Here is a 64,380-nt window from a genome sequence, read left to right as displayed (position 1 = left end):
GGCTCATCAGAGAGTACAGATGTCACCAGATGTTGCACACAACTATCATTTCTGGCATCCAGTTGACTATACTGGAACGAAAGTTTTGTTCTTTGGTTATCAAGCCCTATAGCCTCTCTGATGAGCCGTAATACGGCGAAACCGGTCAGAGGATTGGGATTGATAAACAAAAAACAAAACCTCACCATTTTCAATACTATGAGACTTTTTATAATTGAAGAATTCACTTCCTGCTTTTGCGGGTGCTTGAATTGTTATGTGCTTACCATCAACAGCACCAATGCAATTGGGAATATTCCATCGAGCAAAAAATTCCTTGGCGATGTTCTTAAACTGGTCTTCACCAGGCACTGGTAACTGGGAGGAATATAACGTATCGGAAATAACCCTGCACGTTTCAACAATAATGTTTCGAGCTGATGTCTTGCTTTCAATACGGTACCCCCATGTTATTTCTTGCATAGAGCAACCTTCTGACAAAAAACTAAAAACAGACACAAAATTGGACCATTGTTTTTGTATTTAAATCTATTTTAACTTACTGTAATGTCATAATCAGTCTTTGTTTTGAGCTAATATGCAACTTTTTAGGATCTTTCTTCAGTTGGGAACCACTAATGAATGTAAATACACAAACTGTTCTTGTGTCATCCTTGTGTATTTAAAAAATTGGTCCTGGTCCCACTCCAATTTGAGCATATCCCTGACCAAAGTAGCATATAGCCCTTCAGTTTCTCGTTTCCGATTAATAGGCCGGACCCCAAACCTTCTGTTTCTTTTTCTGTTTTATTTATTTAGTTTAACCTTACTTTTTGTTTTTCTTTCAAATGTCATTCTGTACTAGTCATAATTTTTAAGAATTAAGAATCTGCATAAACGACTTTTTAATAAAGAATTAACGATTAAGAAATACGAAATAAGTATTAACAATAAAGAATTAGCAATTAAGAATTAAGAAGTTGGCTAAACCCGGCCTTACTTATCAAAAATTATGAATTTCTAAGTGGATATCGTTTGAACAAAAAATTTTGTGTACACCTCGGGCGTGAAATAATTTTTTCGTCCTCAAGATTGTTGTCCTCGGCCGTAAGATGGCCTCGGACGTCAAACTTTCTTTCAGCCGAAAAAATACCATTTCACGGCCTAGGTATACAAATAACTATTTTTTCTACGAATGTTTGCAAATAAGCTACTTTGCATACGTAAAAGTGTGTGCAAAGTGGCACTTTCCCGCACACTATGCGGGAAAAACTTTTTCCCGCACACTTTTTAAAATGCTGATTATACCTTGCAACAGTGGTTTTATATAGACTATTAAACATAAAATCTGCTTAGAATTTTGCGTCGAATTCAAAAATGTAATAATATTCAGGGGTTTCATATAAAAAACACGACTTTTGTCACATTATTCTTCCGTACAGTTTAGGTAAATAAACCACCTTGTCTCTGTCTTTGAAAATGAGGCTTGTTTCCTTAGAAACCAAAGCTCATTGTCAAACAACGCATTTATATGCAATTTAAAGTCTACAACAGTGTTTATTCTTACTTATTTAAGTTAAAAAAACTATTTTAATAATGGATATCACTGAAGATGAACTTCCGGAAGATGTTCTAAAAGCCGCCAACATGGCTAGTTTGCAATTGCTGCCTCTCAAATCGCGAGAAAAATACGAGAAACAGTACGAGTTGTTTACCCAATGGTGCGAACAAAAGGGGATAAAAACCTTAAAGGAAGAGGTACTTTTAGCGTATTTTGTTACTTTAAGCAAAGAATTCAAACCTAACACAATGTGGTCAAAGTATTCAATGCTCAAAAATGTAATAAAAATAAAAAGAGACATCGATATCGGTGAATTTTATAAGCTCACTGCATTTCTGAAAAAGCAGAATGTTGGTTTTAAACCTAAAAAGGCGAAAATTTTTACAAAAGAAGAAATATTCAGTTTTATGAACTCCGCACCAGATGAAATTTACCTGTTAATTAAAGTTGCCACTATATTCGGACTTGCTGGTGCATGTCGAAGGGAAGAGCTAGCCAATTTAACCACTACAGATATTGAAGACAAAGGAAACCTCATAATTGTTAAAATTAGGGATTCCAAAAACCATACAGCAAGAAACTTTATAATATCAGAAGAAGTTCATAACGGAACCTACCTGCAACTGTACAGAAGATACACCGGCCTACGTCCAAAAAAGTCAAACAATCGTTTTTTCCTAGTTTACAGAAAGGGTAAATGTTTTTTGCAAAGTGTTGGAGTAAACAGTTTTGGAAAAATGCCTTCTGAAATAGCTATTTTTTTGAAGTTGCCAAATCCAGAACTCTACACAGGGCACAGTTATCGTCGATCATCGGCAACGTTCCTGGCCGATTCTGGAGAAGGAATCACTGACATAAAACGCTTGGGGGGTTGGAAATCGACTACGGTAGCTGAAGAATACATTGATGAATCCACAAGTTATAAAAAAGGATTAAGTAACAAAATTCTGACCTTCAATCCTAAAGAAAGTGAAGTAGTTCCAAGTACCAGTATTTTACCTTCAGTTGCTCAATCTGCGATCAATTTAAAAAACGCGACCAACTGTACATTTAACATTAATGTTGTTAATAACAATAAATAGTTATAAGTTGTTCTTTTTAATATCAATAAAAATTAAAAACAAAATGTATAGATATTTCATTCGTAGAAAAAATATTGTTCCTAACACGTGTGCAAAGTAGTTTTCCCGCACTTGAAGCTTATCCGAACTCCGCTTTGCGTCGTTCGTCTAACTGCTTTCGCGTGTGGGAAAACATAACTTTGCACACTGAATAGGAAAACTACTATTATTTCACAAATTCGCTACATTACACTCAATACTTATTTTTGCGGACATTTTGAACTTCTCTTACATTGAAATTAATGTTTTTTTGTTTTGTTTACATTATTTGTGAAATAAAATAATTTTCTTTTTTTAATGTTAATTTTTGTAATACATCTGAAAACGCTTAATATTTCCGAAACAGTTGAAGATAGGTATGGGACATTGTACATGAATTATGTCTAGAATTTTCTGAAGAATCCAAAAAACTAATAATATACAGGGGGTTGTATTTAAAATAAGAAAGTTGGTATCGACCACTGCCACATGACACACCCTATCTGTTTTATTTTTTTTTTAAATGCGCATCTAAAAATACAAATCGACGTGTCCAAGCGTTTTTTTCAACACGCTCTCATTTATTCGTTATCGAATTTATTCCATTTGGCTGTTCCACACTGTATAATTATAACATTTACAAACTTAAAGAAAAGTGAGTTAGAAAGCTCAATAAAAATGTGCTGATGTCAGCGTCATCAGACACCGAAACTGAGAGTCAAGAAAAAATTACTACAACAAAGAACTTCAGCAAACAGACAAACTGAAGCAGGTATTCTGAAAAAGTTTTTGACCCCAGAAAAGTCTGAAATATCCAATCCTTCTAATAATACGGATAGTACTAGTTCAAATATTTACAAACAAGAAAATGAAAATTTTAAAAGACAAATAGAGGAGTTGACCAAACTTAATATGGAATTACAGAAAACCTTGATCCAGGAAGTAAAAGGTACTTAATAAAGATTTTGTTTTTAGACCCAGCTTAATTTTTGTTGTATTTGATACGTTTTTATATCCTACCTTATATCTAAAGGTACTTAAATTTTATTATCTTAATGATGGTGATGGTGATAGTTTCAAAATGTAATAAACTTGTACTTAAAATGGTTTGCTAAATAAGTGGTAAAAGGGATACGGTTCGTGACAAAATTTACTTAGACTTTGGATTTATATACAGGGTGGACCAGTTTTTAGTGTCAATAAAAATAAATAAAATAAAATAAATAAATTTTTAAACTGAATTTTAGAGGGCCGCATTTTCGTTTGCAGCATTTTTCAGAAAAATGACATAATGCATGTAAACTTATTTTTTGATGAGCTATCGTATGGTGAATTATTGACACGTAAAACTGGACCATCGTGTAGATATTGGATCCAATAATCTGAATATTTGTATATTCAGAATATTGTATTTGATACTTGTAACGCCATTTTTTAACAGATTAGATATTAATAAGAGATTTTTTAAGATTTGAAAGCCAAATTTAATGAAGGCTGCAAATGTACAACGCCCGTAAGCAAGGAAAATACAGAAAGTGAAACGTGGGAAGTTGGACAAGTAGAGGGAAATAAGGTAAAAAGGATGCCAAAGACCTGCCTCTATATTAGCTAATACCTAGTGCATTTGTCAAAAGCAAAACTGTGAGCCAATTTGTAAAAAATATTTCGGTTGCTGTGTTTGGTATCACAACATTATCGCAGTCGTCAGTGCAAGGCAAAATGTGCAATCGCACTAAAACGCAGTCAAAGCCAGCGTTGGACCCAAGCAAATTGACAGATATATATGGTAATAATACTTAATTTTATTTTTAAATTAATTAAATTTTTTGAAAATTACTTAATTATTAATACAAAATTGGCCATAAAGAACAGGGGAAGCAGTTGCAAACTAATGTGGTCAGCAAACTACAATGTTTTATAAGTAAAACTAATACATGGGTTAATATAAGTCAGAGAGAATGTGAGAACATTTTAGCTGATTTTTGTTGAGAGCATTGGCTTTCACTGCCTAATATACCTATTTTTATCTTCAACTCTTTATTACTAGCCTATGAATAATTTGATTGCAGATATTACCAAATACTACCTTAAAAAAAAGGGTACAGATAAAATTCTTATATTGAACCAATTGTCAAAAATTAACAGTTGGATAGGCATCAAAATAGCGGATTTAAACCGAGCACCTCGAGGGATATCAAAAGAAACGACAAGTGCTATAGGTATAGAAACACATGCTTGATGTTTATTTCAATCCCTAATGACTATTCTATTAACAGTTGCTGATGAAGTTGAAGCGAGCTCAGAAGCGCCCATCAATAAAGAAATAAGAGAAGAATGGCATAGATCTGAGTCAGATGAATCTGCTGAAGGGTAAGTTTTAAAACAGCATGCACATGTATTTATGTAACTAGTTACAAAATGCCAGATGTAGTGCTATTTAAGTTTCAATTAATAAGTCGATAGTTATACAATAAAACGTGCACTTTTTTAGAATACTATTAAAAAAACTGTTTGCAAAAAAACCGTTGCAGAAAAATACCTTATTTCCTAAATCTAAGTTATCTATTATTTTTATCTTTATTGCTCAATACATTGTCTGAAAAAACCAAACTCATTAAAACACTATTGTAATTATCTAGTGCTTAGCTTTAGGAAATACGACCTCATTCTAATACGGTTTTTTAATTAATATTTTAGAAAATAGTAGAAATAAGTAGGTATACAGGGTGAGTTTTTTTCGATGTTTAGTGAAGGGATTTCGGAAACTAGTAGGGCTACGGAGTCGGTTAAATGGGGAAAGTATTGCAATTTTAGAAGACCAATTTAACACTGTTTTTCGTTTTTAGCAAAATATGCTGTTATTATATTTAGCAAAAACGAAATTTTATCGATTTCTTTTTTCAATTTAGCCGATTTATTATTGTTTACAGAAATAATTTGATTAACTTATCTTGTTCAGCTTACAAATATCTACAACTTTTATATGAACATCATTTTTCTACAAGCAATAATAAATCGGCTAAATTGCATAAAAGAAATCGATAAAATTTGGTTTTTGCTAAATATCTAGTGACCCATGAAGTTTAAAAAAAAACGGAAAACGGTGTTAAATTGGTCTTCTAAAACTGCAATACTTTCCCCATTTAACCGACTTCGTAGCTCTACTAGTTTTCGAGATCCCTTCGCTAAACATCGAAAAAAACTCACCCTGTATAAAACTATACCGGGTGTCCCTGACAAGTGGCTCACCCTTACAACTTTTTTATTTTTCAACCGATTCAAATAAAATTTGGAGGTTATGTGTAAGATATTAAACTACATCAATGGATGTATCAAACGATTTTCTAAAGCTTCCGGTTTAACCGGAAATGACGTCATAATCAAAAATTTAAATGGGACATCCTGTATATTTTTTGATATTCTGCTTATCATTCCGCATCCAACCTACCCATTTGGTCATATTTTGAGTGAAGTTTTTTGAAAAAAAAAAATAAATAAGAAAATTTTACTATGTTACTATCACATATGTATATAACAAAAACTAAACGTAATAGAAAAAAAACTGACTACGTCATTGGATTCTATGTGAAAAGTTGTACCGGAAACTGTTTTTCTTTTTGTAATAAGTTTTATAACAAATTAAATACAGAGGAGGTTCAAAAATGACCAATTTTTAAAAACCCCGTATCTTTGATACAAAAGAAGTTTGCGCAGCTCACTCTTCGCCAGTCGTCTCAGCTCAAAAAAATAAGATCGGAACACGTATGCTACTTTTTTCCATCTAATACCGTTTTCTCTGTACCCCGTAAAACTATCGAAAATGCAACACCCTGTACATATGAAACATTTTATATTTGCAAGTTCTATTTAACAAGTTTTTTTTGTTTCAGGGAGGAGTCTGAAGTAGATGCTCTGGCTGATGAATTGAATTAATTTTTTTTTGCAAACTTGGAAAATATAATAACGTCATTTGAAATTGATTTTTACTATGATACACACCGATGCTGCTTTTGAAGGCATTAAGATAACTGCAGTCTGTAACAAACGTTTTCAAATTCATTTTTATTAAAACTAATTTAATTAGCTGAAGACAAAAAAAAATAATTAATTAAAACATCACAAAAGCACTATAAATTTTCCAATAAATCAAACAATAGGAAAGCCTAATTGAAACTATTTGAAATAAGTTATTAGATGCTGTTCCAATTTAAGCTAATAAATTCCAATAGCAATAATGACAAACTAAAACCCATTGAAACTAATAAAGTATAATTCAGAAAACACTATATCCCCAGTATAGCTTACTAGAGATTTATTGTAGAAACCAATAGCACTTCTAATAGACACTTGTTAAATCTTATTAGGTTTGTTGTGACCTACCAGTTTCAATGCATACTAAAGCTACTAGAAACTAATAGGTATTTCCTGATAGAAACAAACGATTTAATGATCCAATCCTCATAGAAACTTTATCAAACTCAGGTCTCCAATACACACATTCATTCTTATTAAACCTTATAGGCAATTTTTTTATTGGGTTTAATTAGGCATTTTCAACAGGGTAGTAATGTAGAAATATGTGGGTATGTGGATTCAGATTGGGGAGGGGACACAGTTGATCGTAAATCAACTTCTGGCTTTATTTTTAAAGTTTTTGGTTGTCCAGTTTTGTGAGCCAGCAAGAAACAACATTGTGTCTTCTTGTCAACCACAGAGTCAGAGTATTCGGTTACTGACAGCTGCAGTAACCGAAGCATGTTGGCTGAGGCAATTGTTGAATGATCTCTATGTATTTGTATCAGATAAACCAGTGGTTATATTTGAGGACAATCAGTCAACAATTAACATTGCTAATAACCCTCAAAATAACAGGAGGATCAAACATCTAGACATCAAACACTTTTTTATTAAGAGAAAATTGAATCTGGATTAATCAAAATAGAGTATATTAATACAAATGAACAAGTAGCAGACGTTTTCATCAAGCCACTTCAAAAGATTCTATTTGCTAAATTGAGACAGTGTTTGAGTCTAATTTAATTTTAAGAAATCAATGTTATTTTTTTTTTCTTTTGTAAATAAAATGTAAGGAAGTCAACAATATTTTCATTGTGGGAGGGTGTTAAAGTGGACAATGAAATTATTGTTTAGTATGATAAGTCGTTTTACTAGTGGACAGATGACAGTGAAGATGTCAGTAGTCGGAAAATAAAAGTATGATGTGATGTTTTAGTAAAAAGTTTTTTTATAAGTTTTAACGTTCTCTTTTCATTAAAGTATTATTATAAAGTTGTGTTGTGTTATTCAATTCAACCACTGCCCATTGCGCAACACTAATTGATGTAAAATGTCTGTATCGATATTCAACTGTTTCCGCAGCAGCATCTGTTACTTTACCGTAGTCGAGTTGCCTCGACTATGTGATTAAGGGTTAATTTAGTTACTGAAATTTGAGACACCCTGTATAATATCTAAGGGTAAATTAGACCTAAATATCTACTAGTTTTGTATTTAACGTTTTTTCCTAAAATCAAAATTAAAGAAGTTAAGTGGGTGGTCAAAATTCAATCAATCAAGGACCCCTGCTGCGGAAACAGCTGAATATCGATACAGACATTTCACATCAATTAGGCCCAGAATTTGACGTAGAATTCAAATATCGGATAAAAAGTTGGTCATTGTATTTAAAAAAAACATAAGTTTGGTTTGTTACTCAAATTTGGGACACCCTGTATAATAACTGTTTATCCAAGAAAAAAGTAGACCTAAATATCTACTAGTTTTGTATTTAACGTTTTTTGCTAAAATCAAAATTATGGAAGTTAAGGGGGTGGTCAAAATTGAATCACCCTGTACGTTTGATAGATATTAATGACTGATTGCTGGTGTGGTTCAATTCCAATGTCAACTTCTGCACAGTTACTCAGTTCGCCATGCGTAGATTGACATTTAAAGGAATGACAATTCTTTTAATACATCCCCATTTAGTCGGCGATTAAATAAAAATGATGCGGTCAAATATTGTGGATAGGAAAATGCTGCATATGGTATAACAGCAAATCGAAATAGCAAATAACTACACAACCCGCGCCCCAATCTTTAGTTTATTAGTAAAATAAATCAGAATTCCAGCGTTCCCCTGTACGACTTTTTATGCATCTCGCTTCACCGGGAGAATATCTGAAACAAAGAAAATAATATTACGACAAGAACATAAAAAACGTCAACGTGTTTTAACCGATTTCAGCTGAATACCTAAAAAAAATTCAAAAACTTTTCATTACATCCAGAGATTTCCGACAAAAACCGAAAAAGTCAAATTTCTATTTGTTTTTTACCACTTTATTAATGATTATTTTGGAATTTACTCCGGATGTAATAAAAAAATTTAATTTTTTTTCAACCAAATTGTTAAGCAATGGAATGCGCAACGTTGTCTCCATTTAACTAAAGCTCTATCAACAATAGTTTCTGAGATAGCAATGCTAATGCATCGAACTTGTAACACCCTGTATTTGTGCAGCTGCAATGTTTTTTTTAACAATCCAATACTTAATGAAGTTCATTTTTTTTTATATTTTGATTATTTGAGCTTACCATTTTCTATAAATATGGTATGTCTCAGATGGAAAGTAGTGTGTACATTCTGTGAAAATAGATTTCTAGTCTCTACTGTTCAATGTAAAAAATAATATAAAAGGTTTTAAGTGCATATTGTGCAGCCGGAACACCCTAATGTGACGTCACGCGGCTTATCACTTTGAGGAAACAAATTCAGCTGATTAAGCCATCTTGCATCTGTTGTTATGTCAACTAGTTCGAAATTGTCACTTTGCTTTTGTTTTTATTTTGTTATGTCAAACAGATTCCCATGCAGCTAAAATAGTTATACAGGGTGTTCCATAACAATATGACAATCTCTCGGGAGCATATAGGGGAGTCAAAATACGATTTGTTCATATAAACATTTTTCCTAAAGTCACTACTAAGGGAGATATCGAGCCCCAAAGAACGGGTCGACCTTCTATTTGACATCAAAACCAGGTATCTCGTCTTAGCAGAAAGATAGGAACTAACTGGTACCTAAGACACAATTTGCTTAAACTTTGACAGTTGTCATTATTTTCAGCTGCAAACGCCATTAATGAATATGAAACTCTTGACATTTTTATCGAAAAATTGTACTCTTCTTTTATTTTGATAAAATAAATGGTTTTCGATATAAATCGATTTTTCATTGAACTGCTTAAACCACAATGTTATTAAAAATATTCGTTAAACTAGTTTTTTTATGTAAATTAGTATTCAAAGTTTATGTACAGAATAACGAAAGATATGGAAGAATACTCGTTAATTGAATAAGCATTTAATTATTTATTTTTTTTTTTATATATACATATATATAATCTTTATTTCGTTTACAACGAAACAGGCTATCGACCAGTTTGGTCTTTTTGCCTATGTGATAAGAAGAAGACATATTTAAAAAAAAAAAAAGTTAGTCTAACGTAGTTTTGAGGATTATGCTATGTGTAAGTGTTCTAGTAGGGTAGTTGTAGGAAATAGGAAGCGAGATTGTCTTGTCTGTCTTGTGAGACACAGAGGATTTAGTATGGATCAGTTATGTGGGTTGTTTTCCATTTTGTTTGAATTTGTTGTAGTCTTTCTGTTATTTTTGGTAAGTTTGTGCGTTGGTATAGTAACTCATTTGAGGGGTTATGAAGTGGGTTTTGGGGATGTCTTATTCGTGTTATTATTCTTAGTGCGATTTGTTCTGTTGTTTGTAAGTGCCGTTTATTTCGTTCAGTTGTGTTTGTCATAGTTATATGTCCGTAGTCTAACAAAGGTCTGCAGATGGCTTGGTATTTTTTTGTGGCGGTTCTTATGCTTATTCCTTTATCTTTGTATGTTAGTGAGCGAAAATGTTTTGCTCTTTTAGTTATTTCTGTCCGGATGTTTTGTACGTGTTTTGTATATTTAAGTTTTTGGTCTATTGTGAGTCCTAGATATTTTACGTAATTTTTTGGTTCAGTTATGTGACCGTCTGTTGTTATTGCAGGGGATTTTCTGTTAATTCTATGGTTGGAAAGCAGGAGTTGATTTTTCGTCGCGTTGGGTGTGAGTCTCCAAGTATAAAACCAAGTCATTGTCATGTATGTTAGAGATTGAAGTTTGTTTACCGCTTTTTCAGTGGTTTTGTCATGGACGATAAGTGCGGTGTCGTCAGCGTATTGCAATATGTAGGCTGTTTTGTCTATTTGCATTTTGTCTTATTTTTTTATTAATTTAATTTTTTAATTATTATTTTATTCATTTTTCACCTCTGCCAACCCCTACTGTCCCTATCAGCTTTCATACTTTTTCGTTTCGTTCTGCATTAATTTCGCCTTTCATGTGTATTTTAAACAAAAAACGAATTCAATAAATATTTTTAATAACGTTGGGTTTTAAGCAGTTCAATGAAAAATGGATTTATCTCGAAAACCGTTCATTTTATCGAAATAAGAAGAAAGATTTTTCGATAAAAATGTTAAAAGTATCTATTAATGGCGTTTGCAGCTCAAAATAATGACAGCTGTCAAAGTTTAAGCAAATTGTGTCTTGAGTACCAGTTAGTTCCTGTCTTTCTGCTAATACGAGATACCTGGTTTTGATGTCAAATAGAAGGTCTCTTTCGATAAAACATTAAACCCAAAAATCATTACAATATACAAAGTGGTTCAAAAGTTACGGCCAAAAACGTTAATTGGAAGGCAGTTCTTTGGGGCTCGATATCTCCCTTAGGAGTGACTTTAGGAAAAATGTTTATATGAATAAATCGTATTATTTTGACCTCCCCTGTATGCTCCGGAGAGATTGTCATATAGTTATGGGACACCCTGTATAGTGTAAAAGTTTAAGAATTAAGTGTAGAATTTTAAATGTATTAAAAAATGTGGTTCCATTTAAAAATACCCATATTTTATCTGCCACAAATTTATGCTCCACCCTGCATAGTCAAAACAAAAAAAAAAACATTTCTAATTTTTGTTTTTAAAAATATTGCCCAGCTTAAATTAAAACTGATATTATCATAGCTCATAAAAAACAAAGATCACAAAATGGTGCACGCTAGATGTAATAAGTCTTCCTGATCATTCAATCAATGAGTAAATTCAAAAATTCAATAATATTAATAATTATAATTGTTACATTAGAAAACAAAGAGAATTTGGACTGTCACAGTTTTACAAGATACTTTTTGTAGCTACCCAAATAGTTTACTCTGATTAAAATAATCAAATCAACCTTAATGTTAATTCCTGTCTATATACAGGGTAATTCAAATTCGACCCTCACCATTGGGATCTCAGAAACCATAAGAGATACGAGAAAGTTTAAATTGGGGCAAAGTTGCGCAATTTAAAGCTCAACCAAAGGCTGTTTTAAAAATTTTGATTTTCCGAGCACTTCTGATAGAGATAAGATATCCGAAAAAAACTGAAAATTAGACTTTTTGTTTTTATTTATTTCTAACCTTATTTGAAGAGATATCCCAAAACTAAAAGCATCTTTTTATTGCCACTTTTTCCCAGCTATTCGATGATGGATTCAAATTTGCCCCACGACGTTTCGTTTTTTGTCAATCATCATCAACTTTCTTTTTTCTTATGGGCTCCATATTGGATTTTTAGCCCACCAAATAGTACGTTTTATTCTGATTTTAGTGATGTATGATACCTTATGATTTGCTTGATAAATAACAAAATAATTAAATAAAAACAATTTTTCTTTAGTTATTGGCTTTGAGTTAATGGGCCATTTTATAAAATGTCATTATTTGACAGTACTTGTCAAACACGATAATTCGGACGGTCATTAGAGCAAGTCAATCATAGTTAAAAATGTATTTAGAAAAGAAACCTGCACATAAGTTTATAGTTATTTATACAGCAAGTGACTTAAACCATTTTTTATTCATTCATATTTATTTGAGTGAATAAACCGGTTTGTCACGTGTTTTATACAATATTTTATTAAATTTCGACTTCTTATATTAAAAAAAAACTAAAATTACAGTTCTATTAAACTTGCACCGCGCCCCGTAGATGTGACATTGATGTTTGTTTGTTTACATCTGTAAATAGGCGAATGTCATTCAGAGTGATTTAATAGTTATTTATACAGCAAGTGTTATTCACGAAAAGAACAACTAATTCCACGAGCGTAGCGAGTGGCCTAAGCTCTTCGAGTGAATAAACCGGTTTAAGTCACGTGTACACCTTTGTGATTGTTCAGGCCAGTTACGTGTGACAAGTACTACCAAGTAATCTTTATAAAACGTCTCATTAACTCAAAGCTAACTAAGGTAAAATTAGTTTTTATTGAATTATTTTGTTATTTATGAAGCAAATCATAAGTACATCACTAAAATCAGAATAAAACGTACTATTTGGTGGGCTAAAAATCCAATATGGCGCCCAAAAGAAAAAAGAAAGTTGATGATGGCTGCCAAAAAACGAAACGTCGTGTAGCAAATTTGAATCCATCACCGAATATCTGGGAAAGAGTGGAAAGATGCTTTTAGTTTTGGGATATCTTTTCAAATAAGGTTAGAAATAAATAAAAACAAAAAATTAATTTTTCAGTTTTTTTTTGGATATCTTCGGAAGTACCCGAAAAGTCGAAAGTTTTAAAACGGCATTTGGTTGAGCTTTGAATTGCGCAACTTTGCCCCAACTTAAACTTTCTCGTATATCTTATAGTTTCCGAGATCCCAATGGTGAGGGTCAAATTTGAATTACCCTGTATATTATTTATAGAAATGGAATAGCTTGAACAATCACATTATCTAAAAATTCAGAAGAATTTACTTGATTTTAAAAACACTGCAACTGCACAAAGGTGTTTGCTTTATAATCATAGTACTCATAAGATAGAAGATGTTTCATACAAGTGGTGTCTTGAGTTCATCATTTGTAACTGCAAACTACCTCATTATTACTATTACTTTAAACATGCTTTTAGATAACACTAAATATAATACATATTGATTTGACGTTCAATAATGCAATTTACCAAAGTAAATAATGATGATTATTGTTGAGATTATTGTGTTAATGTAAAACAATAATGAAAACTGCAATGCTTTTCATTTTAATGTCAATTTCAGTAAAAATAGTTAACTAACACTAAAACTTGCTCTTTTATGCACTGTTCTAATGTAGTACTTCTTGGTGGGTCATTTGAGCCTTGTTTAAGTCAATTTTTATATAATAGTTATGCTTTCTCACCCACATGAAAAAGTAGTGAAGTATTCAGCATATACCAGATACAGATGAGAGAGAGATAGGCCTAATCTGTTACTTGAACTATACTTAAAAAATGCCAGACAAGAAAAATGTGTAGTAATGATGCATCAGTAGGGTTAAATACATAGGTTAAGTATGAAATTGGCATTGTAATCTTACATGGACTAGCAGGCTCTATGTCCTTGATTCCTGATTTTAGTGTATAATTTTCAACTATTATTGAAATATTGTATTAAAATTAAAAATATAACTATTTTAGCTGCATGGAAATCTGTTTGACATAACAAAATAAAAACAAAAGCAAAGTGACAAATTCGAACTTTAGTTGACATAACAACAGATGCAAGATGGCTTAATCAGCTGAATTTGTTTCCTCAAAGTGATAAGCCGCGTGACGTCACAGTAGGGTGTTCCGGCTGCACAATATGCACTTAAAAACCTTTTATATTATTTTTTACATTGAACAGTAGAGACTAGAAATGTATTTTCACAGAATGTACACACTACTTTCCATCTGAGACATACCATATTTATAGAAAATGGTAAGCTCAAATAATCAAAATATAAAAAAAATGAACTTCATTAAGTATTGGATTGTTAAAAAAAAAACATTGCAGCTGCACAAATACAGGGTGTTACAAATTAGATGCATTAGCATTGCTATCTCAGAAAGTATAGTTGATAGAGCTTTGTTAAATGAAGGCAAAGTTGCGCATTTTATGGCTAAATAATTTGGTAAAAAAAATTAAAACAATTTTTATTACATCCGGAGATATCCAACAAAAACAATGAATCAAATTTCTATTATATTTTTTTACCGCTTTATTATTGATTATTTTGGAAAATCAATTCCACCTTCTGGAGGCAATAATTTATGCTATTTAAGAAAATATTGTTTGTATTTAGCTACAACGTTTCGTTTTTTAGATACCATCATCAACTTAATATTTTAAAAAACGGACGGGAACTTTTGATTTCGTTTTTTAGTAGCTATTAACCTCCCGAAAATAATAATGTGCCACACTTGTCAAAAAATTATACCTAGTGTACTTAGGTATTTGTTTTTTTTTTCAAATATGCATTTGCAATTCATATGTTGAGTAAATAATTTAGTTTGATATGATTAAGCTGTTTCATCAAAACTCAACATCGAATTCAAACATGTGAGTATCTGAAAAATAAATAATTAACCAAAAACATTTTTTTTTTAAATAAATGAAAAGTACCACAAGAAACTCCCTCTCTTTTTCGAAGGAGCAATGAACTTAATTATTAAATTAATTAAAACTAAATTATCTACTCATTATGACAACATATCAATTTCAATTGCTTAATTTTTTAAAAAATCTTAATATACCAAGTACATAATACGAGTACACTAGGTATAGTTTTTTGACAAGTGTGACACATTATTAGTTCCACAAGGTCTGTGGCTACTAAAAAATGAAATAAAAAGTTGAGGTCCATATTTGATAATTTGAAGTTGATGTTGGTATCTAAAAAAGTAATGTTTGAGCTGAAAACTAAAACTATTTTCTTGAAGAGCATAAAAAAGTGCCTCCAGAAGGTGCCATTGATTAAAGTGGTAAATAAATAAAATAGAAATTTGAGTTTTCCGGTTTTTGTCCGATATATCCGGATGTAATGAAACTTTTATGAATTTTTTTTTACCAAATTATTTAGCAATAAAATGCGCAACTTTGCCTCCATTTAACTAAAGCTCTATCAACTATACTTTCTGAGATAGCAATGCTAATGCATCGAATTTGTAACACCCTGTATGTTTGGTTTAAAATCATGGTACTAAATAAGCAAATGTTGTATCATCTAAGTAATTTTCTAGATATCATTTGATCTGAAGAATTGACACGTATATGAATAAGATTATTACTGTTCCTTCAAACATGCATTTAGATAACACTACATACAGTGCTTTTGTAACATGCATGCTGCCTAAGTCCAATAAAATTAAAAAGACTAACTTTTCACAAAAATTCTCAGACCTCTATGTTTGTAATTTTATTAACCGCTGCTTGTGTTATATGAATTGGAATTATACAGGGCCCAAAAACTGGGTATTTAAAATATTTTTGATTTTTTAAATGGCAACACTTCTTTATTATTGTATAATTTGGATTCTAGAAACAAACAATTCTAAATATGTTCCATGCAACTTGTACCACAATTGTCCTGTAAATATTGATAATTTGACACCAATAATTTTCCAAGAAGTCAGATTAACATCCCCAAAAATTATTGATGACATTTTTGAAAAAAATGTAAAAAGATAATAAACCGTCTTGGTTATTGTAACAGTACATAGAGTTCATTTTGAACAGCTGATTTGTTTTTTTTCAATTTTTTTAAGTAAAAGTTGTGGGACCTATAATTTTGAAAAGTGTATTTGACATTTGTTTAAAAACAATTGAATATCAGTATGGAGTATGTTGCATGAAATAAGAATTGTTTGTAGAATCCAAAACCTCCTATAAAAACAAGGTTCCAAGTGTTTTGGGAAAAAGTACAGCCCACTTAATAGAGTGGGTGTACCAGTGGAGAAATTTAGTTCAAGTATTAGTATTCACTGTAAAAATTGAAGGTGATTATAAATGATAAGTGTATGGAGGTTATTACATGACATATAGACTGACAAGTGCCAGTACATAAATAGTAAATATTAAATAAAAAGTTTTAGCTTGTAACTGCAAACCTTTTTCTTTAAGCTGGAACCCAAAACAAAAATGAAAAAGTTAATAAAATCATGTCCTTAAAAACTATCATTTTTGTGATAATATTCATCTGTCAATGCCAGGTTAACCATACAACAGGTGTGAAAAAGGCAAGAAGATTTAATTTTGGTATTAGCCCTAAAAAAATTTGGTTTTTAAGTGAATTCAATTATTACTGATACTAAATTTAAATTATTTTTTTTATAAACTCCTTTGGTCATAAGCATTGATTCTGTTCTTGGTGCTAATATTAATACTATTACTAAAATTAAATTTTGTTATATAAACTAGACTTAAGTCCCTTCCATTTCATCAAATTTATGCAGTACCTACTGTACAAAGACACTGTATAGTACATATTAACTCAAAGTTGAGCAATGCAGTGTATAATGATAATTGTTAAACATAAAACAATAATGAAAACTGCATTGGTTTTCATTTGAATGTTAATTTAAATAAAATCAATATACTGACCTTAAAACATGCTTTTTTATTCACTGTTCTAATGTAAATAGCCCCCTGCACACAATTTCACTCTTCAACTTGATTAAGTTGTTGCAATCTTCTTAGTGGGTAATTTGCTCTTGGCTTAGGTCAATTTCTTCATAAAAGTTGTATTTTCTCATCCACATGGAAAAGTAGTGAAGTATTCAGCATATACAGGATACAGATCTGTAAAATAGGCCCAATTTGTTAGTTGAACCACCCTTAAAAAATTGTCAGACTAGACAAATTTTTAGTAATGTATACAAAAGATGCATCAGCAGAGTTTTTTCAGGTTAGGTACGAAATTGCGATTGTAATCTTACCTGGGCTAGCAGGCGTTGTATGCATTATCACCATTGAAAAATATACATTTACTTGAATTTAGTGAATAATCTTCCCCATCTATTGGATTATTGTAATAAAAATACAATAATTATTTCAGCTGAATGTAAATTTTTTTGACACAACAAAAAAAACAAAACAACAGCAAAGTGACAAGTTGGCATTTGACATCATAACAGATCCAAGATGGTCTATCAGCAGAACTTCTTTACTCAATGCGTTACGCCGGGTGACGTCACAGTGGATGCACGAGTGCACAATATGCACCCAAGGGATTACAGGCGTTGTCCGTGGTTTTGTATTACTATTTGATTCTCTCTCTTCATTAAAGTAGTCCATCTTCACAGAGTGGAGGCATTACATTCTTCTAAGATGGTATTTATAGGAAGGGGTAAGTTCTACGAAACGAAATATCTAAAAATTTAGATTTATTAAGTATTGGATTTATTGTTTAATAAAAACATAGCAGCAGCACAAAGATGTTTTCTTTACAATCATAGTACTTGATACGTAGATATTCAGCCTTATGCCGTAAATCCATTGACTTAATATCAATATTGAAATAATTTCAATAAAAATTGGCCACTATTTCAATTTTTGGTCACATTTGATTAAAAAAACTGTAAGTAACAATTGATTGATAAAATTTCAAGCTTTACTATGGCAACATTGCATTTGTGTTATGGCCAGACCAAACCAGACGGAGCAGTACCGACCTAACCTCACAAATTATGTAAATTTTAAACAGATTTTGGTGTGTGGTGTGCGTTGGATATTGAGCACGTGACCATGTGGGGAACGGATGGTCGTCACTATCAATAAAACACCACCATTTTGCTTTTTGAATAAACCGAATTGCATTTATTCATTGCTTGTTGATAGTCTGCCATTAATGGAACATTTCCAGCATGCTTAAGACTAAATACACCGCCGTGATATGAGAACAACCGAAAAACTAGGAACTAGCACGATAACCGACAACCATTTTGTTCACTTGCCCGACACTGTCTCTATTCTCAAATAACGGGGAAAAATGTGCAATGTCAAATAAAAAATAACCTAAGTCGTCTGTCATTATTATCTTGCCCAACACGGACAGATACTTCGACACTAACCTACTCCGAGTAAAGAAACGAACGAGACGGTAGGCAACACCGCCACAGGTGTTTTTCAGTTTTTTTCCCGGCAAAAGTAAGTACTTAATTCAAAATTAGGATAAGTACCAAACTTAATTTTTAAATCAATTATAGATATGTCTAAGAAAGCCCCAAGACAGCAATATATTCAACTTCTAACTGAGGTAGAAAGTTCTGAGGTTTTAAAGTGGGGAAAAGGTACCCCAGATTTAAAAAGACAATCTTGGGAAAAAGCTGCAAAGGCTATAAATTCTATTGGAGATACCCAAAAAACTGGTGAACAATGGAAAAAGGTATATAATTTACAGTAGTTAAGACTTTTATTGCAATTTCACATGAACCTGCATTGTGTTGTATCTGTCTGATTCATTTATATTATAGCCTATTAGTAAAATAGACTATGAAATTTTAGGCCTTCGTTGAATGGAAATCCCACATAAAAGCAAAAATTCGGAATAATGCGGAACTATCTGATGTAGAAAAAAAATGTGCTCATTTAACTGGACTTTATATTTCTACTGGTGGAATCCAAGAAATACCCGAACTAGGTATTGTAGTGGCTGGTGAGTTTTATAAGTTTTGGTGATTTAATGTTAGTAGTAGAATCAAATTTTTGTTTAATGCTGGATGTCATTACTAACATAGAGAATAGTCAAAGAGTCTATTTGATTTAAAGGGCTCAACACACTAGCCTGTCTCTTGAAGAATCAATTAGAATTAAGTGTGAAGTAGTAGTCCATTTTTTCTCAAAGTGGAGGTGTAAGTGTAAAAGTGATGGGAAAGAACACACAGCCTTCTCCACAAAAAATCTTGTCTTGATTTTTTGTGGAGAAGGCTGTGTGTTCTTTCCCATCACTTTTACAATTAGAATTAAGTTAACTTCTTTGCAACTTTGATATCAAGTCTTTATGATTTCTTAGAGGTTTTTGGCATTTTTTTAGGGATATTAAGAATTACCATTTTTTTGGTCAAGAGGGTCTGTTTTGTTAGTATGTTAAGCACTTTATAAATAATAGTATGACTTTGTAAAATGTGTACATGTATGATAGTGTTGCATAGTTCTACTAAACTTAAAACAAATTAGTTTTGTTTTGGAAGGGAACAGGAGGGAAGACACCATTACATCAGAAGCGTTTGAAATGACTACAGAAATTATAAATAATTCAGTCAGTAATCAGATACTTGAAGATAAAGATAGAAATGAGGCTTCAGAGTGTTTTGAAAATAACTTAAATCCAATGAAGGAAGAAAATGGATCCAATGAACGTAGAAAAAGAAAGATGTTTGGCAGCAAAAAGATATCTTCATCGTCTATGAAAAATACAAAATGTAAGTAGCTAGGCTGATAAAAAACAACTTAACCATTAAAAAAACATTATATTCAGGCTGCAGTAACACTTTCCTGTACATTTTTAAAATTATTTGCTAGTTTCTAAAAGTTAGAATTTATTTTTCCAGGTCTTTTAGAACAACACATTCAATCAACAAATACTGGATTAAAAGAAATATCAAACTCCATTCTGGCAGTAGCTCAATCGATAAACAATTTAGCTTATGCCATCCGAGAGAGTAAAATATAAAAACATAAATAAAATAAGTTTCAATTAAGTTCAAAATAAAATATATAACATATTTGTTGCAGTTTTTATTCATTTTATTTTAATCCAGTGCTTTTGCTTGGTCTAATAACCCTTGCTAAAAATAAATACAAATTTTGCTTATCCAGGTTATTTTAAATGTAAGCACGTTTTGGAATAAATAAGTATGATACAGACTGTTACATTAAACTTTGTAGCAGACAAGAAAGCAAGGACCAGTCCTCTACAATTGGAAATGTACCTGCAGTATAAAAAACAGTTTTAACAAAATGAAGAAGCATTTAAAGATCGTTGTCTCCAATTAAATCAAGAAAATTGCGGTCCAAAAAGAACTATGGAAAATTGGAACCGAGTAGGTAAATTTGTACTATGTGTTTAGCAATATTTTCAGCATCAGGATACCTTCTTTTATAGGTTTTTGATGAATGGGAGTCCAGAGTCAAGGCAAAAGCAAGGAGAATTCACTTTGAGCAAGAGTTAACTGGGGGTGGACTTGCAGTCATGGAGATACTGACAAATCTTGAAAAGAGCCTGTTGGAAATCTTGTCAAAGATATTGATATATGGACATCCCAAAATTATTGAATTGGGCTTTAAAAAAAAGACAAAAAGTAAACCCAGATATCAAATTAAGAAACTTCAGTGTAGAAAAAGGCAAAAAAAATGTTTAGGTACCTATGTTTCCTTCAAGTTCTCCGATCACCCTAATAATAATAAGCTTTTTAGATGAAACACTTCAGGTAACTGAATTGTTAAGAAAAAACTTAGATATGTTACAGTGTAACTTTAAGAATATTATAAAGAATATAAATCTGTTAGTATTGCATTACAAAAGTTGTTAAACATAATTTTATAATTAAACAATTATTATATTGGTAAAAAAGTTTTTATTCAAAAAATATTTAATTATTGTTCACCTCTTCCACATTTCTGAAATAATTTTGTATTATCATGTCTATTACAATTCGCCCTTGCTGCAAATTATTTATCCTTTCATGATCCTCCACATTTTCGTCACCTTCATTATCATTGTTCAATATTTCTAAACAAAAAACAAGGATTAATCGTGTTTGGCTTAAGCTTTCTCTAATAAAGTTGCATACCAAAGTATAAGAATGCCAAAATGCATCTCAGCAAGAGAAACTAAAAACTAGTCTTGCCAGCTTTGACAAAAACATTGAAATTAAGACGATTTCAAATACAGACCCTATGATAATGGTTACTGGAATCCTAAAAGGGTATACACCGGAATTTTTTTATTGAGGAATTTGTCACTTTTGGTTCCGATGTAGCAAACCATTTTAAGTTTATCACCAAAAGGGATTGTAAAAACAAAACAAAAGAAAATTGGATATTTCAGACACCACCTGACACTTTTAAATGGTTGATTAGGAATAATAACCTTACTTTCGACCTCTGTCCAGCATATCTCCAGGAATACACGAATGTTGCATTGTGCTTTAAATGTTGTTTATTTGGTCATGTTGCCAAGTATTGCACATCAAATGAGTGCTGTCATAAGTGTGGGGAAGCACATAGTTACACTAAATGTGAGGTAACTACCTATGACTGTCCTAACTGCAAGCGCTACAAACTAACCAACAGAAATCACTCAGCTCGAGATCCAAATTGTCCCATCTATATTCAAAGAATTAAGCGAATGCAGCAGCACACAAATTACACAAGCTCAACTTTTTTATGTTAGATGCAGACAAAGAACCAACAGAAAACTCACTGACTGCTGAAAATTTAGTATCTACTGAAGTTTCTGACTTAACATTTCAAATTGTGTACCAGAATGTTCGCGGCCTAAATAGCAAAACAAAAGACTTTTAGAATGCAGTGCATTTAACTGAAAATGAGTATGATGCAATAGCTGTGACCGAAACTTGGTTATCAAATAGTGTCTATGACAGTGAATTGTTTCCAAAAGAATTTCAAGTTTATAAAAATCGAAATAGAAGTGACAGCAAACGTGGAGGGGGTGTACTGATAGCGGTAAAACGATGTTTTAAATGCACTTTACTGGTATTAGATTATGTGTGTCCAGACATAGACTTAGTAGGTATTAAGATATACACAAGTAGCGTTAGTTTGATGTATGTATTAATTGTTTATATTACACCTAGTTGTTCAGCTGATAACAGAGATACTTTTTTTTCATATATTGAAAGTCTTGAATTTCTTTATCCAAATAATTTTATAATACTTGGGTACTTTAATATTGCTGGCTTAAATAAATATTACTTAAATAACTACACAGACAATAATGTGGAGATGTTGCTAAATTTTATTAATTTTTTTGATTGTCAACAAGTAAATCGAGTGGCGAATTTTAATAATCATATATTAGACATTGCCATAACTACACATCATTGTAATGTATGTGAGAGCTCTTATGGATTAGTGGAAGTAGACCGACATCATCCACCTTTAAGGATAGAAGTTTTACTCAATAACAATAAGACTAAAGACAAACCTCTTGTACATTACGATGTCAGTCATTACAATTTTAGAAAAGCAGATTATTGTGGCATGTATCAGTTGTTTCAGAATACAGAATGGAACGATTTAGAAACCTGTAAAGATGTCAATTTGGCTGTTGACATTTTTTATGTAAAACTAAATAATATTTTTGATATATGCGTGCCCAAAAACAAGCCTTGTCCCAAAATATATCCTGTATACTTCACCAAAAGCATTATCAAAAATATTAAATTAAAAGAAAAGTTAAGAATTAAAAGCATGAAAATATTTAATCCCGAAATTCGCCATGAGTATGCCCAACTACGCTCCCAAATAAAAGGGATATTAGCGGAGCACATAAACAGTATCTGAACAAAATACAATCTGACATTAGCCAGGATTCACGGTCATTCTGGCAGTACATAAAAAGTAAAAAAGAGGCGCCTGATATACCAAATAAGATGTGCTTTGATAACGTTGAGTACACTGATGGAACATCTATAGCAAATGCATTTGCGGCATACTTTAGTTCAGTCTACACAAAAGAAAATACAGATATACCAGAGAGCAGATATGCACGAGGCACCTGAAGTGCTATATATTAGCGATATCAACAATGAGGATGTCTGTGACGCTATAAAAAAACTTAAAATAAATAAGGCCACTGGACCAGATAACATACCATCTTATATATTTAAAGGAATGGTTGGTTTTCTTGCAGAACCGCTTAGAATTTTGTTTAATAAATGTCTTAAAACAAATAATTTTCCAGTAAAATGGAAGGAGACCAAAGTGTGTCCAATATTCAAAAAAGGAGAAACATCTGATGTGCAGAATTATAGGCCTATTTCCTTACTATCATGTCCTGCCAAGTTATTTGAGTCCATTATATGCAGATATGTTTGTAGTTTTGTACACAACAGAATCAGTGTGTATCAACATGGATTTCTTGCCAAAAAATCTACAACTACAAATCTGTGTAATATTACCCAGTACATTGCTGAAAACTTAGATAACAAATACCAGATCGATGTGATCTACACTGATTTTGCAAAAGCCTTTGATAAAGTGTCACATTCTATACTATTGAATAAATTAAAGAACGAATTTTATTTTCATGAGAACTTTATTTAAGAAATAGGCAACAAAAGGTAGTCTTAAAAGGATTTCAGTCAAAGTATTATTTGACCACTTCAGGTATTCCTCAAGGTTCGAACCTTGGGCCTTTGCTTTTTCTTATGTTTGTTAATGGTATAATGAATGAGATTACAAATTGTGGAGTATTGATGTTTGCTGATGATTTGAAATTATACTCCAAGGTACGTGATGAAAGAGATTGTCAAATTCTTCAAGAAAACTTAACCAAAATACATAAATGAACCATTATTAGTGAACTTAATATTAATGTTAGTAAGAGCTGTGCACTTCAGTTTTCTAGGAAAAAAGTCTAACTAACTTCACCTACAAAATAGGCGGAACAGCACTGGCTCGTGTTTCGGAGATGCGGAATCTTGGAGTGACTTTTGATTCACGGTTGACATTTAGGTCTCACATACACGAAATAACAAATAAATCTTTAAAAATGTATGGTTTTGTAGTTAGGAACAGTAAATTATTTGTGAATACCAATTGTATCCGTATGTTATATGTTTCATATGTAAGACCAATATTGGAATATTGTTCAATTGTATGGAGTCCATATTATAACAATCATAAATACACCATAGAAAGAGTGCAAAATAGATTCTTAAGATATATATGTTATAAGGAAACTGGTAGGTTTGAAATCCATATACCCAAAATTGATGTCATGAAAGCACATAATCTCAAACCTCTAGAAAATCGTAGCAAAATCGCATCTATTGTCTTCTTGTATAAACTAATACACAATCTTATAAGTGATCCTGAACTATTTGCTAAATTAAATTTTTGTGTTTCAACTTACAGAACTAGAAAACCATCAACATTCTATGTCGATAATACTAGAACTAATTACTATTGCAATTCTCCTATCAATGTAATGTGTAGTCTATACAGGGTGTCCCACGACGAAAGACCTCGATTGATATTGGAAAAAGTATAAATAGGAGAGTTTTGAAAATTTGGTAGGATACTGATGTGGGCATGCCCAATCCAACTATAGTATATTCTATATTAAGAGCGGAAAGTATATATTTGCCGCTTGCACATGAAATTTGCAGCTTGAGGCGAAGCCGAACGCTGCAATCATGTAAAAGCGGCAAAAGTACTTTTGGCTCGAAATATAGACGATATTTTTTCGACGACTGCTGTGGGGTGGATTAGAAGGACAACTCACATCATTTTCGTCGCTCGAACTCATTGTCACCGATAAATCACTTTGACGGAATGTGGTTATTTCAAACAGGTATGTCAAGCGTTGTTATGGAAACGCCGAAAAAAGTTGGTGACTAGATTGTTAGTAGAAAGCGAAAGCGCTCTAGAGCAGAAAATCTCTCTTTCTGCTCGCGCGCGGCAAATAACCCCTTTCTGCTTCTAAATGGAAGCGTACATGAGGTACTTTCAAAGTAAGTCGTCGAAAAAAATATTTTCAAGATGGTTGCACTTCCGCTTATACCGGAAGTCAATCACAACTTTCTTATTTTAAATAGAACACCCTATATATTATTACATATTTGGATTCCTCACAAAATTCTGACCAACTTTTGTATAGAATGCCCTATGTCTATCTCTAGCCGTTTTCGAAATATTTGATGTTTTTCCAAAAAAGTGACAGTTGCAACGCTCAACATATTTTTGTACTATGTTAAAACCGTATTTCATTTTGCAGTGAAACTTTGGGATATTGTAAATGAAGGATCGTTTTATTATACTGAGAGTGCGTAACGACTCATTTGTATACAGGGTCGTCAAAAAAAAATCATAAACTTGCCACTAAAAAAAATGAAAAATCTCAAGTTTTTTAAATGGAAACCCCCATTTTTTATGACGGAATCATTTTGAGCATTAAAAATTACTATAAGTTTCAATTTACTTGCCTATACCTACATCCAACCCATTTCGTTTTATTTGAGAATAAACATTTTTTTATTAGGCTGCATGCTCGGCTGCATGGTTGGAATTAGCTGGTGCTCTAGTTGGCCATGCTTTTGACACACGGTGATATTGGAGACCTGCAGGGCATGTTAATAACAAAAAAAAAAAAAAATATGTTGAGCAATGCAACTATAACTTTTTTGGAAAAACATCAAATATTTCGAAAACGGCTAGAGATAGGAATAGGGCATTGTACACAAAAGTTGGTTAGAAATTGCAATTTCTACATTTGTATTATTAAGAATTGGTTTTGTTTTAATAGCTTTTATCTTCACATATCCCGTATTCTTAAAATTTTCAATTATTTGCTTGACAGCTTTTGGTGATGGATTTGGTTTTTCTAGATAACGAGCGGCAAATACCTCACATGTTCTACTCACAACTTTATCACATTTTCCGTAAATAATAAACAGATTTAAGCAATCTTGGTTTGAATAACGTAACCGCGACGGCATATTTGCAGTTGTCAAAACACTCAAAACTAGTGTTATTAACATGCCCTGCAGGTCTCCAATATCACCGTGTGTCAAAAGCATGGCCAAATAGAGTACCAGCTAATCCCAACCATGCAGCCGAGCATGCAGCCTAATAAAAAAATGTTTATTCTCAAATAAAACGAAATGGGTTGGATTTAGGTATAGGCAAGTAAATTGAAACTTATAGTAATTTTTAATGCTCAAAATGATTCCGTCATAAAAAATGGGGGTTTCCATTTAAAAAACTTGAGATTTTTCATTTTTTTTAGTGGCAAGTTTATGATTTTTTTTTGACGACCCTGTATACAAATGAGTCATTACGCACCCTCAGTTTAATAAAACGATCCTTTATTTACAATATCCCAAAGTTTCATTGCAAAATGAAATACGGTTTTAACATAGTACAAAAATATGTTGAGCGTTGCAACTGTCACTTTTTTGGAAAAACATCAAATATTTCGAAAACGGCTAGAGATAGACATAGGGCATTCTATACAAAAGTTGGTCAGAATTTTGTGAGGAATCCAAATATGTAATAATATATAGGGTGTTCTATTTAAAATAAGAAAGTTGTGATCGACTTCCGGTATAAGCGGAAGTGCAACCATCTTGAAAATATTTTAGTTGGATTGGGCATGCCCACATCAGTATCCTACCAAATTTTCAAAACTCTCCTATTTATACTTTTTCCAATATCAATCGAGGTCTTTCGTCGTGGGACACCCTGTATAACCAAATTCAGGATAATATTGATATATTTAGTTTAGGCTTTAACTCATTTAAAAGAGAAACAAATGAATTAGTTTAAATTAAATTAGTTATAGGCAGTAGTTAGAACAAATGTTTTTTTTTTTTGTCTTTGTTTTTCGTTTTGCCTACTCTGTAATTGAATAGTTATATCTGTAGAGTTTGTAGTAAATAAATACCATTGTAGTCGTCTAAATTTTCATTCCTTAAAATACAAATGTTATGTAAAATAGCACAGGAATAAATTATATTGGCTGCCTTCTCTGGTGAGTAATGTAGTGTTCGATGTTTTAAAATGCACCTAAATCTTTGTTTTAAGACACCATTAGTTCGCTCAATAACATTTCGAATTGATCTGTGGCGTATATTAAATTGACGTTCATTATCATTTTGTGGATGGAGAATAGGAGTTAACAGCCAAGGCTCAAGAGGGTATCCAGAATCACCTATAAAAGAGTCTAATTAGCACATGTAATATGATTGTATTTGAAAAAAAGGCAAAGCAAAACTAAAGCTTTCTTTTGTTGAGTTACCTAGTAAATAAGTCAACTCATTTCTATGTTCTCTAAAATTACTTGCTAAATGTGTGCGAACAATTGATGTCTGCCAAATTGCAGAGTCGTGCACAGATTTAGGAAAGCGGGCATTAATGTTCAAAATTTTTAATGATGCATTGCAAATCTGTATACATGTAAAAAATAATAAATGTTTTTAAAAATGATGATCTTTCACTCACTGACTTATTACTGTTTAAACTGTAAATTTATTATATACTCACTATTTGCACATTCAAACTGTAGAACTGCTTTCGACAATTAAATATTACCCCTGGCTCCTACAATAACAGCAGACGGTAACGTAACTACACCAAGCCCAGAAATAAAATACTTAGGGATAACACTTGACCAAAAACTGAAATTTACAAAACATGCACAAAATGTGAGAACTGAAATTATTAAACGAACTAAACATTTCAGAGCCCTGACGTACAAGAACAGAGGTATAAGCACAAAAACTGCAACTAAAATATACAAATCTATTTGCAGACCTCTACTCGACTACGGACACATACTAAGAGTTAATGCGACCAGCAAAACAAAAAAACACATATTACAAACTACAGAACAAATTGCACTTAGACTAGTAACCAAGATTAGACATCCTCAAAACCCGCTACATAACCCAACCAACGAATTACTCTACGAACGGACACAAATGACAAAAATAACAGAACGATTAACGAAACTAGAGGCAAAATGGAAATGCAACCCCCACAACTGGACAATTATAAACCCCATCTCCCTCACTTTCCTCAATATACTCTGTTGGAACATTTTACCTAAAAAAAACGGACTAACTATTTTTTTTAACAAATATTTATGTGGATACATTAAGCTTTGTTTCTGTAACATTGGCAGAAAGACCGGTAGGTCGATAGCCTTTTTCCTCGGAAATAGAGATTGTTTGTGTGTGTGTATTATATTAATACTGTGCACCTGAGCACCCACTGTGACGTCACGCGAGGTAGCGTTTCGAGCAAACAGGTTTTGCTGATAGGGCCGCCCTCTTGGATCTGTTGTGTTGTCAAGTAAAATTTCCACTTGTCACTTTGCTTTTGTTTATTTGTTTTAGCATGCTGCTAAAATTAATTATATTTTTATGACAAAATCTAACAATTTAATTGGTGAAGATTATACACTAAAATCAAGTAAATGTATATTTTTTGATAGACATAATGGATACAACAGCTGCTGGCCCAGGTAAGATTACAATGACAATTTCATACCTAACCTATGTAATAAACCATGCTATTGCTGATGCATCATTACTACACATTTTTGTACTAACATTTTTTAAGGGTGGTTTTAGTAACTAATTCGGCTAGTCTTACAGATCTGCAACTGGTATATGCTGCATACATCACTACTTTTCCATGTGGATGAAAAAGCACAACTTTTATGAAGTGACTACATTTCCCAGGGACTGCAATCAAGTCAAGTTGAAGAAGAAAAATTGTGTACAATATATTAAACTATCTACATTAGGTACAACAGTGGATTAAAAAGCAAGTTTTAAGGTGAGTTAACTGTTTTAAAGCTAGATTTGTAGTTCTAATTCCGCAAGAAGTAAGCAGCAAGCAGTAGTAGCCATGTCAATTCGTAGTTCAACTTTAGTAAGAAGGAAATAACATAACCCCAATAACCCCAAAGTCTTATAAACCATCAAAATTTTATTTATTATCTTGTGGGTTGTCATTTTTAGGCAAAAGCAAAAGAAAGTATTTGTCAAATGATATTCCAAAAATCTATGAATGGGGGTAAAGATCAGTAGTCTATGATGGAAGCAGTAAGGAGCAAGGTAAGAAATGAAAATTATTCATTTCTTGCTGCTTACTGCTTGCGGTTAATGTGGATTGCACTTATTTGTCAAACTATGAATTAGAGTGTTACAAGTATATTATTTATTTTTACTGCAGCTTACTGATTACTTCTTCTTGCGGAACTAGAACTATGAATCCAGCTCAATAATAGTAACATTAACAAAAATAAAAAGCAATACAGTTTTCATTTTACCTTTAACACAATAATCATCATTGTACACTAACACTTTGTTTTTTATTAGGTTAGAATATTTCCAAAGTCATAAACACATCTATGTTATCTAATTTAACATAACTTGAAAAGTATTTTGCCCGGTTTCAGGGTTGGCAAGTTTTGGACAGTGTGGTTTCAACCATTGGTTTTAACCCGGTTAAAACTGCCCTGGTCAAATTTGTTTTGGACACTTTAGTGGTCAAAACGGGTCAAAACCAAAAAGTTCAAAATTAAAAAAATATATATATTGTAACGAAGTTACTAATTTTTTGTTAATATGTAGAATTAGATTAAAGAAAACAATGCGCAGCCTCACACGCTTAAGGTACATTGCGTCTTCGCGACAGAATGGTGAACGCACCGCCGCGATCGATAAAGGTTCAGCGCGCAGCCGCGGTAGCGTAAACGAACCAACATCGCGCCGTCGCGACTCGCGAGCTGGTAAACAGGTGATGCGCCGCGCGATTCATTGTTCAGTTCGAGTTCATCTCGGAGTTGATCCCGGAGTTCTTATCGAACCGAACCAACCGACGCTGCAGTCAGTTCTTCACGGACCATCGAAACCGACCGACGCTTCAGCCAGCTGAACGGTAAATCTTATTGTTGCTGGGGGCAAGTTTGAAGGTGTAGGTATTTCGGAATCGTTTCCTTCGTACCGCCAGTACAGGATGTTATAACACTGCTGGTTAACTTCGAGGGCCACGACTCCGAAAACCACTCGGCGATTTGAGTTGTTTCCTCTGGACTGCCAGTACCGGATGTTATAACACTGCTGGTCAACTCCGGAGGCTACAATCTCACTATCGCCTAGGTATTTCCGAATCGTTTCCTTCGGACCGCCAGTACAGGATGTTATAACACTGCTGGTTAACTTCGAGGGCCACGACTCCGAAAACCTCTCGGCGATTTGAGTTGTTTCCTCTGGACTGCCAGTACCGGATGTTATAACACTGCTGGTCAACTCCGGAGGCTACAATCTCACTAACGCCTAGGTATTTCCGAACCGTTTCCTTCGGACTGTCAGCTCCGGCCGTTTTTAGCCCCCAACTGGTTAACTCCGAGGGCTGACCGTTTGAAAGCTGTTACCGATTCTCTGACCCCGTCTGTACCCCCAGAGCACAGTTTTCGTACCGTCCGAATCTGTCATGCATACCGTAACCGTCTGTTTACCGTTTCGAAACCGTCTTAGTTCTCCGCACCGTTCCCCGTTCTGAACACTAGGTTGTGTTGTCCGCTTGTTTTCCGTTTCAAAGTTACCGTATTGATTTAGTTAGGATCTCCAGGTCTGACTGTACCGTTTATTAATATGAACACGAGGCTGTGTTGTTCTCTGTTTGTTCATTTGTGCTAGAGTTTTAAGTAAGGATATGAATGATTGTTATTTTTCATGGTTAACACGACTTGTTTAATTTTGCTGACTACCCCGTGTTTCCTTATTTTTGTCCCACTCCCTTCATCCATTCACAGATAAACGTGAACTCTGTCTTCGACTGTGTAAAAGCTCCCCAGGTATACGAAGCGAGTTCCTTAGTTACGCTTCTCCAAATAAAACTAAGGTGGCGCCCGAGTTTCGAAGCACCTACCCCTAGGTGTGGCAAAAACCGTACCAGAACCGGCACGTCAAGGCGGTTACAATATCAAATTGTTTTAATTATTTTTTAAGAAATGTTTTACCTCAAAATATACAAACATTTGTACTCAAAATAAAAAAAAAATATTATTTTAAACAAAAAGAAACATTTAAACAACAAAAAGCCAACAAATTATAAACCTGTCTATTATACCTACATCCAGTCATCATTGTCTTCCTACCTTTCAAAATTTTTATCTTGTTTTATTTTTAAATTTAACATTCTATATACAGAAATCAGTTTGTTACATTTTTCTACACCTAATTTATATATTTTTTAATTTTTTATTCTAGGAATACATTTTTTATTTTGGTTTTAACCAGTTTCAACCATTTGACCAGTTTTAACCAGTTTTGACCACTGCCCTGGTCAAAATCAAAAAAAGTGGTCATTTGCACATCCCTGCCCGGTTTATACTTTTAAATTAAAAAAAATAATTTGATTTTAATTACATGTAATGCTCGGTTTATACCTCCAAATTAAAAAAATTAAATAAAATTTTAATTACATGTAAAATTGAATGAAAATTATTGTGTTTTATACTTTTCAAGATATGCTAAATTAAATGACATAGATGTGTTTTTTTGGCTTTGACGTATTTTAGACATATTCTAACCTAAAGAGGGTGAAAAATTCATGAAAAAGTTCAGCTATAAAATAATCATTTGTAAAATTTAAAATAATAACTAATGGATGAAGTTTTCTTTGGCTGTGGTTACCACACTAGTTGGAATCGGTGTATCCTTGACAAAACGATGGAAATGAAATTGGAGATATGGAGTAAGACCGATAAACAGGGAATGAAGGAAAAAACAAATCAAGTTTCACATTTTATCACAACGAAGATTTCAAGAATTTGCCCTTAGTTTAAAGTTGGCAAACATGTGGCTTTAACTTTTTAAATTTAAGTTAAAACTTAAGTTTAATTCGTTAATTTGGAAGTATAAACCGGGTGATAAATTTGTTTTTAATGAACATTTACTTTATTTATTATTTTTATTTTGTATTTATTTTTTTATTTTTACTATATTTTCGTTAAGGTCAATTTAATTTTATCAAAGTTAAAGCTACACATTTGTATATGACATGCTGTACTTAAAATTTACACAAAACTAAAACTAATGTTAACTTAAAAGTGAACCAACTTTCACCATTGGGTGAAATTGAGGCTAATTTGTGAACCCTTTATCACTTTTCGTTGTGATAAAATGTGAAACTTTATTTGTTTTTTTTTTCTCATTCTCTGTTTATCGGTCTTACTCCATATCTCCAATTTCTTTTCCATCGTTTTATCAAAGATACACCAATTCCGACTATTGCGGTAACCACTGCCAAAGAAAACTTCATTCCTGGTTTAATATTTTTAACTTTACAAATGATTATTATATAGCTAAACTCTTTCACCCTTTTTAGGTTAAAATATGTCTAGAATACGTCAAAGTCAAAAACACATCTATGTCATTTAATTTAGCATATCTTGAAAAGTATAATGCCTGCCTTATACCTCCCATTTAAGAATTAAATTAAACTTAAATTTCCACTAAAATTAATATTTAAACTAAGAAATCTTGTTTAGGTTTATACTACCAATTAATAATTAGAAAAATAAATGACTGTTTTGACTTACTGGACGTTCGACGTTGATGTTTGACGTTGACGTTTCTATTGTCATCGTCATTACGCGTGTTTTGTGGATAAAAAAAATTTTATTAAAATAATTTAAAAAATTTGTTCTTAAACCACTTTTTCGGTAAAAAATCCAATTATGGAAATAGACGATTCAAGTCTAATAGACTACGTATCGCAATATCGATACTTATATGACAAAACTAACAAAAGCTATAAAAACAAAATAGTGCGGGAAAATGCGTGGAAAACTATTGCCTCCTTGTTATCCGAAAAAGGATATTTATCCCATTAGTAAGATCAAAATCACATTTTCAAATAAATATGCAATACATATCTTTGCAGCCACATTGGCTGAACAACGGTGGAACGTTCTGCGGAACCGTTTTTGCACCGAACTGAGAACAATAAAATGTGTGCCTCAGGGTCCGGCTCTACTCCATCTCCCTGGCCCTACTTTCAGTCCATGAAGTTTTTACAACCATTTATAAGGAGTAGAAAGTAAGGCATATTATTATACAATATGTCTAACAATTAGGTACTAATTCTTAAAATTGTAGAACAAAAGGGACATATAAAACTGTGAGTCCCCCTTTAAGTTCCCCTGATGACTGTCCTTGGAACACAATGTCTATTCTTACAGAAAAATCAAGTGTTGAATATCCATCAGATAGCGAGAGTCGACAAGATAGTGAGGAAAAAACTGAAGAAAGTAATTTCTGAATACCTATGGAGTATTTGTTTACCTCTGATCAAAAAACACACTGGCTTGTTCTTTTACTCAACAAATGTTTTAGATGGGAAAGAAACAAGAAAGAAAGAGGTTCCAGTTGTAACTAATACTGTCTTAACTGCAGCAGAACCAAACAATACCCAATTAAAAGACCTGTCAGAACTAAGGACAAATAATGTTTTTAAGTAAAAAAAAAAGGAAAAGTACAGACAGCACATATTTGGCTGAGTTATCCAGAACTTTAAAAGCCAAAAAGTTATTTTGATGAAAAGAAAAATGTCCAAGACAATCAAGATCTCAATTTTGGACTGTTAGTGGCCGATGCCTTAGCAAAAATTACTACCCCCAGAAAAAAGCATGCCCTGATGGCCAAAATTTTAGATTTGATAAGCGAATTTGACAGCGATGAAAATTGAAAAGGTTTTATTTGTGTTTAATTATTTCTATATATTTCTATGTTTTAAAAGGAAATAAAATTTAATAAATGAAATGAGTTAAAAATTTATTTTAATCATAAACATATTTTAATACCTTGAGACAAATTAAATCACACTTGAAACTTTTTTTACCAGACAATTTAAAATGTACAGGTTTGACGGAACTTTTCAGGAACAGTGCCTCTGGTGATGTAATCCAATTGCCATGGAACAGCTCCTTCAGGAGTCACAAAATAGTGTTTTAACACTTCTCTATTGTCTTGAGCTGCTCTTGCTGAATTATTGGATCCTACACGACCAACTGCTCTTACAGAATTATTATTTCTCCAGTTGCCAGGAATAACTTCATCATACTTATTTTCAGTATCTACATATCCCGTTGGGCAATACTTTCTCTATGGGTATATCTTCTTCACATTTTTGGATATAATTATGAAGCACAACCGTGCAAAGCACAATATTTTCAGATGTTTCTATAAGAGCATCAATTGGTCTATAGAATATTCTCCATCTCTGAGTAAGTATCCCAAAGGTATTTTCGATTACCCGTCTGGCTTGGGATAATCGGTAATTAAAAATTAACTTTTCAATACTTAAAAAGTTCCCAGGGAAGGGGCGCATTATATGAGTATGTAGGGGAAAGGCAGCATCAGCCACAAAGAAATGTGGAAGTACTTCATTTAAATTTGGCAAGGGCTTTGGATTAGGTAGATTTAAATTATTATTAATAAGACGATGCCCAAAACCTGAATTTTTGAAAATTGCACCATCCGAGTTACTTCCTTCACCACCAACATCAACTACAGTAAACTTGTAAAAGCTATCACATGCTGCCATTAAAACTAAACTGAAATGTTTCTTATAATTATAATATTTTGACGATGTTCCTGCTGGGCATTTTATTGCAACATGTTTACCATCAATGGCACCCACACAGTTAGGAATATTCCACCTGTTCCAAAATTCTTTTTCTATGGTCTCCCAATCACTTTTAGAAGGCATAGGCAATACAATAGGCTGAAGTACTTCATAAATTACTAGAACAGTTTCCTTGACTATCTGTGACATGGTTGCCCGACCAATTCGATATCCAAAGGCTACTTCTTGTTGCGAGGAGCCTTCAGCTAGATAGCTACAAACACAACATTTGTAAATAAATTAGTTGTAGAAGTTTAGCGTACTAGTATTCAACTTACTGCAAAGTTATTATTAGTCTCTGACCTGCAGATATTAGCGTTTTTGTAGTTTTTAATTTTGTAAGCCTAGGCTTTACCAACTTCAGTAAGTATGCAAACATTTCAGGAGACATGCGGGAATAGTTATAGAAGTATTCACGATCTTGATTAATCATGGCTTTTACAAACTTGTTGTACATTCCCAACTCTTTCCTACATCTGTTTATAGGCCGCACTCCGTATCTACGTTGCCTTCTTCGTTTTTTAGTAATAGATATGCCTACTACTGCAGCAAGGAGAATCAATCCAAAATACACCTCTTCATCCATTTTTTACATTTTTGCGAGAATTTAATGAATCAAAAAAATATACACACCAGGAACCAACATTTGTTAGGATTATGATGCTTCACAGACTGACAGAAGACAGCAATTTACATCATGAGTGATGATGACAAGTATGACAGTGATAGTTCCGAAAGTCAACGAATTAAGCCGAACTTTAATAAAGTTGGTTTAACTTTAATTTAAAATTAATTTTAGTTTAGTGTGAATTGAAAGTATAAATGGGCTCGCTTGTAAGTTCACTTTCAGCTTTGATAAATTAATTTATCAATTTAGTTTAAATGAAAGTTTAGTTTAATTGTTAATTGAGAGGTATAAAGCAGGCACACATTTGTATATGACATGCTGTACTTAAAATTTACACAAAACTAAAACTAATGTTAACACAAAAGTGAACCAACTTTCACCATTGGGTGAAATTGAGGCTAATTTGTGAACCCTTTATCACTTTTCGTTGTGATAAAATGTGAAACTTTATTTGTTTTTTTTTTCTCATTCTCTGTTTAGCGGTCTTACTCCATATCTCCAATTTCTTTTCAAATGATTATTTTATAATAATAATAATATAATAAAACGTATTTATTTTAGCACTTGGCTGGTAAACATTAGTTACAGAGTTGTTACTTAGCGCTACGACATCTTAAGGAATAAAACATTTTAAATTTTTTTGTAAATAATTTAACGCTCTGTACATTCTTTAACTCAGCCGGCAGAGCATTATACAAACGAAGAACGAACCAAACAATTGCTTTTGCAGATATGTGCTTCTTGCAAACTTCTTGGGATATCAAAGTCATTTCCTGAGCGAATATTATATAAGTGCCTCTCAGACCTGGTAACCAAATAGTCGTTTAGATACGATGGCATTAAATTATTCTTGATATTAAAAATAATCACAATATTTGAAACTTCGATACTCTGGGTTATGGAGAGCCAACCTAAGGAGCTCAACATCAAGTTGATTGGTGCATGTTTATCACAACCAAGAATTACGCGCATTGCCCTGTTTTGTAATAGCTGTAGCCTATTAATTTCCTCCTTATTACATGTCAAAAGCAAGGAACTACAATAATTAAAGTGTGGAAAAACAATAGTGTTATATACTAATAACTTTGCCCAATAGCCCAAATTTTGGGCCACCCTATAAAAAAATCCAATTTTTTTGCCAATCTTTTTACATATAAAGTCAACATGTGCTGAGAATCTCAGTTGAGAGTCAATAACTATCCTCTTTCACCCTTTTTAGGTTAAAATATTGTCACGTTTAATTTATGAGCCCTTCTGGATTCATTAATTAAACTGACTTACGACGTTAAACGTCGCGCCGGGATCTCAGTTTTAAGGATGGAATTAAACACTGAGTTTTCTATTAAACACTAAAATCTATTAAATACGGTATACACAAATGGATGCACAATACGGTTGTAAACATACAAAAGGTTGACAATTAACAATTGTACTTACATAGTCATAGCTAAGGACTTAGCTTTTCCTGGCGATGGCTTGGTCACTTCGCGTTTAAACAACTTTGGAGAACGGACTAATTAACTTAATCTTTTTCCGAGGAGAGTCGACATTACGACTTCTCGGGTCAGCTGGTCGCACTACCGTTGATCGGTTCACACTTATCCTCTACTGCTAAAATCGGCGTATTTTATACCCGATTGATCGGCTGACGCAGTTTGTTATTGTCGCTTGTTTTTCACATTTCTGCAAAGCAGGTGGTGGTGACTCATCACCGATACGGTGCACTCGGTGCATGACACATTCGGTGCATCGTGATGCGACCTTGCCTCGTGCGCTTAACATTTCGCAATCCTCGATGTTTTTTAAGTTAATCAGTCCATCTTTTCAATTAACGGATTTTCCATTCGTGACATATGCCTCCGCCCCAGAAAAACTGGTCCCCAGTTTTATATGAACAATAATAAAAACTTTAAACAATAGAAAAAAACATATCGTTAACATAAATTCAAAAATGTACATTTGTACATACCAAGATATTATGATAAATGGTTAGTAGGTTTACATATGTGAGTATTTCATGGTACCCAGTTAAGTTTACAATCATGTCTTAATAATAAGTTAGTACTTATTCTAACAAGAAACCTAATATTCGGTTCCGGCAATGGCAGAACAAAAAAAAAAAATATTGCAACACTGAGAAAAGTTCAATAGAGGCTTAGTCCTATGAGCCAAACTTCGCACTTCACATCACTGAACACCATTGTGATCACTGTTCCATAAATGTTTGTGGTGTGGGTCGATCAATGAATCGATGATTCGGCTAGCTTGGACCTTCGTATTAATGTACAGGCCCATCGGGAGTTCCAACAACAATAATGGCTCATCATAGTTCGCCTCTTTCTTACATAGCCCTCAGTGTTACATGAAATAGAAGACAAAAGGTTAGTATGTGCTACTTAAGGCTTAATATACAATATTATGTCTTATAACAAAATTAATTTGAGCATCATTTGTAACCTTTATTTATTTGTTAGTATGTACGATCCATTTTCCATTAAAAAATAAAAAATGGAACGTGTGAAATTCATTTTCCAAATGCTGTAAAGCAAGGAATCCCGTGTATGCACCGCGTGATCAAAATTAGTCATGTAAACAACGTCGAACTTTTATGTTAGTAGCTCGTTATCAACCAACAAGATTGTCGGAGCGTCGTGTCAGGAATACTCGCCTCTTCAGCGAAACATTTTTTATCACACCTATTAGTTCATGGCGCTAAAAAATAATTGGATTAATTTCATGACTAGATTATACTCGCTATTTGGGGATAATATGACATCATACATTCCAAATTTTTTTTTTTATTATATACTTTTTATATATCATCCACTTGTGTATATCACGTCTGTATCAACATATGCATATATATATAGCCATTAAAATACAAAACAATAATAAGGTAACATAAATTAAATTGCAGATCTCATAGCTGCTGATACGTAGCATATGGCCCCATGTTGTCGAACGGTTCCAATTGCGCGATAAACGGCTGTGTTACCGCGTGTCTAAGAACTTCTTCAGTCTGTTGCTGATTAATGGACCCCCCTTCTTGCACCTGCGCCAGGTTTTCCGGATTCGGGCCTAGTGCCGGATTGCGGTCGACCTGACTTGCGTGTGATTCAGGAGGTCCAAATGCACCTCCAAAAGATGTGCCAGCAGAATTGACTTCTGATATTTCATCCCTTTCTTGCGTTTGGGGCACTACTGGTACCCGAAACTGATATGTCATATCATTCGTTACATAAGCATGCGGATATGGCGGATGACCTGGTTGACTCAAAAATTGAGTTCTCCCGTACACACATGTAGCACAAGGACATCCTTGCACAAATACATTTTCCCATGCTCGCCAAAAATCCTCAGGTCGATATTGAGGTTATTGGGGTGATATGCAAATTGCACAATCACATGTCGAAAACGGAGTGCCCCCTTGACGTACTTTCTCGCCAAGTAGAAGTATGGTATACTCCGTATGAATGATCTGAGTCCACAGGCCAAGTAGAGATTTTGTAATCCCTAACAATTGTATTGGTACCACTCGATCAAACTCTCCTTGCAGTTCCCACAAGTGGTACAGTGCCAATTTGTATAAATACAGTTTGGTGTTTATTTCGGTAACACACCTAATGTAAAACAAGAAATTCACAATCCATTCCATTTTTGGCACTTTCGCGATACTTATAGGTTGACTTTACCCAAGTGTTACTTCACGACCGATTTCTAAAATGACACTGTAAATTGTTGTCCCATTCGGGTTTATTTAAACTAATCCAGTAATTAGTCATTATTCATAACTGCGCGTAGCGATGAATCAAATTTGTCTTATCGCTCGCGAATTAGTTGCTTTCTTTACCAAATGCATAAACAACTATATGGTCAAGGTGATTATTACACCGACAACATCATTACTTATCTTTATTCGTTTGTAGGTACCTACATTACAATAACAATATTCAATGTTTTTACTTCCATTACATGTAACCATTTTTTATCTCATAGGGAAAATTAAAGTGATATCTGTTCTTGAATTTTAAGAATTTGCGCAATAAAAATTCAGACGCAGATAACAGAATAAAATCCTTGGGCCCTGTAAAAATAGGTACATAGCTCAATATGTGGAGCCGTACATTATAATTGTTACTTTGTTTCAACATTATGCTTAATTGCATTTTTGCATTTTATGCGTTAATCGGTCTGCACTGAACAATGTCTGGTCTCATTAAGATATTATTCCGAACTGGCCAAATCAGCGAATCCCATGGATTTAAGCATGGTGCACCATTTGGCTGTTGGGAAAACATTTCTCTGATAACCTTAACATTTGACAAGTTCATCGTCTGGAAGTAATTTGCTAATTTCAGCATCCTGGCTTTCCGGTGGAGAGGGATCTGAATTGTATTTATACGGTTTTCTTATCACATTCCCCACAGTTCGTCCTCTGACCCACACTAAACTTCACAGTGCATTTTAGTCGTGACTTTTGTAGTGTCGTGTTATTTTTGAAAGTAAGTATAAGTGGTTTTTTTTTTTTTTTTTTTTTCCCTTTTTTATTCATCATTTCGATATATTTTTCCTTCCAAAGAAAAATTCTCTTTGTTTCGCTATCCAATGTTAACAATATCTTCCCTTTCAGATGGAACCTGGAAGTGAAGTCGCTACCGAAAAGGGCCGGGGCCGGGGTCGCGGTGCCGGTCTGATGGCCCTCCTGGCTGCCCAGCGGGCCCGACGCACCGTGGGTGCGGCCAGCCTCAAGCTGGGGCCTGAAGTGGAAGCTGGTCCCTCTGCGGCCAGCGAGGCGGAGGCTCCCCCTCAAGTGGCAGGTGAGGTGGAGGCTCCTCCTGGGGTTCCAGCATCCCCAGAGGAAGACCGAACCAAGGAGGAAGGCGGCGTCAACGACGCCTCAACAGCGGTGGCGCCGCGTTTGGCTGTCGAAGCCATAGGCAGCCACGCCAAGACGGTGAATTTTTATTTCTTTTAAGAAAATAAATTATTAACCGAAATGCTTGTATTATTTTTGCTGCGGTGTTCCTTCTGGTGTCCATGGGTCATGGTAATGTAAAATTCTGCTTACATGGACCACTTCAGTTTTAGATTTTGGCGAAATGCCCTTTCGTATCTCATAGTCCACATCAGACATTTTCCGATTTATGTAATAAGGACCAAACCATCTAAGCAGTAATTTTTCACTTTTTCCTACTTTCCTAATAGGGGTGAAAACTTTTACTTGGTCCCCCACTTCAAATTCAACATGGCGGTGTTTACAATCATAACGTAATTTATCTATGTTTTGACGCCGTTTTATATTTTCAACTGCCAAATTTCTGACTGCTAAACCAATGTCTCTAATTTGGTCGCTATTACTACTTTCTAAGGGTGGCAACAAGTTTGCTTCCGTTGGTAAAATAGGTTCACGACCGTACACCAGCATGAATGGTGAAAATTTAGTACTATCTTGTTTTGCAGAATTGTACGCAAAAGTCACATGTGGAAGATATTCATCCCCATTTGATTGATCAGTATTAGTATACATAGATAACATATTGGCTAAAGTTTTATTAAATCTTTCTGTTAAGCCATTAGTTGCGGGATGATACGCAGTAGTAAACTGACTCGTTGTCCCCATCTTTTTTAGCAACTCCGTAACTAATTCTGATTGAAAAACTTTCCCTCTATCGCTTAACAATTCCTTGGGTGCACCGTGTTTTGTAATAATTCTCTCCAGTATAAATTTTGCTACAGGTCCGGCTTTGCCGCTCGGTAATGCGTCAGTCTCCGCCCACCTTGTGGCGTAATTTATCGCTACCACTATCATGGTTTTGTCGCTGCTACTTCTGCGAAACGGACCTAACAAATCTATTCCAACTTTTTCAAATGGGGTGCCAACTGGAATAGGATGTAACAGACCAATAGGCTTTTGATTTTGTTGGCCTTTCCTGGCCTGACAATCCGGGCATCCTTTTACAAAACGTTCCACATCCTTTTGCAACCCTTGCCAATAGTATCTTTGTTTTATTTTCGCTAGGGTTTTTGACAATCCCAAATGGCCACTCAGCGGTTCTGAGTTGTGGGAGTACAAAATTTCCCCTATTAACTGTTGCGGTATCACTAAAAGTTTAGTCCGGCCCACTCCATGCGGGTTTATACGGTACAAAACTTCTGATTCAAGCCTAAAATTTTTCGCTTGCTTGCGTATACCAATTGTAGCTTCTTCAGGATGTTTTATAGCCTGAATTATTTCCAAAATGTTTTTATCTTTTGCTTGCAATTCTGCAATGTTACGCATATCCAATAAAAAGGTTGGTATTTCGTCAATCTCTTGTACTTTCGTATTTGCTGGCAAAACAGGATATCTGCTTACGCAGTCTGCATCTCTGTGAGCAATTCCTGATTTATGATGTACTGTGTAGTCAAATTCAGATAACTTTAACGCCCAACGCGCTAAACGTCCAGTAGTCTCTTTCAAGGTTTTTAACCAACATAGCGCATGATGATCAGTCACTATTTTTATAGGTTTTCCATAGATAAAATGCCTAAAATAGGATAGCGCCCATATAGCTGCTAACCCTTCAAGTTCTGTTATAGAATAATTTTTCTCAGCTTTACTAAGGCTTCTACTTGCATATGCTATTGGGTGTAACGCATTTTCATGATCTTCCTGCAATAATATTGCTCCGATTCCATCTTTACATGCATCTACCCTCAATTCACATCCTTTATTTGGTTGAAAATGTGCCAAAACTGGTTCACTAATCAATTTTTGTTTTAGTGTTTCAAATGCTTTGTCATGTATGTCCTGCCAATCAAATTTATTTTGCTTCTTTGTTAAATCATGTAAAGGACGTGCAATTTTCGCAAAATTTTCTATAAACTTCCGGTAGTAGTTACAAAGTCCCAAAAAACTTTGTACACTCTTTACATTTTTTGGTCTTGGAAAATTTTCAATTGAAACTAATTTCGATTTATCAGGAAAAATTCCGTCTTTTGAAATTGTATAACCAAGAATATTAATTTTTTCCTTTAAATATTCACATTTTTTAGGTTTTAGTGTTAAGCCTGCCCTTCGGAGTCTATTGAAAACTTTACGTAATTTTTCTAAATGTTCATCTATCGTTTTAGAAAAAATTATAATGTCGTCCATGTAAATTAAAACTTCTTTCCATTTTAAATCTCTAAACACTACATCTCCCAACTGTTGAAATGTTGCCGGGGCATTGCACAATCCAAAAGGCATTACATTAAATTCCCATAATCCGTGACCTGGCGCTGTGAAGGCAGTAAGTGGCTTACTTTCTTCTTTTACTTTGACTTGCCAATAACCTGAATACATGTCTAACGATGAGAAATATTTGGCGTTTCCTAAGTACGTCAAAATATCCTCAATATTAGATCCTGACCATGAATTTTTTACCGTCACATTGTTTAACTCGTTTCAATCGTGTCTCTCCAGACTTTTTCTTTACTAATACGACGGGACTTGCCCAGGGCGAGTTACTTTGCCTTATTATGTCGTATTGTTCCATTTCTCTTATCTGTTCATCTATTATCTCCTTTTCTTTTTGTGCCACTCTGTAAGGTTTCTGTTTTATAGGTTTAGCGTTCCCTACATCGATTTCATGTTCAATGACATCGGTTTTTCCCATATATTTTGGTGTTTTTGAAAAAACGTCCCTATATTCTGAAAGTAATGTCTGCAACTTTTTACACAATTCTGGGTTCGTTACATTGCTTAGATTATGGTCATTCATGGTAATCATTTCTTCATCATCTTCAGTTTCATCAATAAAATGAACTGGAATTTTTGTTATATCCATTTCTATATTTTCCTGTAAATAACCGATTGTGGTATTTTTCAATACGAACACTTCTTTAAACCTCATATTATTAATTTTGATGTACAGTTCCATTGGAAATTCGTAATTTGTCTAAGGAAAGTATAATTATAGAATTTGACCGTTTCTCAATTGAAGAAAAAGCTCAAATCTTTAATTCTCAAAATTTTGAAATTTTTAATATTGAACAAGTACATTCAGAAATCTTTAACTTTGAAACTTCGGATTGCGACTTTGAAACTTCAGATTGCGACTTTTCTTTAATCCGTTCTCAACATCTCAATCAAGAAGAAAGAAAAGAATTAAAAAATGTCATCAAACAATTTTCAGACGTTCTGCATAAACCAAATTCACAATTAACCTTTACTAACGAAGTAAAGCATGAAATTAAGACCACAGATGAAATACCCGTGTACACTAAATCTTATCGTTATCCTTATGTTCATAAACAAGAAATTCAAAATCAAATCTCTCAAATGCTTAATGATGGCATAATTCGCCCTTCATCTAGCCCTTGGTCATCCCCAGTTTGGATTGTCCCAAAAAAAATTGACGCTTCAGGCAAACAAAAATGGCGTGTAGTTATCGATTATTGCAAAATCAATGAGAAAACGATTGACGATAGATATCCAATTCCAAACATTGCAGATATCCTCGATAAACTTGGCAGAAGTCAATATTTTACTACATTGGATCTAGCCTCAGGCTTTCACCAAATAGAAATGCATCCCAACTCTATTTCTAAATTCGCAGCTTTTCACGACAGCTTTCACTGTCGAAAATGGACACTACGAATATATCCGTATGCCATTCGGTTTTAAAAACGCCCCCGCTACTTTTCAAAGAGTAATGGATAATGTTTTGAAAGATCTCCAAGGAAGAATTTGTCTCGTTTACATGGACGATATCATCATCTGTTCTACATCTCTTCAAGAACATATCAGTAATCTCAAGGCCGTTTTTCGTAGACTTCGCGAGCATAATTTAAAATCCAGCTCGATAAATCTGAATTTTTGTGTAAAACTGTTGAATTTCTTGATCATGTTATCACCCCTGAAGGAATTAAGCCAAATCCTAAAAAAGTCGAAGCCATAAAAAAGTTTCCAATTCCTAAAACTGCAAAAGAAGTAAAATCTTTTCTCGGGCTAATTGGTTACTACCGAAAATTTATTCGAAATTTTGCACATTTAACAAAACCTCTTACAAATTGTCTAAAGAAAAATCAAAAGATTGAACACACCCATGAATTTGTCAATTGCTTTGAAACTTGTAAACAAATGTTAATGAATGACCCAATTTTGCAACACCCTGATTTTTCACAACCTTTTAATCTTACTACAGATGCATCTAATCATGCAATCGGAGCCATTTTGTCACAAGGTCCTATAGGATCTACCTATCGCATATGCATCTCGAACTTTGAACCCTGCAGAAACAAACTATAGTACGATTGAAAAAGAGCTTTTAGCAATCGTCTGGGCAACCAAATATTTTAGGCCCTATCTTTTCGGTACTAAGTTTAAAATTATCACGGATCATAAACCATTACAATGGCTATTCTCCATTAAAGAACCCAATTCTAAACTAGTGCGATGGCGCTTAAAATTGCAAGAATATGACTATGAAATCATATACAAGAAAGGAAAGCAGAACACTACTGCCGATACGCTTTCTCGAATTCAAATTTACCCTATAGAGGACGATCAATTATCAGTTTTTCCCAATTTTGACCCAAATGAAATTCCTGAAATCTCCAACGAAGACATTGAACAAATACTTGATTCATGGACTAAAGAAATTACACCGCCTAGTTCTTCTCCAAAGAACAAGATTAATATAATTTCAGACATAACAATTCGTCCACCAATTCAAGAAAATCAAACTAAAATTGATAATACAGACGATCTAGAAACAAGACATACAAGTGCTGAAAATCCCATAATTGGCGCACCAAAAACCAAGTCATGTTTAGATACTCGAACAACAACAAAATTAAAATTCAAAAGCAACACATTTTTGATAAACATCGCTTATATGTATTTTTAAACAACGATCCTTCTGAAGATGAAATTTGTAAAATCATTAAAGAACATTTTACTCCTAAATGCACATATTGCTTAAATTTTAAAGATAAAAGCCTTGAACCAATTGTCTTAAGTATTTTCCAAAAATACTTTAAAAATAATGCATTTAGTCTTTTAATTTCCAATACTGTGTTGGAAGACGTCGAAAATATTGAAGAACAACGACAAAAACTAAAATACTATCACGAAACTAAAACCTCACATCGTGGTATTCAGGAAAATACTGTAGCACTTAAAAAACGATTCTATTGGCCAAATTTAGAAAGTGACGTCAAGATGTACGTAAATTTATGTGAAATTTGTCAAAAGTCCAAATATGAAAGACACCCGAATAAATTGATTTTCAAACCAACACCTATAGGTTATGAACCTTTTGATCATATTTATATGGATATCTACAAGACACACAATGTTTCATTCTTATAGTTTTTCGAAACTAGGACAAGCATATCCTTTGCAAACGCCAAACAGCACAGAGGTAGCTAATAATTTAATCACTTATTTTAATCATTTTGGATTACCTCGCAAAATTACCACCGATAACGGTACTACTTTCAAGAATGAAGTAATTCAAAATCTTTGTTCTGTGCATAGCATCGAAATCCATTATTGTACTCCTCACAATCCAAATTCTAACAGTCCCATTGAACGCTTTCACTCTACAATAAATGAAATCATTCTTACTTTAAAAAATCAAAAACCAAAAGAAATCATTTCTAATTTAATGGCCTATGCAATTTTCTCTTACAACAACTCTACTCATAGCGCTTTGAAATACACTCCTTTTCAAATAGTGAGAGGTAGACTCGATTACAAAAACCCTTTAGAATTGTCAGAAGAAGAAAGACTTTCTCAGTATATACAAGATCATTCTGAAAATATTAAAATAATAAATAAGGAAATATACAATAAACTGACTTTTCAACAAAAATCGAATTTAGAAAAAGCCAATGTCAACAGGCAATCTGAAATACAAATTGACCCCACAAAGCCCGTGTTTACTAAGACATTCGCTCAAAAATCAAAAGCTAAAGAAGCCAATAAATATAAGAAAGTTCACTCCCCTATCATTGACCATGAAAATGTAATTGTCTCGCAAACTAAGCAGTTTCATAAAAACGTTTTAAAACCACAACGTCATTTAATTGTTTCAGATGATGCAACTCCATCTAATACTAATAATTCCCATGGTTACAACCTTAGAAATCAAAGAACTAAGTAACCCTATCCTTCCCATCTCTGTTGGAAAAGCTTACGTTGCACAATCTAAACATACATCTTTTTATCACATTAACATCAGTAACATCGAAACATGCTTGTATAAAGTTCAGTATCTTTTAGATAAATCCAATTACATAAGTAACAACTCCAGCAAAAATGAGAGCTTTACGCTTTTGACCTCTCATAAGTTCAAACAAACAGCTGACTATTTGCAACGCATTCTTAGTAATGTCGAGATATTCCATAAACCTACTAAAGTTAAACGCGGACTAATTAATATCGTCGGTAAAGTTAACAAATGGTTATTTGGTACTCTAGATTCTTATGACGAAGATAGATTTAATAACTATTTTAATACAATCTTACAAAACGAACAAAAAGCACTAGATGACTTAAAAAGTGAACATACTGTCTTAACATCAGTAGTAGAAACTTATAATGTACAATTGAAAAAGCTGACTAAAAACCAAGACCTATTACTAGATAAAATCAATCAATTAAGAGACATGGAATACAATATAGGTAACGCATTGTATATGTCACTAATTTTGGATAATATTATATTTCAACTAAATACCGTAAATCAACTTGTCAGTAATATTGAAACCGCAATTTCGTTTGCTCATGTAAACACTATGCATAACTCAATATTAAATCCATCTCAATTGAGGAAATTGATTAGTGATCTCCACAGTCTCTATAAGTCAGATAATCTTCCAAAATTTAGCGAATGAATTAACTACTATAAGTACTTATCAGTGCAAGTAATGATCAAAGAAAACATAATATTATTTTCTATACACACACCAATTACTGGACCAAATCAATTTACATTGTATAAAATCTTTCCTATCCCGGTCCATAACCAAACAATTTCCGTTGCCGATCCTTATATCCTACTTACGAAAGAAGAATATTGGACAGCACAAGAAGAATGCCCGCAACTGGAAAATGTGTTCATTTGCCAACAAGAAGCTTTATCAAGAGAAGCTAGCTGTGTATTTAAGCTGATCACCACTACAGTGAATGAGTGCCCTTTAGTAGACATTTATTTTAAAAGAACAACCGTACACCGCTTGAATGGAAAGGAAATCCTGGTGATTCCAGTAAATGAAACTATCATCAAAAGTACTTGTAAAAAAGGATTGTACAGTTTACGAAATCCCAGTATAATCACTATTCCCGAATGTGCGATTAAAATTGGACACCGTGTATATGAAAAAGAAACCAGTTCAGATCTTCGATTCATAGTGGACCTGCCTGACTTTTCGTACATCGAACAAAGTACTGCCATCCCTAAACTCCAACTCGACGAGGTAAACATTGAAGAACTCAATAAAGCCCGGAAGATCCTGGACTCAGTTAAATTTCATTTCTTGAATGAACCAACTCAGTTTTCACCCAGATATAGGACTCTTTTTGCACTCATTTTAGGCATACTGATCTTGGCAGCCCTTATCTACCTGTGGAGGACTCTTCGCCAAAGAAGAAAGTCTAGACGAACCCCTTCATCTAAAGACATTGATCTGCCCTTAGATTATCGAAAAAACAAGGAACCCTTGTTTTCCGAACTTACGGAGGGAGGAGTTATGTAGCCTATAATTCCGATAATGCTGACTATTAGATTAGACTTTGCAGAATCTTATTTTATTGTGAGTCACCTATTGTTGTAATCTTTTCTGTAATAAAGTTTTTTTAAAAAGACTTATCGCGTGGAAGATTACTTAACTCGCGGTTCTCGTGGAGGACACATAAACCCTGACGGACCAACACATTTTTCGTAATTATGACCAATCACGCACCGGATCAAACAGTGACTTCGGACATTCGCCAGCCAAACAGCTGATTATTGACTCAAGAGACAAATGTCAATAGAACCCATGACTTTAATGACTATAACCTATATTTGTTGGTTAGTACAAAACATAAACAACAGGTGACCCAAAATCATGTTGCCTGTAGCAAACAGTGCCCCATGATAAACCCAAAACCCTCACTGGTAAGTTAATTCCGCTGATATAAATCTGGTTGCCAGAGCATAAATCATGAATAGGTCGAATTCATAAGACCCCAATGTTACCATACTAGAACCGAAAACAAACCGTAACACAGTTATTATACAGGGTGTCCCAAATTTGAGTAACTAAATTAACCCTTAATCACATAGTCGACGAAACATTAAAGTAAGTAACAGATGCTGCTGCGGAAACAGTTGAATATCGATACAGACATTTTAGATCAATTAGGCCTAGAATTTGACGTAGAATTGGATCGGATAAAAAGTTGGTCATTGTATTTAAGAAATAACTTTGGTTCGTTACTCAAATTTGGGACACCCTGTGTAATAACTGTTTATCTAAAAATAAAGTAGACCCAAATATCTACTAGATTTGTATTTAACGTTTTTTGCTAAAATCATAATTAACACTTAGACTGCCACGCTGATTTTTAGATTTTATTGCCTCAGGCCAAGTGTGCGATTTCGAATAAACTGTTGTGTTAGTGGCTTTTGTGCACTTTTATGAACTTCTATGGCATATTTTTCCAAAAATTTGCATTTATTTTTAGTTTTTTTTTAGGGGTATCGCTAGCAATACTCCTAAAACGACATAATACAAATTTTGGTCGATGAAACCAACTTATACGCAACCCAAACAATTGAGAAACAAAACGATATTACCCCTTTTTCTCGTTTACATGGCTGGACACCAACTGACCTAAATGAAATGAGACAGTTTATTGGATTGGTGGGATACATGGGCATAGTAAAAGTTCCAGAGCTTAACAACTATTGGTCTACAAGCAAACTATTTTCCTTTCAACTACCTAAAAACACCATGCCACGAAACCGTTTTGAGATGCTGCTGAGATTTTGGCATTTTGCCGATAACGACCAAGCAGTTACTGGAAATCGGACACATAAATTAGACAATGTTTTCGATAAACTTGTACAAAACTTTAAAAGTGCCTATGTACCGGGACAAAAAGTTTGCATTGATGAAACTATGGTGCCCTTTCGAGGCCGCCTTAGTTTTCGTCAATATATTCCATCGAAGAGGCATCGGTACGGAATAAAGTTATATAAATTATGTACCGATAAGGGTTACACATGGAACGTATCAGTTTACGTTGGGAGGGACCTAACTGATGATAAGGCGCAGAGTGCATCTGAAAATGTAACCTTGAAGCTGATCGAGGACCTATTAGAGGAAGGTAAAACATTATATGTTGACAACTTCTTTCAACCAGCGCGCCTCTAGCTTACAAACTGCTTGAAAAACAAACGCACCTCGTGGGTACGCTACGCTCCAATCGGAAATTTATTCCTCAACAGATAAAGAATGCCAAATTAGCAAGAGGCGAAATCATTGCCAAAGAATCTCCAGAGGGTGTAACCATTTTGAAGTGGCGCGACAAGAGGGATGTGCAAATGCTATCAACATGTCATTTGGGAACGGAAACTGTGGTTACCAGAAATAGGCAACAAATTGAGAAAATAAAACCCAAATGTATCGTCGATTATGACGGGGGCAAGTCTCCAGTCGATGCTAGTGACCAGTTGGCGTCCTATAATACAGCCCTTAGAAGATGTAATAAGTGCTACCGGAAGTTGATGATCGAAATAATTTGGGGTACCGCACTGGTAAACGCACACTTTTTATACAATCTCAATTCGGTAAACCCAAATTCAGTAAACATAACAACCTTTCGACAAAGTGTTGATTCGTCGCTACTGGAAGTGCCAACTCTCCCTGATGGTCAAACTGCCCCAACTACAAGTAGGAGAACTAAGGCAAATGTCACGCATCACTTGATTACCCATGAAGAGAAAAAAAAGCTAGATGTTCTAGCTGCTACCAGTTGTACGACAAAAAAGGAAAAATAGTCGATGGGGTAAAGAAGATGGCTTCTCAGGTTATCACTGTTTGTGATCAATGCGAAGGGTGCCCTCATTTTTGTAAGATATTGAGCAGTTGTTTTATTTTATTTATAATTACTATCTTTTGAGCTTAGGTTTATACTATTTTTTAAGGATTTTTAGATTTTGAATAATAATAATAATGCTTTTCTAATGTTTTATTGATAATAAGTGTTTTTATGTAATAAATAACATAAAACTACTTTGCACCTTAGCTTTTTTTAATTTTCGCCATAAACCCTTGGTCTCACCCATAATATTACCCTCAGGCCAAAACCCAATATGACAGTGAATTTGTACAGGCCAAGACTATCAAACTACAATGATAAAGTATAGAATTGGTGCGCCCTAGAGATACACCACGAGAAAGATATTGCCAATGTACCGTGTATCGCTAGCGATACACGTGGCCTGTCGTAACAGTGGCCTGAGTGATAAATACTGTAAAACATATTCACTAGATAATGCGTCATTAACCACAGGTACCGCCCGACAAAAGTTGAGAATTTTGAAAAATTCGTAATTAATCATTATTTAAATTGTCTTGATTTTTGATGTTCTAACTGATCTCATTAAATTTATACGAGGATTGAATTTAAAATTTAAAAGCCGCCATAAATGTTTGAACATAAAGGTTACAATGCACTGGATGACTGGTAAATGTTCTGTGTTTCCGTCATTATATTTTAGTTTGATTTTAACGTTGCGTAAATTGTACTCTTTAACTTAGACTTATAGAAAATATAAATATAAGGTATAGAAAATATAATGTTATAGAAAATATAAGGTGCTTTTTTTACTTCAGCGCCCTTCAACAAGTTTTACTTTAAAATAAATCCTCGATACAGAGAAGTAACTTGATTTAATTACTGAGGTAACTTTGGTCTGGAGCTCTACAAAAACTTGATTTATGTGAAGTTTTGTTTATTGCATATCAATCACAATCCATTGACCTGTGTAATTAATTCAATGACTATAACTAGTTTTCTTTTCTTTGAATTTTTTTAGTATAACTTTTTAGGCAATGTTTTGAGCTTTCTGTGTATTACGTATAGGCATTTTACTTACTCAACAAATAAAAACATTTTTTTTCCAATTTTATCGATTTATTCCAAAAAAGTTATAAAACAGATAGTTAGTTGTATGTAGATTTATTGGAACTGTTCTATCAACTTGTACATTTCATTAAAAACGTAAAATGGTCTTATTAAATCATTGGAGATCCGACTTGTAGGGTAGAGTGGGCCACCATGAGACCTGGGCCACTGTGAGACACTGAAATATTTTCTATAATTGATTGTGGAGACATCTAGTAAGAGGATAGTATACTGCAGGCATCATACTGCCTTAGCATACAATTTGTTGAGCCGCTACGATCAGTTACCGCTGAGATTTTATGCATGTCGAGCAGTCAGGTTTTTTTGGCGCCAATTTTGTCTAGTGCTGTTTTTAGGATTAAAACCTAAATCAAAGGTAAATATTATTATTCTGTTTTGGGGACAAATGGTTAGACATTCTAACTCTGGTGTAAAACTTAATTATTGTAATTGGGTATTAGTATAAACAATGTTTTTCATAACATGTAATTTTGGGCCTCCATGAGACACTTTTTTTGGGCCACCTTGAGACATTGTCTATGCGCTTTTGAAATCTTAAGTAGGATTATTGTTGTTATCTTCAGATGTCCAGAGGCCGTAAGAGAAAGTCTCAAAAGGGAACCTTTTCCGAAGAAAATATGAGGCAAGCTGTTCGACAGGTGCTTATTGGAGATAATGGAGTAAAACTCTCACTTCGAAAAGCTGCTCAAGAAAATGGTGTATCTTTCCAAACTCTACAAAGATACGTGAAAAAAACACGATGTAACATAGACGCAATAGAAGAGTCATCCATGAAGAGTAATTACAAACACCGTTTAGTTTTTAACGAGAACCAAGAAAACGAGCTAGCCAGCTACGTGATAAAATGCTCTAAGATGTGTTACGGAAGAACAACCAAAGACACTCGAAATTTAGCTTATGAAATGGCGCATCTTAATTCAATTAAGATACCTGCAAATTGGCATCGTACTAAGATGGCTGGGATAGACTGGTTGTACGGATTTTTAAAAAGGCACCCCAACCTTAGTATTAGGGCAACCTGAAGGCTGCAGCCTTTCAAGAGCATCATCTTCTAACGAACATAACGTAAACATTTTTTTTGCCAATCTGGAAAAAGTTTATGGCCGTTCTCCTAAATTTGCGGATGGTACTCGAATATATAACCTCGATGAAACTGCTACTACGACCGTTCATAGACCAAAAAAGGTTTTGTCTGCAAAAGGCACCAAACAAGTTTCCCAATGCACGAGCGGTGAAAGGGGTGTTCTAATAACGTCCTGTCGCATAATTAGTGCTTCTGGAAATACTCTTCCTCCAGTCATGATATTTCCCAGGAAGAAATTCAAACCTCATATGATAAAGAGCGCTCCCCCTGGAACACTAGGCCTTGCATCTCCATCGGGCTGGATGAATGGAGAATTGTTTTCTCTCGTAATGAAGCATTTTGTACAATACAGCGGCTCAACAATAGAAAATCCTTCCATCCTAATATTAGATAACCATGAGAGTCATCTCTCTGTTGAAACTCTTAACATTGCAAAAAAGAATGGAGTCATTATGGTCACATTGCCTCCACACTGTAGTCACCGACTACAACCTTTAGATATATCCGTTTTTGACTCGTGGCTCTTACACCACCCAGGAATACCATTGACTATCTACGATGTTGCAGCCTGTGTAGGACTAGCGTTTGAACGCTCAATGACACCAAGTAACATTAAATCTGGGTTCCAAAAAGCAGGAATATACCCATTTGACAAACATATTTTTTCAAAACATGATTTTCTAAGCAGCGCTGTGACTGACAGGCATTCCACTTTCAGCACCAAGCACATCTTCACCTTTATCAGAAGGGGCCTCCTGCTCAAATAATTTAACATCTCCGGATATAGACGTCCCTGAACGTATGATAGGCAAAATCAACACCACAGAGAAATTTGTAAGCCCGGAAATTTTTCGAGGTTTTCCTAAGGATGGAGAAAGAAAACTGTCAAATAGCCATCGAAAAAAAGCAACCAGCATTGTACCTACCGATACACCAGAAAAAGATCGAATTGAACTTAAGCATCAAGAAAAGGAAGAAAAACAGAATAGGAAAAGAAATTTAACTAAAAAGGAAGCAGCTAAGAAAAACGTTTTTTCTAAGAAAATAAAGCCTCTATTAAAAGAAATATCTTCGGATGAAGAAGATGAAGATGTGCCCATTGAAAGTTCCGATAAAGAGACGGACTGGATTCCACAACCTGATCCTACGGCGTTTGAAGAACTTCAAAATCCAACAATAAATGATTATGTGCTGGTCGAATTTCAATCAAAACAAAAAGTTTTTTACATAGGCAAAGTCACAAGTTGTGGCGCAAGTTCTAATGAAGTTGAAGTTAGTTTTTTAAGGAAATCATTGAAGTTCGACCGGCATTTTGTTTTTCCTGTTTAACCTGACATTGCACATGGTGCACTTCAAGACGTTAAAATGATTTTGCCGCCACCATGTGTTCTCGGTCAGACAAAAAGATTGCAATCATTTTTCAAGTTTGAAATAAGTTTTAGCAATTTTGACCTCCGTTAAATAATAAAAATGAGAATTTTTTTTCTTATAAATATTATCCTTTTCCTAATTTTTGTGTTAATCGTAGATAAAATATTGTACATTACTCGTGTGGTATGGCAAATTAATGGACTCGTGTGATCACCACAACTCGATCTGCGATCTCGTCGTGGCAATCCTTCCCGCTCGTGACTATAAAAATGCTCATAGCACACTAGTAATGTAAATAACTATTATCCAACACCTCCACAACTTCGTTAAAAACGCATTTTTTTACATTTTTAGCGTTTTTGTTCAGCTTATAGTGGCAGTGAGTTATGAATCAAAATCAGTTCAGCTTATGGTGGCAGTGAGTTATGAATTATAAGTCACTAGTGAGTTATGAGCTATATAATTCAATTAAAATGAGCATAGTTATGCTGCTATAATGATGAGATCTTGGATGAAAAAATATTTATGTACCTTAGTTTTTTTTACAGATAAAGTTTTTTCATATATTTTTAAAAAATATAATTGTAGCGCTAGTTAATGGCCAGAAATTGATTGAAAAATGGTCTGAAACTAAAGTGATTCCACTGTAGATTACAGTGAACATATTATATTGCAGGTAAAAGAAAGCAATTCAAAAAGAAATTATCCGTTTGTTCTATGTACAGATTGAGACTTATTAGGCAATGGACCTCAGGTACTTTATAAGTACTCATTATAATGGTATACTCCTGTATTTAAAACTGCCGTATATTATAAGCATATTTGTAGTTACTTACTTCTTATTATACCTATAGCTACGTACTTGTACTGTACTTTTAAGTGAATGCCAAAAAAATTGACTGTCCAATAAGAGCTATAGTGCCAGATAAGTAGATGCAAATGGCCAATAGTGGGTGGGTATAGGTAAGTATTGCAATTTTTAAATAAAAAATAAATAACAAAATTTATAAACTAAAAAAAAAAATAAAAGAAAAATGTTTTTTAAGATAATTTTAAGTTGTAATAATTTTATTTGTAATAGCCAATTTGGACTAGAATGCTTATGTGTGGTATCCCATCAAATTGATATGTTTTCTTGATGGGTTCAATGTTAGGCATTTACTACTTGCCTTTATATGCCAAAGACAATAAATGCCCAATAAATGCCTAGTTTAGATTCACGTACTATCATTTTGTCCAGCTCTACATTGATAATTTTACAAAAAAATTACAATACTGCAAATTTGTATTGTCAATTGATATCTACACAAAACATGTAGAATACCTATATCATAATTTCTACCGAGTTAGCAAATTAGGAACTCTCTTAAATACAGTTTAATCCTTTTGGATTATAATTTTTAATTTAGAGCTACACAAAGTGTAAATGCTTTGGCAAATAACAAAATGATACTCTGTTGAATTTCAGGTCGTAATACGACTTGCCTTGTCAAATAACATCTATACTTACTTACCTAAATCTAAACTAGGCATGCATTAAGTTATTGTTAAATAATTTAAATAATGGCAGGTATGGGCAAATAGTAAATACCTATAGATAAATAGCAATAATTAATCTTGAATTGTTTTGCTATTTGCCATGGCACTTAGTAAAAATGATCAAAAACTTCTATGATCAAAGTTTTTTGTTTATACTTTGAGTATTTTGGTATTTTCAAGTTGATGGAGCTACTGCAAATCATGTAAAGGACATTTTTGTCAATAATTGTAATAATTTAAAAACTAAAATTTTCTAATTTCTTCTATTTCATTTTGAAGCTCCCGCTTTCTATATTCCTATGAAATTTAATTTGTCAACTGTCAATCAACACATCCACCGGTAAATACAAATCTACCATTCGCCACCCCCAAAACCTTTGTTTTTTTTTTGTGCAGTGTTCTGTTCATCCTTTTCTTATCTTAACATTGTTATGGAAAAAATATGCACTCTTCTATAAGAGAACATTACAAAATGAAACCATTTCTTAGAAAACCGTTAAAAATTTTCATATAAATTGGGCGTTTTTGATACATTCTTTCTTTCTGGTCTTGAGCGTTTAACGATTGAGTCAGAAATTTTACATGCGACTTTTCATTTTGTGATTGCAATTTGATCCTACATTGACCATTCGAACGATATTCCTAAATAGATTTCCAAAGCGATATTACTGTTTACTAATCCTGTAGTTGTTTTAGTGTTTTGATTTTTTTAAATAGGTATATAGCAGCGAACATCAGGACGCTCATCATGGATGAGGGAGTAGTATTCCACGACGGATTTTCCTACAAAACTCGTCGCAGAACAGTTACCACCAGATAAAAATGTATTTATTTGCATAAAACAACTCGCCATATTATAACACTTAGCTCCTGGACGGCTGACCATATCACTATATCTTATTGAGTCTTATTATTGTCTATTTATAGGTATCTTGTTTGCACGAAGGACAGAAGGTTGGGTTGCAGGGCTTCTGGAAAAGTGTCAAATGGTGAGGTGACGGTTATGAATGCACACCACAATCATCCGAGGGAGGCAAGGTACCAAGAAGCTGAAGCATTCAGGGCACAGCTAAGGGAAGCTTCTGTCACCCAGCGAGGCACTCTCAAATTTATTTACGACCGTGTAGCCACAAGGTAAGATAATATCTTATTCTATATCTATAAAGAAAATAGCAAAGCCTGTATACAGGGTGTTTCACGTTTTAATATGCAAGCTTAAATCGCGTATTCTACGTCTAAAAATAACTATAGTTTGCTATATAAACCAAATTTCAAAAATGCTTTATTAAAGAAATACAGGGTGTTCTTTAAAGTTTTGTTTTTTTAAGTTTTACTTCTTCAAACTTTTTTCTGTATTGCGTCAGTAATCTTTTTTTTATAAATTTAAAATCTTTATTGAATGCTTTATTTTTGGAATATAGTTTAGGTACATAGCAAACTATAAAGTTATTTTTTAGACATAGTATTTAAGTTTGCCTACTACTCCTTTTTTGGGCTTCACTATTTGTAATTGAAAATACTTAAGTAGCCATTTGAGGTAATTTAAAAAGTTGAATCCAAAAATTATTACCAAAATATTCCTAACCTCAAAATAAAAGGGCTACAGCTAATAATTTCTTTTTTCTAATGGATCACTGGGTATATTGAAACATTTTCGGAATATTCTCAAAATTCTGCTAATATTTTCTAGAAAAAAATTTGGTTTTTAAATAGTTTTTCGAAATATTGGCTATTAGAAAATTTTTATTTTGTCTTTTGACAAACTTTGTTTACCTATATACAGTGCCATCATTTCAAAACTTCCCACCCTCACTACTTTTTTCAGCAAACAAAATTAGTTGTGACCAAAAAATATGTCAACTTAGATATCGAGGGGGAAGTTTAAAACTATAGTGGGCTTTGTATTTTAGATTTCGCCCCCGTGCCCTTAGGTGCCCTCACTTAAAATTTTTAAATGGCATCCCTAGCTTGTAGCACATTATTTTAAAGGTCTTAAAAACCTGACACAATTTTTACTAAAACACAAAATCAACAAAGTTTTGTTAGTTTTTTTAATTTTGATTTTCAAATTTGTTAAACAGTCAGGAAACGGGATTATGAAGATCTTTAAAATAATGTGCTACAAGCTATAGAAGTGCCATTTAAAAATTTCAAGTGGGGGCACCTGGGGGCAAGGGGACAAATCCTAAAAATACAATGCACACTGACTTTAACTATCCCCCTCGATATCTAAATTGAGGTCTTTTTGGTAAAAACTAATTTTCTTTGCTGAAAAACTTGGTGGGGGTGGGAAGTTTTAAAATGATGGCACTGTATGTAGTTGGACTGCAGGTAACAGGTAAAATCTACAGATAAGCTAATTGAGCTATAGTTGATGTTACTTGAGTGTCATTTAAAAAATGTTTTCTAAATGTCATTTTATTAAGGCCATGATTAGGAAACTGTCCTCCCATTTAACCAAATCTGTATCTCTAACCTTTTTCAAGATCTCCATAGGAGCCTTCCTTATCCTAGACACACTGCTAAAGTAAACTCCTGCCCACAAAAGGATAATTTTTCCTTGAGGTTTGGAAGCACAATTCATAAATTATTTGATGTTTATAGATGATATGATTTTCTATTCTGTTTTTTTTCAAATGGATCAACATTTGAGCTCAATAATAGCAACAATATTATTGTTCATGTCCCAACTCAATTATTTCATACACCCAGAAGGTGCTTTACATTTACCTTACAATTCTGTAAGGTCATCCCTGTGGCGGTGGAAGCGGGCAACAACTCCAAATGTGCCCACAACATTAGCAGAGCTGGCTGAAATACTGCAGACAGGTGAGTGGCCTAGATATAACAGCTGTACTAATGGCCCTTTCTTTTCAGGGACAACTGCGGCTGGTGCTCATAGGGCTGTCGTTTTTGCAAATGAAGATTTCATTCGCAACTTCGGCGACTCTATGTACACCTTCATGGAAGGGACGTTTAAAGCAGTACCACGACAACCTGCTTTTGCTCAAATATTCACCATTTTTGCAACATGTATGGACCACGTAAGTGTTTCCAAAAATGTATTTCCTAATTTTTTAACTCCCCCAATAATCATTTTATGCAGCTGTCACCCTTTATACTTTTGCTAATATGAAGTGCTTTTTAAAAGTGTGGAATCTCAGATGCTATACAAAATAATATACTATTATTTTTTTTAAAATAGGCATTTCCTGTCATACACATTTTCATGGAAAGGAGGACCAAAGCATTATACGACGTAGTTTTTTTGTGTATTCGCCAGGCATTTCCCTCTCTCCTCAACAGAACAATCATAACAGAGAGCTGCGCTTGTAGAATCCCTGCGAGAAAACTATCCACAAGCATCATTAAGAGGGTGCTTCTTCCATTATTGTCACGTTAGTTGGTGTAAAAAAATGATATTTTGCTTTGGATTATAAAGGGTTTTGCATTTTTTTCTTTTTAAAATATGATTTGGCTTATTTTGTCCTTAAAACAATAATCATCCATATTTAATTTTTAATTCTATTCATAGAACACATTAATGTAATATTTCCTACATGTGTAATATACAGGGTGATTCACGCTGATGGTAGATATATTAGAAGTATCTAGAGAACGACTAAATACCTATATTTTCCTTGAAATTTGAAGTCTAGCCTAGGTTGGGTCCAAACTCTCTATCTAAAATATTTTGGACTTTGCGGTGTTGCCGCAAAAATATTGAGCTGTTGTTCTCTAGACACTTCTAATATGCCATCACCGTGAATCACCCTGTATAAGTAGATAATCTAAATATGCAATCATTTGACTATCAAAAATCAGATGAGGTTATTTCTTAAACAGGCTGTGATGCGGAAAGCGAGGACCTTAGGAGTAATGAGAGCCGTCGAAGAAAATCCCCACGGAAAGGCTTTACTTCGAAAATACTACGCCTTAGCGCTTGTTTCTGCGGACAGGATGGAAGAAGCTTTTGAATTTTTACAGGTATGCATAAAAAATTGTACTTTTTTATTCAAGAAGACTCTATTTCTATTATTTTTAGGATGAACAACTGCGTGAGGCTTTTCAAGATCTACGAACTTATATAAGACGGCAATGGATGGACCGAGTTACACCACACCATTTCAGCGTGTTTCGGGAGCGCCACAGAACCAATAATGTCATGGAAGCCTACCACAGAAGACTGAATGGAAGACTAGTTAGACATCCGGGTATTTGGGATTTGATGGGTAAGACCATTTTGGTTTTAATTATTTTTTTAAGCAGGGTTCCAAAAAGTATGCTATATTTATTGGTTTGGTTTTAAGTTGAAACTGAACGAAAGGTATGTACTTAAAATTTTCTTGAAGCTAATATTAATTATCATGGTAGAATTTTTGCTGTTTTTTACCGTATCTCTGGAATAGAGATGCCCTGATTGTAGAACCGCGGAGATAAATATTGATGTGGGTTTGTGTTTCCTCTGGTTAAGCCATCGGTATGTCAAATTGCTAAGTAAAAATTTAAATTTACCCACTTACCTAACAAATTTGACCGTCTGTGCTTACTTACTACAATTATTCTGTAAATTTATCATTAGTCTTTAGAACCTCTGCTAGCACTTTTTTCAAATCTTAATTTTATTTTAGAAACGCTTATCAACATTCAAAATATTGCGATACTGGAACTGCAACAACTGGAACAGCAGGGAAGAGTCTTTCGGGTAGCTAAGCGAAACGAGGTATTTGACAGGCGATTGACACAGTCATGGGACAAGTTGGCCGCTGGTAGATTTAATTTACAAGACTTCTTCAGGTTTGTTGTGTGTGTTTATGTGTGCTGATCTTCCTGTGAACGATAACTTTAATCCCTTTTTGTTCTTGTAGGCAAGCTGTTCATTTCATGGAGAACTTCGATGTCCAACTACAAGAATGGAACCAAGACGTACCACCTGAAGAAGAAGAAGAATTTCCCATAAACTTCCCAAATCTTTTTGATCCTCCTGTTCCCCAACAACACATCCCAAACCCTCCTTTACCACCACTTCCATCTCGTTCACCCTCTCCTCTTCCTGACTTTAATATTTCCAATCCAGTTCGTCCAACCCTCCCTCTTAATCTCCCCAGTCCACCGCGTTCACCCTCTCCTCTTCCTGACTTTAACATTTCCAATCCAAGCCGTCCAACCCTCCCTCTTAATCTTCCCAATCCACCTCATTCACATTCTCCTTTCTTTCCACCCCGTTTGCCGTCACCCGAATTTAACTTTCCTATTTGGAACCTCCCAAGTCCTCCTCTCCCTCCCCGTACTCCACCATCTCCAGAGGTACCAGGACAAGGCCAAGGTTTGGACGAAGACGGGAGCGAAAATGAACCTTGAATAAAATATTGAAGAAATGAATATTGAAGAAAACCGTAAGTATAACTTGAAATTTATATATTATAATTGTAGAGTAAACAATAATATTTGTAAAGCATGGGAACCTGATCGTCCCACAACACAACACCAGGAAGAGACCAGTTCTCTCCTGTTATGCAAAGTCTGTTTGACAAACGTCGTGCAGTACGTGTTGCATTGTGGGCACGCTTCTTGTGGGAGCTGCACTTCAAGAGTTTTTAATGAAGCAGCTGCGCGATGTCCAGTGTGTCGGATAGTAATAAATAAATCACTAAGGCCACTAGCTCTTTTTTTGTAAATCACAATGTGTAACCACGAGCGCACAAGCCGCCTCTGTACCGATGCGCCTAACCTTGCGGAGCGGAGCCTGGATTTGCTGTTGCCGACTGTTGATGCAAATCACGTGGCGGGCGTGGGGGATTCAACAAAATATATAAGCGACGCTCCGCAGAGAAAACGGTGATTCGATCGCGGGCACTAGGTGGAAGTAGCACGCCGTCTTTCGTGTATTTAGTTTTTCTTATTTTATTATCTTTACGTAAACTTTGTTTGAGGGAGTTAATAAACCGATTAATTTATAAACGAGTCTTGTTAACTACGAACCCCACCAAGTTACATTTGGCGCTCAACGTGTGGCTCGATTAAGTGTAAACATTTGTAAAGCAATAGCTATCCAGTGGCGTTGTGATATTAATTTACAGTCTTAGATAAACAATAGCTACGTTTTGGCGTTGTTAGTCAAGTCTGTTTTCTATTTGTTTGTTCCGCTACGATTTTAAATAAGCAATAGCTATTTTTTGGCGTTGTTTGTTGAAATTATCAATACAGTGTGATTCATAGAAATTTTAAATAAGCAATAGCTATTTTTTTGGCGTTGTTTGTTGGAATTATCAATACAGTGTGAATAATACTAATTTTAGATAAGCAATAGCTACTTGTTGGCGTTGTTGGTCAAAAGTATTTTCAAAATCCGTTTCATTTGATTCAATTTAAGCGGGTGATTTACGCTGTTGGTATTCGATTATCTTAGATAAACAATAGCTATTTATTGGCGTTGTTGGTCGAGATTAGTCAGAATCTTTTATTATAGTAAAGCTAAAATATTAACACTGTTTGCTGTAATCAGATATTAAAACGGCTAATCAAACTCCATCTGAATATCGTCGTAGCAGTAGACTCGCAAATAAGGCAGGAAAAATGACGCAAATGTCAGATGAACAGTTTCAACAACTATTACAAACTATTACGGAAGTAAGGGCCGTTCCCGAAGTTGGACAACATAAAGTTGGACAACATAAAGTTGGAAGCTTTAGTAAATGCACTGCGCGGTTTGAGGGCGAACGGTGTCACACAACATTAGAAAACTTTATCACTACTATAACTATCTACAAAGATATTGTCACAAGTAGATTCTCGTTAATTAATTTAATACTAACTACTACCAATACGTTAATTACTTAGTCAGCAAATAATCGGCCACTGACCGAAACAAGTCGTTGACCAGTCAAATCGAAGAGTAGGCAATTGAACCTTTTAGAACGGAAGCTAGCTAAGGTGTTGCAATCGCCAGTCAGCAATAAGTCATCAATTGTTCGGACAATGATCCAAGTGCTTAGACAAGCAATTAAGAAATTGAACTGACAATAAATAGCCGAGAAATTTGGAAAGAAGGGAGTTAGAAATTATCCGCGAAATTAAACGGTTCGGTCGCGAAAGTTAAGGGAACTCTACCCTGACACTTACCCTCGTCCAAAATGGTTTGTGAATTAATTATCATGTAAGTACAAACCCTATAATTTGAATTAAACCAACTTATGTCTGACAATGCTTTTTATAAATTCAGTTTTCATTTAATCTTTCTTTATTAGTTTCTCTATGAATAAACGTTGTTGTTTTTGTTATCCAATCTTTGAGTTTAACTTGACCACGACCCCAGCCTACACGTCCCCGCGTTACGACTAGAAATTAGATCGTGACAACTTGGTGGAGGCGCCGGGTATATCATAATTAGTATGTACAACTTTAAAGAAGAAAGTTTAAACTATGAATGAATATACGAGGTTTATAAACGATATCGTAGATGCTAAAAAAAGATTGGACACCCTGTACAATGACGTTTGTTCTAAAAAATTTTTCGAAAAGACTAGTGAAGCAAACGAAATAATTGACCTTTTAAAATACTTCTCAAAAATAAGAATTACTGTCAAGGTATTGGAAACTACGCTGATAGGGAAAACTGTAAACAAGTACAGAAAATTAGGGGTGCAATAAGTTTCTGGGCTACCAAGATAGTACACAAATGGAAACTCCAGTTAATTATTGAAGAAGAGATGGAAGAGTTTTTCAGTGTAATTGAAACTCCCGAATATTGAAAAGGCGTCTAGTGATTAAATAAATTTTTACATATTTTTTCTTTTTCTTCTGTCAGACTAAATTCGGCAGTGTGCAAATGTGTTTTTTATGTGGGAACTAATGATTGCCTAAGATACCAGGGTGAATATTTGTATGCGTATATTATTTCTAAATGAGCAGTGGGGATAAAAAAACGACACGTGGTGCGGCAAAAAATAAATTGGATTTAAGATTGCAAATCGGGACATCGCCCACCCCATCGCATTCGCTATTTGACCCTCCCCTAAGCAGCACCACCGTAGAAGACCTCTGTCGTAGTCCAAAAAGACAACGTTTTACATTCGAGATTCACCAACCACGAAACAGTCTAAAGCCTGCCGGCATAGCCCCAAGCCCTAATAGTTTGTCCGACTCAGACGTCGATCAACCACCCAACCCACTAGACCAAACGATCATACCAAATCCTACACAGTCTATACAGTCTTTTCCGCCAAATAATCGAGTAACTACAGTAGAAATGGCAAAAGTTACTTTGTCTAACGCTTTATCAGAAACAAAAAATCCTGCCAAACCAAAGTTTGTCCCGCCCCCAACCTTCAACCCAAGTTTGGACTCGGCAATAACCTTCTTAAATAATTATGAAAAAATAGCGAATTGTAATGGTTGGGACGATGGTTTCAAGATAGCATATTTAGGAAGCTTCCTCGAGGGTCCAAGTGGTCGATGGTATCAAGGCTACACCGTGGACGACACAAATCGGAATAAGACCTGGTCAAACATAAAAGAGGATTTTATTAAAGAATTTGGAAGAGAAAGCCCTCTACGAAAGATAAAATTTAGGTTCAATAAAAGAAAGCAAGGGGACAGCGAAGATATCAAACACTATTACTACGATCTATTGAATTTAGCAAATGAAATCGACCCGAATATGAACT

At 34.0% G+C, this 64,380-nt stretch overlaps 5 protein-coding genes and 2 long non-coding RNA genes across 8 annotated transcripts; 6 read left to right on the top strand and 1 right to left on the bottom strand.

Annotated features, from left to right (window-relative positions):
- Window positions 1–4,554: 4,554 nt before the first annotated feature.
- LOC145738343 (uncharacterized) lies at window positions 4,555–6,916 on the top strand. The gene is made up of 3 exons (XM_081993145.1): window positions 4,555–4,859; window positions 4,917–5,010; window positions 6,531–6,916. The coding sequence occupies exons 1-3, from the start codon at window positions 4,691–4,693 to the stop codon at window positions 6,571–6,573; spliced, it is 306 nt and encodes a 101-aa protein (XP_081849271.1). The 5' UTR covers window positions 4,555–4,690; the 3' UTR covers window positions 6,574–6,916.
- A 1,496-nt stretch (window positions 6,917–8,412) lies between these two features.
- On the bottom strand, window positions 8,413–17,625 carry LOC145738346 (uncharacterized). Its single transcript, XR_014180725.1, has 3 exons — window positions 17,470–17,625; window positions 17,135–17,332; window positions 8,413–8,820 (listed from the first exon to the last, which is right to left on the bottom strand). It is a non-coding gene; the product is annotated as an uncharacterized LOC145738346 (long non-coding RNA).
- Window positions 17,626–18,740: 1,115 nt separating this feature from the next.
- Window positions 18,741–21,573, top strand: LOC145738375 (uncharacterized). The gene is made up of 5 exons (XM_081993196.1): window positions 18,741–18,917; window positions 19,037–19,187; window positions 19,723–19,953; window positions 20,083–20,574; window positions 20,637–21,573. Exons 1-4 carry the CDS (start codon window positions 18,741–18,743, stop codon window positions 20,202–20,204), a joined length of 681 nt encoding a protein of 226 aa, XP_081849322.1. The 3' UTR covers window positions 20,205–20,574; window positions 20,637–21,573.
- A 6,938-nt stretch (window positions 21,574–28,511) lies between these two features.
- On the top strand, window positions 28,512–35,129 carry LOC145738347 (uncharacterized). 2 transcript variants are annotated; one of them, XR_014180727.1, is made up of 4 exons: window positions 28,512–28,745; window positions 28,879–29,062; window positions 34,179–34,523; window positions 34,615–35,129. It is a non-coding gene; the product is annotated as an uncharacterized LOC145738347 (long non-coding RNA). The 2 variants fall into 2 exon arrangements; XR_014180726.1 differs by having other exon boundaries at window positions 34,179–35,129.
- A 4,801-nt stretch (window positions 35,130–39,930) lies between these two features.
- On the top strand, window positions 39,931–40,982 carry LOC145738340 (uncharacterized). The gene is made up of 2 exons (XM_081993143.1): window positions 39,931–40,054; window positions 40,183–40,982. The coding sequence occupies exon 2, from the start codon at window positions 40,183–40,185 to the stop codon at window positions 40,525–40,527; it is 345 nt and encodes a 114-aa protein (XP_081849269.1). The 5' UTR covers window positions 39,931–40,054; the 3' UTR covers window positions 40,528–40,982.
- An 11,132-nt stretch (window positions 40,983–52,114) lies between these two features.
- On the top strand, window positions 52,115–52,742 carry LOC145738374 (uncharacterized). The gene has a single exon (XM_081993195.1). It carries the CDS (start codon window positions 52,284–52,286, stop codon window positions 52,740–52,742), a length of 459 nt encoding a protein of 152 aa, XP_081849321.1. The 5' UTR covers window positions 52,115–52,283.
- Window positions 52,743–53,256: 514 nt separating this feature from the next.
- On the top strand, window positions 53,257–61,531 carry LOC145738373 (uncharacterized). Its single transcript, XM_081993194.1, is given in 11 exon segments — window positions 53,257–53,410; window positions 53,508–53,955; window positions 56,642–56,848; window positions 58,461–58,758; window positions 58,920–59,035; window positions 59,037–59,112; window positions 59,561–59,701; window positions 59,760–59,946; window positions 60,346–60,511; window positions 60,583–61,110; window positions 61,171–61,531. Coding segments are annotated over 10 exon segments (2,286 nt in total). The 3' UTR covers window positions 61,076–61,110; window positions 61,171–61,531.
- The last annotated feature ends 2,849 nt before the right edge of the window (window positions 61,532–64,380 follow it).

This window comes from Ips typographus, linkage group LG15 (genome assembly GCF_016097725.1).
Source record: "Ips typographus isolate SLU linkage group LG15, UJ_Ityp_2.0, whole genome shotgun sequence".
Lineage (NCBI taxonomy): Eukaryota > Metazoa > Arthropoda > Insecta > Coleoptera > Curculionidae > Ips > Ips typographus.
The sequence above is the reverse complement of the archived record's forward strand: the minus strand, read 5'-3'. Positions and strand labels throughout refer to the sequence as shown.

Coding starts and splice junctions, on each gene's coding strand:
- LOC145738375 (XM_081993196.1), top strand. CDS start 18,741: ATGTCTAAGAAAGCCCCAAGACAGCAATATATTCAACTTCTAACTGAG. Junction 19,188..19,722: donor ACTAGGTATTGTAGTGGCTG/GTGAGTTTTATA, acceptor TTGTTTTGGAAG/GGAACAGGAGGGAAGACACC. Junction 19,954..20,082: donor GTCTATGAAAAATACAAAAT/GTAAGTAGCTAG, acceptor TTATTTTTCCAG/GTCTTTTAGAACAACACATT.
- LOC145738340 (XM_081993143.1), top strand. CDS start 40,183: ATGGAACCTGGAAGTGAAGTCGCTACCGAAAAGGGCCGGGGCCGGGGT.
- LOC145738374 (XM_081993195.1), top strand. CDS start 52,284: ATGTCCAGAGGCCGTAAGAGAAAGTCTCAAAAGGGAACCTTTTCCGAA.
- LOC145738343 (XM_081993145.1), top strand. CDS start 4,691: ATGAATAATTTGATTGCAGATATTACCAAATACTACCTTAAAAAAAAG. Junction 4,860..4,916: donor AGAAACGACAAGTGCTATAG/GTATAGAAACAC, acceptor TTCTATTAACAG/TTGCTGATGAAGTTGAAGCG. Junction 5,011..6,530: donor TCAGATGAATCTGCTGAAGG/GTAAGTTTTAAA, acceptor TTTTTGTTTCAG/GGAGGAGTCTGAAGTAGATG.